Source organism: Macrotis lagotis, chromosome 8, assembly GCF_037893015.1.
Source record: "Macrotis lagotis isolate mMagLag1 chromosome 8, bilby.v1.9.chrom.fasta, whole genome shotgun sequence".
Lineage (NCBI taxonomy): Eukaryota > Metazoa > Chordata > Mammalia > Peramelemorphia > Peramelidae > Macrotis > Macrotis lagotis.
The window spans coordinates 8,357,959-8,430,047 of NC_133665.1; positions in this window are offsets into that span (position 1 = coordinate 8,357,959).

Below are 72,089 nucleotides of genomic sequence, written 5' to 3' on the forward strand. Positions count from 1 at the left end.
ATCTCATGTATATATTTTGATCCTAATTCCTCATACCAAAAATGAGTAATATGTAAACATGTCTATTACAACATAATCTGACTGTTTGCTGCTGAGGAGAGGGGCTGAGAAGGGAGGGTAGAAGGAAATTTTGCAACTTAAAAATATACATGGGACGTCCAGCCAAGATGGAGGAGAGAAGACAGGCACTGTGTCAAGTGCTCAGAAATAACATGAGAGAAACCTCTTAACAGAAGTTTAATCAACAAAACCCAGAAAGTGAAGCTAGGAGAACACCAAGAACACCACCAACAACAAGAAAGTGTGTCTCAAGTATCATGGTTGAACCAGGAGATGAGAGCAGAGAATCAGCTCAGGGACAGCAACTGGGGGAAGCCAGAGGGCCAGTCTCAGCCATAGAGACTTCGGGGAAAGGTAGGTGCAAGATGCAATTTTAGCTGTGGAGTTATTGGCTGGGGGGAGAGGAGCTACAGGAGGGTGAGTTCCAGCACAGAGTTTCAGAGCATGCCTGGAGAACAACCAGCTGGGCCAGGGACCTGAGCTCCATACTTTCAGCAGAACATACAATAAACAACCCCCTCCCCCCACTACCACCACCCCTCATGGCAACAGAATTCCTTCAACAGAAAAAGAAATTAATTCCCTCCCCCAGGACCCAACCCAGTGTTCAAGGTCAACTCAGACCCTGCTGCTGAGGACCTCAAACACTCCAGAGAAAGCAACCAGCACCCCCTACTGGCCAGCCCTTGGAATTACTAAGTGAACAAAGCCTCAAGTATCTTCAAAAGCAAACCTCTGAGAGCCAGCTCCCTCACCCCCCATAACAAGATGAAAAAAGGCCAGAGAAAAGGGGGATCCATGGAGAAATACTTAGAAGAAAGAGATTCTAACCCAGGGAGATCTAGCACTGCTAAAGATAATATGAATTGGTCTCCAGCTCAGAAAGACTTTCTTGAAGAAATCAGGAAGGGGTTTAAAAATCAATTGGAAAAATTTGGAAACAAAACTCAAAAGAAAATTAACATGTTGCAAGAGAAAATTAACATCATGGAACAAGAAAACAAATCTTTGGAAAATACAATTATACAAATACAAAATGAGAATAACTTCACAGAGCTTCAATTGGGCAAATGCAAAAAGAAAATGAATCTCTCAAATCCTCAATTGGGCAATGCAAAAAAAAGGAAATGATTCTCTCAAAACTACATTTGGGCAAATAGAAAAGTCCTTCAAAAATAAAACGGACCAACTGGAAAAGGAGTTGTAAAGATAAATGAAGAAAAATCTTCTCTAAAAAAAGAATGGATTTGGCAGAAACTAATGACTTCATGAGACAACTAGATTGTGTTGAACAAAGCCAAAAGATGGAAAAAAATAGAAAAAAATGTAAAATACCTCATCAGCAAAACCACTGACCTTGAGAACAGATCAAGATGGGAGAATCTGATAATTATTGGCCTTCCTGAAAACATTGAAGAGGAAAAGAAAAGCCTGGATTTAGGATTTAGTAAAGAAAATTGCCCTGATATCATGGAACCAGAGGGTAAAATAGTTATCAATCACCTCCAAAAAGAGATCCTAAAATGAAAATACCAAGTATGGTGTGGCCACATTCCAGGACTATCAGATAAAAGAAAAAATCCTACAAGCAGCCAGAAAGAAAAACTTTAAATATCAAGGAACCACAGTAAGGATTACACAGGATGAGGCCACAGCAACATTGAGGGATTGAAGGGTCTGGAATGAGATATTCCAAAGAGAAAGTGAGCTTGGAATGCAGCCAAGAATGCACTATGCAGTAAAGCAGAGCCTTCTCTTCCAGGGAAAAAGATGGGCATTTAATGAAATGGGAGACTTCCAAGATTTCCTGATGAAAATACCAGAGCTAAAAAAGAAAATTTGGACATTAAACAGGAGGCTCAAGAGATGCATGAAAAGGGTCAAAAAAAACTGCTATCCAATAAGATGAAACTGACTCTATACCCACTTGAGATAAAGGATCTCATAACTCTTGAGAATTGTAACTATTAGAGAGAAGATACATAGCCAGATGTGATAGGCACTCAACTTTTCTGTGACTCAGATAGAATGATTAAAAAACAATACCTCCTTAAAAAGGGAGGCATTAAGGGGAAGTGAAGTTGGAGGGAGACAGAATGGGGTAAGTCTCATTACATCAAGGGGTGCAAAAGACCTATTGCAATTGAGGGGAGGAAGGGAGGAGGGGAGAACCTCCTGAATCTTCATCTCATCAGATTTGACTTAAAGATAACTTAGACACACTTAATCAAGTAAAGAAATTTATCTTACCTTTCAGGCATTAAAAGGGGAAAAGGGGAGGAGGGGACAGGGAGGGGGAGAAAAAGAGGAACTAACAGAAGGACAGGAAGAAAGGGAAAAGGGAAAGGGGGAAAATGGGAAGGTGTTTATGTAAGAGAGCTAACACACTGAAGGTGGCAGGATTCAGAAACAAAACACTGGGGAATATAGATAAATAGGAAAAAAGAGCAAAAATACAAACAGAAGGAAGATAGCATGGAGGGCAATAAAGAGTTAATAATTATAACTTTTAATGTGAAAGGGATGAACTCTCCCTTAAAATGTAAGCAAAAAGCAGAGTGTATTAAAAACCAGAATCCTATAATTTGCTGCTTACAAGAAACTCATTTGAAGCAGAGAGTGTATATAGATTATCTAGAGTAAAGGTAAAAGGTTGGAGCAAAATATATTTTGCTTCAGCTGAAGTGAAAAAAACAGGGGTTGCAATCCTTATCTCAGACAAAGCAGCTGCAACAAATAGATAGCTTTAGGGGCAGCTAGGTGGTGTAGTGGGTAAAGCACAGGCCTTGGAGTCAGGAGTACCTAAGGTTCAAATCCGGTCTCAGACACTTAATAATTACCTAGCTGTGTGGCCTGGGGCAGGCCGCTTAACCCCATTTGCCTTGCAAAAACCTAAAAAAATAAATAGCTTTAAAAGAGAAAAGGAAGGAAACTATGTACTCCTAAAAGATACCTTAGACAATAAAGTAATTTCAAAACTAAATATGTATGCACCTGTGGGTACACAGACTATTCTAACAGCCATGACACAAATCATCTCCAAGTAAACCACCACCTGGACAGTCTCAGGAGCTGGCAAGTCACCCTGAGCGATAAGGTGAGCTGGAGTCCTTGGGAGCCATAGTCCTTGGGAGCTGGACATTCCGCCCCACTGACCAAGGGCACTAGACACAGCTGTGCCTTATCACCTCCTCCCTAATGCTTGCACCCCCATTCCCTCATTATTCTTTGTTCTACCCCAAAGACCTAACAGTATATATATATACATACATACATACATATATATATATATATATATATATATATATATATATATATATATATATATATAATAGCTTAGCAGTAATAAAATTGAGCTGGAGGCATAAAGCAGTAGTGGCTTGACTCCTTATTCTCAGCTCCCCTCCTGGAGGGGGATCGCTGCTGTAGGCACCAAGGAAGCAAGCCACAACATGTACCCAATTGGACAGCATCCAGATTCTTAGAGGAGAAGTTGAAAGAGCTACAGAAAGATATAACAGCAAAATTATACTAGTGGGAGCCCTCAACCTCCTGCTCTCAGATTTAGGCAAATAGAATTATAAGATAAAAAAAGAAACAAGAGGATGTTAAGGAGGTAAATAGATCGTTAGAAAACCTAGATAGGATAGACCTATGGAGGAAATTGAATGGGGATAGAAAGAAATAAACTGTTTTTTCTGCAGTATGTAGCACTGACCATATATACTAGAGCATAAAAACCTAATAATCAATTGCAGAAAGGCAGAAAGAGTGACTACATCTTTCTCAGATCATAATGCAATAAAAATCATATACAATACTGGGCCAGGGAGATATAGACCCAGAAATAATATGAAACAAAATAACCTCATTTTAAAGACTGAGTGGATCAAGCAACAAATTATACAAAGAATTTATTATTTCATCTTAGATAATGACAATAATGATACAACATATCAAAACCTATGGGATATACTCAAGAAGGCTATCAGGAGATATATCTTTAAATTCTTACATGAATAAATTAGAGAAAGAAGAAATCAATGAACTAAATATGAACAAAAAATTAGAGAAAGAACAAATTAAACATCCCCAATTAAGTACCAAATTACAGATTCTAAAAATTAAAGGAGAAATTAATAAAATTGAAAGCAAAGAAAACTACTGAACTAATAAATAGAACCAAGAGCTGGATTTATGAAAAAAAGAATAAAATTGATGAGCCTCTGGTCAATTTAATTAAAAAAAGAAATAAGAAAACCAAATTGCTAGTATCATAAATGAGAAAGGTGAACTCACCACCAATGAGGAGGAAATTAAAATAATAACTCTGAATTATTTTGTCCAACTCTGTGCCAATAAATTTGACAATCTAAGTGAAATGGATGAATATTTACAAAAATATAAGTTGCCCAGATTAAATAAAATGGAAATTAAAAACCTAAATAACCCTATCTCAGAAAAAAGAAATTGAACAAGCCATTATTGAACTCCCTAACAAAACATCTCCAGGGTCAGATGAATTAACAATTCTATCTTCTACATAAACTTCTAATAAAATATAAACATATATATATATTAAAATATTTATAAATTTAAAAATATATAAAAATATAAAATAAAATATTCTATATTCACAATTACAATTCTATATGAATTCTTTGGAAAAATAGGTGAAGACAGAATTCTGCCTAACTCTTTCTATGACACCAATATGGTACTGATACCTAAACCAGGAAGAGTTCAAAACAGAGAAATAATATTATAAACCTATCTCCTTGATGAAAATAGCTGTAAAAATCTTAAATAAAATCTTAGCAAAATGATTACAACAAGCTACCACTAGGATAATACATTATGATCAAGTAATATTTGTCACAGGAATGCAGGGTATGTCATAGAACACTATTGTTCTATTAGAAGCCAGGAGGGACAGGAATTCAAGGAAGCCTGGAGGGATTTGCATGAACTGATGCTGAGATGAGCAGAAGCAGAAAAACACTGTATACACTAACAGCAACATGGGGGTGATATTCAACCTTGAAGGACTCGCTCATTCCATCAGTGCAGCAATCGGGAACAATTTTGAGCTGTCTGCAAAGGAGAGTGCCATCTGTATCCGGATAAATAGCCATGGAGTTTGAACAAAGTTCAAGGACTATTCCCTTTAATTTAGAATAAAAAACATATCTTATTGTCTGATCTTATTATCTCTTAGACTTTTTGTCTCTTCCTTAAGGATATGATTTCTCTCTCATCACACTCAAAGTGGATCAATATACAACATGGAAACAAAGTAAAGACTGACAGATTGCTTTCTGTGGGGGGGTGGGGGGAGGAAGGGAAGTAAGATTGGGGGGAAATTGAAAAACTCAAATATTTTTAATCAAAAAAGTTTCCCCCCCCCAAAATTAGTACAATCCATTATATGAATATCAAACTGTTCATAAATCATATGATCATATCAATAGACGCTGAAAAACTTTTGACAAAATACAGCACCCATTCCTACTAAAAACACTAGAGAGTGTAGAATAAATGAACTGTTCCTTAGAAAAGTAAGTAGTATCTATCTGAAACCATCAATAAGCATTATATTCAATGGGAAGAGGCTAGAGACATTCCCAATAACATCAGGAGTGACACAAGGATGGCCAAAATCACCTCTCCTAATCAATATCATATGAGAAATGTTAGCTTCAGCGATTAGAGAAGAAAAAGAAATTTAAGGAATTAGAATTGGGAAGGAAGAGACAAAACTCTCACTCTGCAGATGACATAATGGTATACCTAGACAATCCCAAGAAATTATCCAAAAAAATACTGGAAACAATTAGCAATTTTACCAAAGTAGCAGGATATAAAACAAACCCTCATAAATCCTCAACTTTTCTATATATGACTAGCAAGGTACAGCAGGAAGAGCTAGAAAGAGAAATCCCATTCAAAGTAACCTCAGACAATACAAAATACCAGGGAATCCATTTGCCAAGGCAAACTCAGAATTTTTTTTAAAACAATTATTAAACACTTCTCAAAGAAATTAAATCAGATTTAAACAATTGGGCAAACATTAACTTCTCATGGATAAGCTGAGCTAATATAATAAAAATGACAATTCTACCAAAACTAAACTACCTGTTTAGTGCCCTACCAAACAAAATTCCAAAAAATTACTTTAATGATTTAGAAAAAGTTGTAAGTAAACTCATATGGAGAAATAAAAGGCAAGAATTTCCAGGGCTTCAGTGAAAAAAGTGCAAAAGAAAGTGGCTTAGCCCTACCTGATCTAAAATTATTTTATAAAGCATCAGTCATCAAAACTGTCTGGTATTGACTAAGAAATAGAGTGGTGGACCATTGGAATAGATTAGGTGCAATAGCAGGAAACAATGATAGTAATCTGCTGTTTGATAAACAGAAAGCATCCAGCTATTGGGATAAAAACTCTCTTCGATAAATACTGCTGGGAAAATTGGAAGATAGTATGGAAGAAACTTGGATTAGACCAACACCTCATACCCTATGCCAAGATTCAATCCAAATGGTTACAGGATTTTGGACATAAAAAACAATACTATAAGCAAACTAGAAGATCAAGGAGTAGTTTACCTGTCAGATCTATGGAAAGGGAAGCAGTTTATGACTAAAGAAGAGATGAAGAACCTCACTAAAAAAAACTAGATGGTTTTGATTACATTAAATTAAAAGCTTTTGCACAGACAAAACCACTGTAACCAATATAAAAAGAAATGTAGTAAGTTGGGAAACAATCTTTACAACTAATGTTTCTGACAAAGGACTCATTTTTAAAATATACAGAGAACTGAGTCAATTTTTTTTTTTTAAAAAGCCATTCCCCAATTGACAAATGGCCAAAGGATATACAAACGAAATTTACAGATGAGAAGATCAAAGCAATCCATAGACATATGAAAATATATTCTAAATCATTACTTATTAGAGAAATACAAATTAAAGCTTCTCTGAGATACCATCTCTTAGACTGGCCAATATGACCAGAAAGGATAATGATCAATATTGGAAGAGTTGTGGGAAATCTGGAACACTATTACATTGTTGGTGGAACTGTGAACTCATCCAACCTTTCTGGAGAGAAATTTGGAACTACACCCAAAAGGGCAACAAAAATGTGCATACCCTTTGACCCAGCAATACCACTACTGGGTCTAAACCCTGAAGAAATGATGAAAAAGGGTAATAACATCACTTTGCATATAAATATTCATTGCAGCCTTGTTTGTGGTGGCAAAAATTTTGGAAATTAAGTGAATGTCTTTCACAAATTGTGGTATATGTATGTCATAGAACATTATTGTTCTATTAGAAAACAGGAGGGATGGGATTTCAGGGAAGCCTAGAGGGATTTGCATGAACTGATTCTGAGTGAGATGAGCAGAACCAGAAAAACACTGTACACCCTAACAGCAACATGGTGATGATCAACCTTGATGGACTTGCTCATTCCATCAGTGCAGCAACCAGGGACACTTTGGGGCTATCTGCAATGGAGGATACCATTTGTATTCAGATAAAGAATTATGGACTTTGAACAAAGACCAAAGACTGTTACTGTCAAATTAGGAAAAAAAGTTAAATTCTTATATAATTTTTCTATCTCATACTTTATTTTTCTTCCCTTAGGATATGATTTCTCTGTCATCACATTCAACTGAGATCAATGTATAACATGGAACCAATATAAAGGCTATCAGAATGCCTTCTGTTGGGGGTGGGGAGAGGGAAGCAAAAATGGTGAGAAAATTGTGAAACTCAAAATAAATAAAATCTTTCTTAAAAAAATATACATGGGGGGAATGGCTAGATGGCGTAGTGGATAGAGCACTGGCCTTGGGTCAGGAGTAAGTACCTGGGTTCAAATCCAAACTCAGACACTTAATAATTACCTTGCCGTTTGGCCTTGGGCAAGCTACTTAACCACATTGCCTTGAAAAAAAATATATATATGTGTATATATATACATATATATATATATATATATATATATATATATATGTGTGTGTGTGTGTGTATGTGTATGTGTGTGTGTACATTTGGATGAAAATAAATAAATTTATAAAAAAATGCATTTGCCAATTTGCCAGTAGTAAATTTCTTTTACAATTACAGTTTTATGATTTTGGGTTATGTGTGTTCATCAAGTTCCTGGATAGATAATGTTTAATTTGCCAATCAGGTCACAGACATAAATTAATAGACATTTAAAATTGAATTGTTAAATGATTTGAGGGGAAAAAAACACAACTAACATTAAAAGGAAATTTTGAAATAAAATACCATTGACTCAGGCTAAATAGAATCCATTCTTGCAAATGACACTAAATCTACAGTCGAACCATTCTTCCCTGTGACTTGCTTTGAAGATGTGGATGCAAAACAGTCAGTAAATAGCAGTGGCAACCTTTCTTTTAATTTTTTTGATTCCAAAAGCAGTTTGACTTTGGTGTTGTAAGCATTGCTATAAATGGCAGTTATCTTTTAACCTAATTATGAGGCTGTTCTCTAGACTGTCAGGATGTGAACTCCCCCTTGCTACTCCCCTCAACCCGCCCCACTTCCCCAAGCTCAGAACCCTCTCGTTTATGTTACATGCTAACTTTCCTAATGAGTTGCTAATGAGCTTTTGTTAAATTGGAGGAGCAATTGACACAGGGACTAGTGTATCACGGGGTGGCCTAGTGAACTCTAATTGTGCATCTGTGAGCAGCAGCACTATTTCCCTGGATATTCTCAGTAAGGACGCTTTCCAGATTTGTCTCATAAATCCTAGAACATTAAAGTGTTTAGAATGGAGGTATGTGTAGTAAGTGTGCGTATATGTGACTATGGGTGGTAAGGGAGAGAAAAACAGGTGGTTGTTTCATTTAAAGGATCTTTGCTTAGATTCATCCTTTCCTCTTGGAAATTATGTGTATTGATGGTGAGTCCTAAAGGCAGCTTCCTTGCCCTCATCAGGATGAATTAAGAAATTAAGAAATTAAGAAAAAGAAAACAAAAAAGAAAAACTCCTTGATAATAGATGCCAAGAAATGAATTATCAAAATGTACTTCAGTCACAATACTAGAGAAAATCATGTTATGAATCACTAACAGATGGGAGATACTCTTCACTTTCAGTTTTACATAAATGTCTAAGATTTTCACTATATTTGTGAGTTTTTATTTCTTCCAAGGTTCTCCTTATGGTTCAGGCAAGATTCTCCATCAACAAAAGCAACCAGCTTGCATTTATTTGATCCAATTTCTTTCTCTCCTTCCTTCTCCACTTTTCTTCTCCATGTTGACTCAGTTAAAATTAAGTAAAAGTTAATTAAGGTGAAATTTTTTTTGCTTGCTTCTTAATCTTTTATTTTGAATAGTCAAATTACTGTATACTGCTCTCATCCACTTAGTTCAAAGTATTTTTTCAGAACAGCATCAATGATGATAATAAAGAAGGAAACAATTTATTTCTCTCTGCCCCCTCCCTGCTTCCTCCATTTCCCCTTATTGCTACCCCACTATTTTTAGGGGAAACTTTTACATCCATAGCAAATTGCTGAGTGTACAGGATTTTCAGTTTGATTTATGGGGCATCTATGGATAACTAAAAGGTAGTGTTGCATGTAAGAATTGAAATTAAGAATGTATGTCCCTAGATAAGCAATAAAAACACTGTGATCCTGGGAAAATCATTGACCGGTATCATTTTTTCTCCTCTCTAACATAGGAACCATAATAATAATGCCTACTTCACAAGGCTGGCACTTATGAGCATGAAATAGGCTAATGTGTGTGATGCAGCTTAGTGAACATGTACCAACAAACTTTATCTGAAGTCAGGTTGATCTCACCTAAGTTATTGCTGCCTATGTAGCCCTGGACAATTTACTGAAAATGCTCTCACTTTTAGTTGCCCCATTTGTAAAATGAGAATGATAATAATAGCATCTATTTCATATAATGCAATAATCTCTATAAATGTTTGCGCACGACTATGTGAAGCAGTGGATAAAAGTATTCAGTCTGGTATTAGGAAGACCTGAGTTCAAATATGACCTCATATACTATCTATGTAATCCTGGACTAATCCCTTACCCCTGTTTACCGTAGCTTCTCCATCTATAAAATGGGCTGGAGGGAAAGCTAGGTGATGCAGAGGACAGAGCACCAACCCTGGAGTCAGGAGGACCTGAGTTCAAATCCAACTTCAGACACTTAAATACCTAGCTGTGTGATTTTGGTCAAATCACTTAACCCCATTGCTTTTCAAAAAACTAAAATCAACAAATATACAAGCAAGCAAGAAAACAAGCAAAAAATAAATAAATAAAATGAGCTGGAGAAGGAAATGACAGACCATTCTCAAATCTTTGTCAAGAAAACCTGAAATGGGAGTCACAAAAAGTAAGACAGAACTGAAATAATTGAACAAAATGAATAACAATATATCAATGTTAGGTTTTATTTTTGAAGTATTTTTAAAGAATTTTGAAAATCCTAAAAATGTCAGCTCTTCCATTTGGGACAAATTATCAAAGGAAACACAAAACACATCAATATAACATCTAGTCAAATGCTTCTGTCTTGGGAATGATCCATAAAGTTATAGATTTGAAGTGTGAAAGCCAGATAGGCCTTACCCTATATCTTGCACGGTATTAAAATCATGATTTTTGAAAATGAATAGGGAGAATACAGTGCAGTGCAAAGTAGTGAAAAGCTATATCTATTACATAAGCCCTGGGTTAAAATTGCAATGGTTCTACTTACTCCCTATGTTATTCTTCACTGTAAAAAAGGGGAGGGTGGGATGGCAAGATGTATTTCTAAATTTGTGACCCCAATAAATAATTTATTTAAAAAAGACCAACAAAATTTTATTTCTAAAACCTCAATAAAATTGAGAATTACCACAAAATAGGGAAATAAAATAATATATCATAGAGAAAACAAATTAATTCTTTTATTACTATTGAGACAATTCAGTGAGTGGTTCAGTGGAGTCTTAGACTTAGAGTCTTGAAGATCTTAGTTCAAATGTTGTCTCAGAGACTTTCTATAAGTGTAACTTTGAGCAAATCATGTAACCCCTCTCAGTTTCAATTTTCTCATCTGTAAAACAGAGATAAAAATAGCACTTTCTTCACTTTGTTGCTATGAGGATTAAATAAAATAACATATTTGAAGTGTTTTGCCAACTCAAAAATATTTAAAAAATATTAACCAATATTATTCAAACTGCTTTGCAGACCTTAAAACACTATGTAATTGTATGGTAGTTGAATAGAAGTATGAGTAGTTTTATGTGTAGAAGAATGCAAATTTATTCTTCTCTTCAAGATGCATCTAGGTGGCACAATGGATAGAAGGCCTGGCCTGGAGTCAGAAAGACCTGAGTTTCAATCCAGCTTCAGTCACTTAATAGCTGTGAGAATCTGGGCAAGTCAGTTACCTCTGTTTGCTTCAGATTCCTCATTTGTAAAATGGAGATAATAATAGCAATAATGAAATCATCTACATAAACAATGTCAACACCAAAAGTAGTCACAGTAGGGGGCAGCTACATGATGCAGTGGATAGAGCACCAACCCTGGAATCAGGAGGACCTGAGTTCAAATCCTACCTCAGACATTTAATATTTAATTAACTGTGTGACCTTGGGCAAGTCACCATTGCCTTGCAATAATGCAAAAACAAAAAAAACAATAAAAAAATAAAGAATCAACAACACAGTAGATATAGTGTTAGGTCTGGAATTAGGAAGATCTGAGATCAAATGTGGCCTTGAATAGTACTAGCTTTATACATCTAGAAAAGTTTAGTTTGCTTCAGTTTATTCATCTGTAAAAATGATAATAGGTAATAAAAGCACCTACTTCCCAGGTAATGATAGCACTTGATTCCTAAGATCAAATGAGATAATAATTGTAAAATACATAGCATGATTCCTAGACTATAGTAAGTGCCATATAAATTAGTTCTATTACATTATTGTTTTCAATACAAATACTAAAATATTATAACATCAGAAATAAGTCCTAGACTTATATATTTGGAGTTAAAATGACAATGTGAAGCTAAAAAGTTCTTGGAGCTTTTTCCCAAAACAACTTTCAATGAAGTCTCTAAACAGACCCTAAAGCAATAGATCACACAAAAAAAAAAAAACAGTGGAAAAGTTCTCAACTCAAGATATAAGAGAAAATTCAGGAAAGATCTTTCCCTTATGGGTAAAAGGGGAATATAGTCTGGTATAGGCAGAAGATCTGAAAGGCCAGTGGAAGGTTCATAGTCACAATACAGATAAGGTCTAGGTTCAGCAGCCCCGAAGTAAGGGTTTCAACCCCAGCTCAGAAGATGCAGTTTGAATGCCAGGTACACCGGGACAACAGGCAATACTGGGTTGAGCTACTCAAATTCATCTACCATCTGAAACACAATTGCCAATGGTCTAGGCAAGTGGTAAGCCAGGAACCAGTCCCCTGGCCCCACTACCAAAAAACTTGGACTACGCCCCTTTTGCCCCGAGAGCAGAGCTCATCTATAAAAATGAGCAGAATGCCAAAAAGTACAAACCATATACAACTACTATTCTGAGGGGGGCTGATTAAAGTGCCATCACAGAAGAGGAAATTAGTGACAAAATGTCTCCATGGGAAGCCTCAAAGACTTTTTCTAATTGGCATCAAATCCAAAAAGACCTTTTGGAAGAGCTTAAAATGGATTTTAAAAACCAAAGGAGAGAGGAAGAAGAGAGGAACATAATTAGAATATTTCTATTAGGAAAATTGGAGGGAAAGTAATAAGAGGCTATGGTTATAAACTGATCCAAGTGTGATCATGTTTGTAGCTCTTGCAAATTGTACTTTTATCAGGACAGTTGAAAGGAGTATACTTTCACAGAGGCTTTGGTAAAAGACAGGTATAAAATAACCAAGACTTGCAAAAAAGGATTATACTGGGAGAAGGTGGAGGCATTAGAGGATAATTAGCACCACGTGAAGAGGCAGAAAGGACCTGTTATAGTAGAGGAAAATAAGAGAGAGTATAAACAGTGAATTTACAAATCTCAACAGATTTGACTCAAAGCAGGAATGATGTGCATTCCCAATTGAGTTTACAAATATAATCCTATTCTATAGGGATGTAGGAGGGAAAAGGGGAAAGGGCAGTGTTGAGACACACAGCAATAAAAAGCAAAATATAGGTGAGGAGAATTAAGGGGAAAAAAGAAAAATACAGGGGGAAGATAAGATGGAGGGAAAGAAAAAGTTTTTGCAGAAATAAAACCAATGCAATCAAAAAAGAATGCAGAAAGCTACAAAAAACATGGAAATATTTGCATGATCTTATACTGAGTGAAGTGAATAGAACCAGGAGAATATCATACACATAATTGTGAGATGATTAACTGTGATGGAAGCAGTTCCATGAAGGAGTTCAGTGATCAAGGATAAAACTGAGTGTCTTTTTCTAGAAAATACCATTCATATCCAATAGCAAAAAGCTACTGAGACTGAATGCAGAGGGAAGTATACTAAGTTCCCTTTTAAAAACTTATTTTATGTTATATCTTTCTCTCTTTTGATCCATTTTCCTCTTAGTTCTAATTCTTCTTTCACAACTTGTCTAATATGGAAATATGCCAAACACAATTGTACATGTATAATCTATAATTTTTCAAATTTATTTATTTGTCATTAAATATTTACAAGTAATGAAATTTCCCCCACCCACCCCCTCAGCAGGAAACAGTCAGATTAGCATTTTACATAGATATTTTGCTGAACATATTTGCTAATTAATAATTTTGGGGGGTGGCTAGGTGACGCAATGGATAAAGCACCAGCCCTGGAGTCAGAAGTACCTGGGTTCAAATCCGATCTCTAACACTTAATAATTACCTAGCTGTGTGGCCTTTGGCAAGCCACTTAACCCCATTTGCCTTGCAAAAACCTAAAAAAAAAATAAAAATTTTTGGCATGAGGAATTAGTATTGAGGGAAGGGAATACATACATAAGAGATAATTTTTATAAAGTGTTCATCAGATTCAGAAGGGTTGTTTTTTTCCTGTGTCTTTTGCTTTGCTTTTCTTCCTCTGGTTGGGGATAATATAGTCTATAACCAGTCAAATACAGTTCTCAATCTTTAGACTGTTGAGAGGAGCTGCTTCATCTTATAATGTTGTTGATGTGTATATTGTTCTCTTGGTTCTACTCCCTTCGTTCAGCATCAGATCCTGTAAGTCATTCCATGATTCTCCAGAGTCTGACCATTTATGGTTTATTATAAAAAAAGTAAAAATCTGTAGTATTCATGTACCATAACTTGTTTAGCCATTTCCCAATTGAGGGCCATCCCCTCAATTTCCAATTCTTTGCCTTTACAAAAAGAGCTGCAATTAATATTTTGGAACAAAGGACTTTTCTCATTTTTTTTACAATTTCTTCTGGATATAGATCTAGAATTGGAATTGCTGGATCAAAGGGTATAAACAGTTTTATTGCTCTTTGGGCATAGTTCCATATTGCTCTCCAGAAAGGTTGGATCCATTTAAAACTCCACCAGCAATGCATCAATGTCCCATTCCTCCCACAACCTCTCCAACATTGATCATCTTCCCTTTTTCTTATCTTGGTTAATCTAATAGGTGTGAGATGATACCTAATTATTGTTTTTATAACATATATTAGATTGTTCACTGCAATGAAGGGGTGGGGGGAACCAGAGAGGTTGGTAGAAAAATGTGGAACACAAAAGCTTGCCAAAGTTTGAATGTTGAAAATTATCTTTGCTTTCAAATGAAAAAAAAAAATAAAAGCCTTGTTGGAAAAAAACAGGATTTTACTGAAATCTTATCAAAATTATTCACACAAGCCAATCACATAATTTTGTGGAGATCTGCAGTATAGAGTAAGGGTCCAACCCCAAGTACCTTGGAGAAGGAAGGGACCTAATCAGTCACTTTATCTATCCCCATTGTTTCCTGAAGGAAAATAAAGGCCAGAGAAGGGAAATAATTTGTCCAATATCACACAACCATTTAAGAGGAGAGATGGATCTGGAATTCAAGGCTCCTCATTCACCTGTGGAAGTTTTTTCCCCATTAGACCACACTATGAAATGATATGGTCACAAGGAGCCATAACAAAGTCTCCTGGAAAATTGATTAGATCAACAGCATCTCAGAAATGTAACTTTTCTAGTTTTTAGCTGCAGAAGCAATTGAAGCAGAAGCACCATCCTCAGTCCTGCTCTTTTAATCTTTTTCAATTTCATTAAATTCAATAAATGTTATGAAGTACCTAATATGGATATTACACCACTGAAAATGAACATTGTTCTATTGGAAAGTTTTTTCCTTTATACAAATGCCCTCCATGGATATTCAATACATAATAGTGTGAATAGAATGAGAAGACTCTAATGATTTTGGAAGACATAAGAGTGGGGGGGGAGGGGTTGCCTTTAAGCAAGGCTTCATGAAAATTATAACACTAATGCTAAACTCTAAAGTCAAATTAAATTTGTGTGTGGTGGGACTGAAGAAGTGGGGATATTTCATGAACCTATAAACAAATGTAAAAAATTGCCTTTATGCCATCATTCATAAATTTTTTTGAAGGGAACATTTAAAGGTTCAGTTTGAGTAAAATATAAAGTATGCACAAGGGTATAGTATAAAGCTCAAAAGGGGGGCTGCTTAAGAACACATTTTGTGTGTTTGTATGTATGTGTACAATTCAGGCTGAGGAGTTTACTTTTTAATCTTGTAGCAATGGAAAGTCACTGACAGTTTTTTAATAGGAAAATAATATGGGCTTCCTAAGTCCTTGTCTCAGAAAGATTGTTTTGGTGGCTTGGTGGAAAATTGAATGGGTCAGAGGGATATTAACAAGAGAGAGACTAATGAAGAGTATATATAATAATCCAGATTAAGAAGTGATGAAAGTCTATTCTAAATTGGTAACTATGGGAAGAGAAAGGAAGATATGGAAGCTGGTGCAGCAATAAAATCAATAGGGTTTGGCAATTGATTAGTTAAGGAGGATCAAGGAAAAGGAAATATCAAGAATAACTCTGAAGTAAAAAACCTTGGCTATTGTAAATCAGAAGATATAGGAAGAGATTTTGAAAGATTGATAGAAGAGTTGGAGTTAGAGGGAGCAATTTCAATTTTAGGTTTTTTAATTTTTTTTTAAAATTTTGAACGATGAAATGGACTTGTTTTTGTTTCTTTTTAGGTTTTTCAAGGCAAATGGGGTTAAGTGGTTTGTCCAAGGCCACAGAGCTAGGTAATTATTAAATGCCTGAGACCAGATTTGAACTCAGGTACTACTGACTCCAGGGCCAGTGCTCTATCCACTGTGCCACCTAGTTGACCCATAAATGGACTTGTTTTTAACTTCTTTTCTTCTTTTTTTTGGCAGTATGAAAAAGGATGAATCAAAAGGGAGAAATTGAAGATGAGAGGAGGGAATGATTGCTGGAGCATGTTCTTAGAGGGAAAAAAATGATAAAATTAAGGGTCAAAGTAGAATTAATAGCCTTGTCCAAGAGCAGGACAATCTCTTCCTTAGAGGCTACAGCACAAGAAGAGAGGAAAGATGGAAAGATATGAAAGAAAGAAGTTGGACCTCTTGAAAGTTCCATTTTTTCCTACATAGGCATTATGGTCATTTGTCAAGAGGAATGAATTTGCAGGTAACATAGGGGAACTGAGAAAAAGAATAGAGAGTGAGGAGCCTAATATCAATCAGAGAAGATTCAAAGGATTGTTGTAATTAGGTGACTTGGGATTTGTTGGTGATGCTATTAGCATTGCTGCATGAGTCTCTTTAGTCTTCTACAGTTTGGGAGGACAGTAGAAAGGGTATTCTTGAGGTAATATGGGGTTGAAGTTAGGCAACGTATGACTGACAGAGGGACAGGGATCATAGAATCATAGATTTAGAGCCCGATGGTAACTTACATGTTATCTAGTTCAATCCCCTCATTTACAGATGAGTAAACTGAGTGGATAAAAGATGCAGTGGTGGAGAACAGAAAGTACTAATTGAATATTCATTAACTAAGGGGTCAAGACTGAAAGATGAAAAGTGAGGATAAATCATGTATGATGGATGGGAGACTAAAGTGCAATGGAGTCAGTTGAGATCATGGTAAGAAAAATAAGTATAGGGAGAGAGAAAGATAGATAGATAGACACAGAAAGAATCACAGAAAGCCAGAGACAGACAGATTACACTTATGAAGAATATTTAAAACTAAAAAGGTGAATTTATATTTTGTCCTAGAGACAACAGGGTATCATTTGAATTTAGAGGACAAATGAGTGAGAAACAAATTTCTTCCTCTTTCTTTTTCTTTCTTTTGCCTCCTCTGCCTTCTGGTATTTCTATATTTCTTTGAGATTTACAAGCTATTTCCCTCTCAAAAACTGTGTAAGGTAAATAGTGCGAATATATATGTTAGACCAATTTCTGTTAATTCTCTTTTGGGAAAATTTATATACATTATATTATATTCATTATGTTATTATATACATTATATTATATTCATATTTATATTCATTATAGTTGGACATCTATCCTGTTTCTCTTCATGCCTATGAACATTCTTATGGCTACTTCCTTCTAATATTTGATCAACTCTATAACCACATTTCTCTGTGATCCTCAAAGAATAGCTTCCTGGGGGATAATGAAAAATCAGTGATAACCTCCTCTGCAAGATACATTCATATTCTTGAAGACCATTGGGATATCTTTTCACTTTGTCTGAGGAAACCTGATTCAAATTTATTTCAATTCAATTCAACAAACATATATTCAATCCCTATTACCCTCAGGGAGCTTACATTCTACTAAGGAGATATATCATGTACACAGATCAGCATGCAAGAGGATCTGGGGAGTGCAGGAATATTAACATCAATCTACAAATATTTATTTGGTGCTGATTATGCTCAGTATTGGAGATAGCTGAAAGAAAAGAAAAATTAAGGACATAGCCTCTGAGTTGAGACTTGAAGTAAGTGAAGGAAATTCCAAGTAGTGAAGTTCTTTCCAGGTAATGGGGCAAAGCATGAAAAAAGTATGAGATAGAAGATAGAATGCTAATTTCAAGAAATTCTCCACAATAAATCATATTTATTATCTGTGGAATAGTTTTATTTCTCTTTAGTCTTAAATTAAGCTGAAAAAAAATTCTTTCTATAAGACTATACTAGTATCAGGGCAGTTAAGTGATACAATGGATAGAACATGAACCCTTGAGTCAAGAGGACCTGAGTTCAAATCTACCCTTAGACATTTGAAACTACTAATTATGTGGCTTTGAGCAAGTCACTTAACCCCATTGCCTCACAAAAACAAGATGAACAAAGAAGACTATACCAGTTTCCCTATGCAAGAAGGTTGCTCCTGACTCACAGTCTGAAAAACCAAGTATTCCCAGAGAACATTGCAACAAAGGACACTAACTAATGCTCCTGTTGATCATAGAAACTTACATTGGGAACTTTGGATATTATTGGCTATAATTCCATCAGCTTAGCCATACTTCCATGACTGGTTAGTAGCTTTAAGTCAAATGCTCTTTCTACTGTAACACATTGTCTATGAAAAAGGTTTATGTGCTGGTCTATATACAGTGAAAATTAGAAGTTGAGGTATGTTTTTGAAATGATTGCATCAGTTTCTCTAATAAAGGCCTCATGTTTCTATATAAACTATTTAGTTTATTTATCAAAAATAAAGAGAATTGAGTCAAATGGGTAAAAATAAGAGTCATTCTCCAATTTTTAAATGATCAAAAGATGAAGTGTTCATACAAAATAATCAAAACTATCCATAGCCATATGAAAAGTTGCTCTCACTATTGATTGGAGAAATGCAAGTTAAAACAATTCTGAGATACTATCTCATACCTATTAGAGTAGACCAGAAAAGGAAAGTGACAAATGTTGGAGGGAATGTAGGAAAAATGAGACATTAATGCACTGTTAGTGGAGTTTTGAACTGATTCAAATATTCTGCAGAGCAAATTGAAGCAGTGGCCATAGACCTATTAAACCATGCATTGCCTTTGATTTAGCAATACTACTACCAGTCTGGTGTCCCAAAAGAGATTTTTTTAAAAACTCAGAAAAGTAAAAGGAGCTGTGTGTGTGTGTGTGTGTGTGTGTGTGTGTGTGTGTGTGTATACAAAAGTAACTATTTTCTGGTGTCAAAAATTGGAAATAGGGATACCTATTGGTTGGGGCATAGCTGAACAAATTGGGGCATAGCTGAACAAATTGTAATTATGGTGGAATGTGATTCTGCTCTAAGAAATTGAAACAGAAAGAGTTACAGACTGCAATTTTTAATTTGGTCGACTCAAATCTGTCCCAGAGTGACACACTCACTCAGCCTTAAGTCTTTAAATGAAAATTTAATGATTAATAGAATTATAACCCAATATTATACACATTTGTTAAACATCAGCATAGATAAAGGAGAAAGACGAGATAAGAGATTAAAAAGAAGGAATAGTTACCAACCTAAGAGGCTACAACAAGCCTGAAAATCTGGCTAGAGAAGTTCCTAGATGTCACACTCGGCCTTCAGGGTCTGGATTAGGAAAGTCCCTTCAGTAGAACGTCCTCTCCGAAGGGATGAACTTCCAAGGTGCACTTTCCCAAGTAAGATCTTTATAGTGCTCACACAAAAATGGGTTTAAAAGACTGAACTCAGTGATCAGTGGGCGCACTTTCCCAAGTAAGATCTTCATAGTGTTCACATGAAAATGGGTTTAAAAGACTGAACTCAGTGATCAGTGAGATTTCTCAAACAAACACAATGATCTGCAAGTTTTGACCAAACACCCTTAGATCCTGAAGACAATCAGTTTCTCCAGGTGGCTTGTGGTAAACACACAGGGATGAGCCAAGTCCCCAGGTGAGAACCCCAAAACATGTTTACTAGGAATGTTCCCCAGCATCCCTGCCTCCAAATACACTTTGGTTCAGTGTGCTCAGGGAGTTCCTTCTCCTTGGACCATGAAAGCTGATAGGGAAGATCTCATTTTCACCCTTTGCCTTTCAGAAATGATGAGCAGTATACTATTAGAAAAGCCTAGAAAAACTTAAATGAACTGATGCAAGTGAAATGTGTACAAAATAACAATGTTGTAAGTTGTGAATGACAATTATTCTCAGCAAAAAAATGTTCTAAGACAATTCTGAAGGACTTATGATAAAAATGCTATCAATCCCCAGAGAAAGAACTGATGTTTTTTGAATACAAATTAAAATATACTTTTTAACTTTATTTTTATTAATGCTTCTTGTCTATATTTTCTTTCATCATATGACTATTTTGGAAATATTTTGCATGTCTCTATATAGATATATACATATATAGATAGATAGATAGATAGATAGATAGATATAGATATAGATAGCTTATTTCAATGATGGTTGGAAGGGAAGAGAGAGAAAAAAGAATTTGGAACTCAACTTTTAAAAATGAAAGTTAAAATTGTTTTTACATATAACTGGGGGGGATAAAACTCTAGAAAACAAAAAAATGAATAAATAATTGCATCTGAAATAGTTTAGATAAAATGTTTTGGTGTTGAAACCATCTTCTGGTGACTACATTTTATCATAAGTTTAAAGGAACCAGTTAATACATTCAAAGTACCTTTTATTCTCATGGGAAGGAAGTTATTTGAAAAATTCTGTTAGTTACAACACTGCATTCCAAATGATTGCTGATAAAGAGGTCATACTCTCTGTGCCAATGTGGTATGTGAGTATGTGTGAGTATGGAGTTTATATTTCTCTGTATATATGTAATAGTAATAATAGATCCTATTTTCAGTGATTCTTAGAACAGAGTTTAGGACTACAAATCAATTCTGCAAGTTCAGAAATTTAGTTTATCTTATATTCCCTTGCTTTTACCTAAGCTGCTTACTTAACACAGACCAATGTTCCTTTTTAAAGGCAACATTTTATTTGTGCAGGTACTTAAAAAAAGGAATATTGGCATTATTTTATAGTGACATTCTAAAGAACCATAACAAGTCTATTTGAATCTTTTATTTGGTGTTAACTAGATATTTTATCATAAGTGAGCAGGGGTTTTCTGGTTCACTAGACTTTATTGCTTTCTTAAATGCATTTCAACCTTTTCCATAGTTTAAGTCTATATAATCCAAATTCCTTTTTTCTCTTTTTAGTTTAACTCCCTTACAATGCTGCTTATATCTCACTCTGCTAATGTCCCTCAGAATTCATTGGTGAGGAATTGTCTTGAATTGTGATACATTTTGAACCTCTAGTGAAATTTGCTTTTTAAATTTTAGACTCTAAGGGTTTAAATATTTCATTTGGTTTTATGTTAAACCAAAGAGATTTGTATTAGTCAATCTTGTTTCTGGATGTTTCTTTTTCCTCTTTTGACTAGAAAAATATTTTGCTTCCTGAAACTTGGAGGTAAGGAAGGTTAATGGAAAAGAGCATTGACCAGGAAATTAGAGCAAATTAGCAATAAGAGGGGATCTGTGACTAATTCATAATGTAACCATGGGTAAAAGTAGTTATTGTAGTCATAGTTGTTGTCATCACCATTGTCATAGTAACAACAATAATAATGATAATGATAATAATAGTAATAATAATAATTATAATAGTGATAATCATAATAATAATTATTACCTGAGAGTCTAATCCATTGTCTATTTCATGGTGAGAAGTCAGCAAAGTAGGACAATCTAAGATAGAAGGATGTATAGTAAGTACTTTGTATGCCTAGAGATTATTAAAAAGTAGTTGCAATGATACAATTTTAGTTATGTACTTTTCTGCTCCTTTTAGAATATAGACTCTATGCAAGTAGGGATTGTTTCATTCATTCTATTTGTATCTCTAACACATGGCTCAGTACCTAAGGACTGACAGGAAAATTGAAACCCTAGTGGGACTCTACCAATACCACTGACTGGGATAGCCAATATGTTGCCATTGCTCCCAAATACCAAAGAAATAGATGGCAGGGGGTTGTAGACTGGCTCTCCTCAAATCTAACATGATGGATCAACTTGATACAGAAAAATAGATGACCAAGTGGCTCACCTTCATGTTCTAGGAATATAAGAAGGCCTTCAGAGTCCACCACAACATATCAGAAAAAACAACCTGTACCTTAACCATATGTGCATATGAAATTGAACTGAATATGTATATATTTTCATTCTGTATCAGTACTATATCATAGCAATATTAGAAACTAATTTGATAAAAACTTTATATACTTTTTTTTAACAATGTCACCATTGACTGCAAGTTGCACAGCAACATAAAGCAGAGTGAGGCAGTATAAACGTAAGGAATAACTTGATCACTAAGCCCAGATTATGAAATAAGTGGTGAAATTAGAAGCTACTAAAATCTGAAGAGAGAAAATTAGAAGAGAATGAAATGTCTGAAAGCCAGAAATTTTAGAAATTCTATCTTAAAATTGCCCATAAGTACAGGACAGTAATAATACCCAAATTAATTGGAGAGACAAAGGACATACTTAAACTGGAATTTTCAAAAGTATTTTTTGACTATGATGGCAAAGATCCAATTAGAAAACTGAGTATACCAAAACAACATAATTTTAAGAACTTGAAATTTACTCTATCCATCATAAGTTAATGAATTCTTCCCTAATTTTGAAAGAAATTATAAATATATTTCAGGACTACATTTAACTTTACATAATATAAATATAAATATATATATATATATATATATATATATATATATCTGTATATCACCGAATACCTTGTTAAAAAAGATAAGAGGAAAGGTATAGCTACCAACTGAAACTAACTATTTAATGAATTTTCATTATTGCTCATCCTGAACACAACACAAGCAAAGTCTCTGGAACCGTATTTTCACATATGGATTCTGATAATATCATCAACACTTGATTCTAGCAACTTCCCTTAGAATAGCTAACTATTGAAAACTTTAGGGGGCAGCTAGCTGGTGTAGTGGATAGAGCACTGGCCCTGGAGTCAGGAGTACCTGAGTTCAAATCCAGCCTCAGACACTTAATAATTACTTAGTTGTGTGGCCTTGGGCAAACCAGTTAATCCCATTGCCTTGTAAAAAAATTAAAAAAAAAGAAAACAAAAAAACCCCAAACACTTAGAGATTAGCTCCAGAAGTAAGTATTGCATGAAGTAGAAAAAATGACACAAGTCAACAAGAAAAACTAGCATTTAGAATGGCAATTTGAGGGCAGCTAGGTGTTGCAGTGAATAGAGCACTGATCCTGGAGTTAGGAGTACCTGAGTTCAAAGCCAAACTTAGACAATAATTACCTAGCTGTAAGACCTTGGACAAGTCATTTAACCCCATTGCCTTGCAAAAACAAAAATAACCCCCCCCCCCCCCGCCCCCAAAACAGAATGGAACTTGGAAAACAAAAGTATATTTGAAATTCTAGATTCCCTTAATGAGCATTAAAAAGCAAAAGTCAAAGAGTTAAGATAATGCAAGAAATCAAATAAGCAATTTACTGCAAATCATAAAAAATCTTATTACAAAAGCTTGGGAAACAGAAAAATCAGAGGAGGTAGGGAATTACTGAAGAATGGAGATGGAAATAAAAATCCTAATTGTTTATATTGTTGTGAGAAATACAACAAAATGTAAAGGCAATTTGGATTAAATACAATATAAAAGTTTGCATATTTTTAATGAATGATAGAATAATTACATCAGAGAAGGCAATGGTGATGTTCACATTACTTCAAGACTGGAATTCCATGGGTCCAGAAAAGAATCTTAATTTGTTCTTAAAATACTTTACATTAATTTACAAACAAGGCTCTTTACCAGCTTCCTCTTATATATAAGACTGATCATTTTTTTCGTAGAAGCTATCTCAATTTATCAACAAAAGAACAATAATCCTCTACATAGATGCAAATTATATGTTTACATACATTTGCTATGTATATCTTACTACCCAAACTATAAATGCTTTAAAAAAAAACATAAGACTATAATAATAGGATAGCAATTTATCTTAGGAACGTTCACATTAGAACTTCATCAAACAAGATAAGAAGACAAAGATACTAAAATTATAATATAATTATGAGAAGAATGAGAAAATAAGTATAAAAGCTTTCATCTGAATTTTGTGTTCAGTTCTGTCCCTAATGCTACACATTAAGCAATAGCATGTTTTGACTGAAAAATTAAAGGCAAAATCAAGGAGCCATAGTAGCTCTTTTCAAGGATCTGAAGGATTGTCACTTGAATGGGAGATTAGTTTTGTTCAGCTTGACTTCCAAGGATAGAATAGCACAAATGAGTTGTTTTAGCTTCTGAGATTTAAATCTGATATTGTGTAATTCTCAGAGCTTTAGTATATTCTAGAGGATAGAATATTGGGCAAGAAGAAAATAAGACTTGGATCTCTATTTTGATCCTATGTATACACATACATGGATATATATATATATATATATATATATATATATATATATATTATGTATATATATATATACATATATATAGCATTTTAAGATTTCTGAAATGTTTTCCTTAATGCTTAATAGATAATACATACATTGTAACTTCCCCTTTGTGAACATCAGTGTCCTCATTTTAAAATGCAATCTATGAAGTCTTTTTCAGGTTAAAAATCATACAAAATTTTCTGAGTCTAAGTGCATGAGAGAATAGAAAATTAAGGTTTCTGTCAGAGTTGAGGGACAGATGATTAAGTTCAATATTTATGAGTTTTATATTATATAAAAATAATGGAGTTTGGAATAAATACTTTAATGATTCTTCTGACATCTGTATGACTTGGCACATGCCATAAATTGGAATGGATGGTTCTATCAGGGAAAATGAGGTATTCTAAAGGAAGTTGTTAGAATCAAGTGTTGATGATATTATCAGAATCCATGTGTGAAAATACAGTTCCAAAAACTTTGCTTGTGCTATATTCAGGATGAGAAATAATGAAAATTCATTAAAATGTTCTTCCTATCTAATTGTATCTGAATGTTTTTTGCCCAGAACTAGCTATTCCTCAACATTTATTTTTTATGCTATCATTGTCAATCCTTTTTCTCTTAGGCAGGAAAGGAATGGTAAGTAAATGCCTCTCTACATTTTAGATAATCTCTCCATGAACCCATCTCTCCCTGAACCCATCTCTACTCTTGGTTTATTTGCTTGACTGCTATGATCATTAATGATAGTGAATTTTTGCAGGTGAAGATTTTTTCTCCATCAGGATCTTTTCTATGTATTGTCTGCTTACATTTATGTTGATATTTATTGAAAAAGGAGCATATATTTTGAAAACAGTAAAAGATAACAGAGGTAGCATGGCATAGTGGATTGAGGGTCAAACTCAATCAGAAGGAGCAGAGTTTATGTCTTACACATACTGGCTGAATGTCTCCCTGTGAGTTACTTAAACATCTCAGTTTCCCAAGCATCTCTTAAGATTTTAAGATGCTGAACAATTGCAAATTTTCATTGATAGAGGAAATTTGATCACTGAGAATTTCTTTATAACAATGAAAACACAAATCTGGGTAAAAATAATAAAACAATATTACAGTTATATATTTTGATAAAAGATTTATCTTAGAAAAAAGCATTTAGAAATAATAATAACTGAGACTCTGTATATTATAGTGTTAGATAATAAAGGTTGGCATCTAGAATATCTGAATTTTTGTTCCTGGACTAACTCAGTATAATGTGATGAGTAAGTCTCTTAATCTCTTAGTACCATGAAAATCTCTGAAACATGAATCACATTATTATAGATTTAGGTGTGGACAGAACCTGAGAAGATATTATGTCCAATCCTCTCATTTTACACAGGAAGAAACTGAGAGTGAGATAAGTTATACAATCTGTATAAAGTCATACTCATGATAAGTATCTGAGGTTGGATTCAATGTCCTTGGTAACAGTTCCAGAAATCTTGAACCAATCAACAAAATTTATTTGGTCTTTTTTATTTGCCCAATACTTTGTTTAACATTGGGAATGCAAACTTAGAAGCCAACTAGTCCATACCCTCAAAGAGTTTCCATTTCTTAAGGAAGCTTACCATTTCTTAGGGGAAACTGTAAAAGTATAAATGTAGTACCATTTCAATAGCCCTCCTTCAGAGACTATAGACTACTATGACTATGTCCTTAATTGAGAATAGCATCTGGGAGAGAATGACAGTTAACTGTCACTTGAAGAGAATTGACTGTCAGGACTGAGAATGTGAGAAACAGAGAGAAAAGACTAAGAGAATTCTCTTGAGAGATTGAATAAGTTTTCTGTCATGAACAAAGAAAAAAAGTTATGAAGAGATATTTTGGGAGAACAGAGTTTAATTCTTGTTCTGGAGAAAACATTATTGAAGCTGATATCATATAACTAGATGGAGAATATATTCTAAATAAATAGGAAATTTTGGACTGATGGGAGCTAGCAGCTAGTTGTGCACATGTGGTGGAAAAGTCTTCCTGAACAAGGTAAAATCGGAGCTGAAAAGAAACCAGAGATTCCAAGATTTAGAAGCAAGGTGGGAGTTCTTTCTCATCATGGATAACAGCCAGGGCATATGAATAGAAATAAAAGATGGAGCTTTGCTTAGGAGTGATCAGTGTGGTTACCCTGATCTTAATGTTTGTGATAAATATGCGTATTATACTCATATAAATGTATACATGTGAATATAAGGATTTAAAGGGAAAGGGTGAGCTTGTGACTATAAGTACTAGGCAGATGAGTCATGATTTAATCCAAGCCATAATATAAAATTACTGGAGAATTACTGGAATTTATTTTTCAGCGACTGATACGGTCAGACGTGTGCATTAGGAAAAATAACTTTGACAAAAACGCAAAGAATGAATTTGAGTGAGAATTGGATTTAGTTAAAGATCAACTGGAGAACTGTCTCAGTACTTTTGTAAAAGATGATAAGGGTCTGAATTAAAGTGATGTTTTATGTGAACAAAGGAAAGGGTGTGAATGTGATATTATGGAGAAGAAAACAAGATTTGCAAATCAACTGGATATCTCAAATAAGTGAAGTCAAAGGTGCAATAGCAGTAAATGATTATAGTAATCTGCTGTTTCAAAAACCCAAAGAGTCCAGCTATTGAGATAACAAATCTCTCTTTGATAAAAACTGCTGGGATAATTGGAAGTTAGTATGGAAAAAGCTTAGATTAGACCAACACCTCACACCCATTACCAAGATAAGATCCAAATGGTTACAGGATTTAGACATCAAAAAACCACACTATAAGCAAATTAGAAGATCAAGGACTAGTCTACCTGTCAGATCTATGGAAAGGGAAGCAGTTTACAACTAAGGAAGAGATGGAGAACATCACCAAAAACAAACTAGATGATTTTGATTACATTAAACTAAAACGCTTTTGCACAGAAAAAAACACTGTAACCAAGGTCAAAAGAAATGTAGTAAATTGGCAAACAATTTTTACAACTATTATTTCTGACAAAGGACTCATTTCTAAAATAAACAGAGAACTGTCATATCTTTTTTTAAAAAAAGCCATTCCCCAATTGACAAATAGTCAAAGGATATGCAAAGACAATTTACAGATGAGATAAAAGCAATCCATAGCTATGCGAAAAATTGCTCTAAATCATTAATTATTAGAGAAATGCAAATTTAAGCTTTTTTGAGGTACCACCTCACACCTCTCAGACAGGTCAATACGATCAGAAAGGAGAATGATCATTGTTGGAAGGGTTGTGGGAAATCTGGCACACTATTACACTGTTGGTGGAGCTGTGAACTCATCCAACCTTTCTGGAGAGAAATTTTGATCTATGCCCAAAGGGCAACAAAAATATGTGTACCCTTTGGTCCAGCAATACCACTACTGGGTATATATCCTGAAGAGATGAAGAAAAAGGGTAAAAACATCACTTGTACAAAAATATTCATGGCAGTCCTGTTTGTGGTGGCAAAGAATTGGAAATCAAGTAAATGTCCTTCAACTGGGGAATGGCTTAGCAAGCTGTGGTATATGTATGTCATGGAACACTATTGCTCTATTAGAAACCAGAGGGACAGGAATTCAGGGATGCCTGGATGGATTTGAATGAACTGATGCTGAGTGAGATGGACAGAACCAGAAAAACACTGTACACCCTAACAGCAACATGGGGGTGATGTTCAACCTTGATAGACTTGCTCCTTCCATCAGTGCAACAATCAGGGACAATTTTGGGTTGTCTGCAAAGGAGAGTGCCATCTGTATCCAGATAAATAGCTGTGGAGTTTGAACAAAGTTCGACTATTACCTTTAACTTACCAAAAAAAGCAGATATCTCACTGTTTAATCTTGTTACCTCATATACTTTTTGTTTCTTCCTTAAGGATATGATTTCTCTCTCATCAGACACAATTTGGATCAATGTACAATATGAAAACAAAGTAAAGACTGACCAATTGCTTTCCATGGGGGTGTGGAGGGGAAGGACGTAAGATTGGGGAAAAATTCTAAAACTCAAATAAAATCTTTAATAAAAAATGAAAAAAAAGTGAAGTCAAAAATGATACCCAGTCTGTGAAACTTATAGACTAGAAGGATGCTGATAAACTCTAAAATAAAAGTATAATTCAAAAATGTTGGTTGAGGGGAGAGGAGAAAATGAATTCTGCTTTGGACATGTCAAATTTGGTAGACCTATGGAACATTCAATTCAAAATGTTCAATAGATAATTGATATAAATGCAAAATAAAAGAGTGCTAGACTTGGATTGATACTAGATATCATTTGCAAAGAGATGATAATTTAATCTATGGAAGCAAATATACTAAGTGAGACAGTATGCAGAGAAGAAAAGAGACCTCAGGACAGTTCTAGGGTACTTTCACATTTGGTAAATATGATGAAAATGCAGTAGAAGAATTAGGAAATATAAGATCATGATATCCCAGAGAGAGAATAAATAATTTATTAGCAAATACTGCTGGGGCAACTAGGTGGTGTAGTGAATAGAGCATTGGCCCTGGAGTCAGGAGGACCTGAGTTCAAATTCTGCCTCAGAGACTTAATAATTGTCTAGCTGTGTGACCTTGGACAAGCCACTTAACCCCCCATTGCTTTGCAAAAACATTCAAAAAACAAATACTGCTGAGAAGTTAATGATATCAAAGATAGAAGAGAGGACAGTAGACTAGTTTCAGTAGAGTTTTGAGGGCAGAGGCCATATTGCAGAGGGTTTGTGGAAAAGTTAGAAGAAAGTGGGGGAACTAAATGTAGACTGCTTTGTGACCAAGTTTGACTGAGTAAAGAAGAGACGAAGAATGATAGCTGGTGGAGATGGAAGGATCTAGTTTGTTTTTGTTTTGTTTTGTTTTGTTTTTTAGCCAGAGAGAGTCAGTAGGGAACGAATTACAGAAAAATGAAAAACTGAAGATTAGAGATTGGTGGTGGTGTTGGTCAGGGAATGACAGTAGATTTGTTGGAGGAACCCTTGGAAATCCAACTAATAGCACTATAGTAATTGAATTAAAATTTTGGTAGGTGTGATTGAGATGACAAAATTTTCTTGAATTGATTCTGGAACCTACATTTTTTTGTATAACATGCTATTCATTTTATTTTTTAAAATTATGAATTAATTTATTTTTGAATTTAAAAATTTTAAAAAATTTTTCCCTTAATCTCAATTCCATTCCCCCACCCCCACAGAAGCAAGTGTGTTAGTTTTTACATTTTTTCCATGCTATACATTGATCTAAGTTGAATGTGATGAGAGAGATATCATATCCTTATGGAAAAAAATAAAATATAAGAGATAGCAAAATTACATGATAAAATAATTTTTTTTAATTAAAGGTAATATTCTGTGGTTTTTGTTCAAACTCCACAATTCTTTCTCTGGATACAGATGGTATTCTCCATCACAGATATGCCAAATTGTCCCTGATTGTTGCACTAATGGAATGAGAAAGTCCATTAAGATTGATCATCAACCCCATGTTGCTGTTATGGTGGACAATGTTCTTCTAATTCTGTTCATCTTGCTCAGTTATCAGATCATGCAAATCCTTCCAGGCTTTTCTGAATTCCCATCCCTCCTGGTTTCTAATAGAACAGTAGTGTGGAACCTACATTCTACCTGGCGCTATAAGGCAGAGTGGAGAAGCCTTCCATTATTGCCAAAGATACCTTATTATTAGAATGAATGTAGATTCAGATTAAAAAAAAAACTTGCTTTTGTTTTGGATCCACACACCCTCAGTAGTAATTGTATTGTGTTCAGTCATTTTAGGGGACAGGGAATCTCTTACAGTATTTTTCCCATGAGTTGTTTAGCCATTTTATTTTTCTTTTGCTAATTTTCTGCACCAAAGAATTGGAAATGGGCTGCTTTGCTGAGCCTACATATCTTTTGGAATATCTCAATTCTATACACTTCAACTAAAGGAAACACAATATCTTGGCTGATTATATTTTCTTCTTTTTTATTCCTTATCCATTGTCCATTGGTTAATAACTTTTTCTCCAGCACCCAAAGAAAGTTATCAATTTCAAATACCCTAGCTGATGAATATTATGCTTTTGTTTGCATCTTCCTACATTCTGCTGCCTATTCTTAGTTTAGTTATTATCCATCTTTATCACAAATATCAAACTGAATAACCATTTTTTTTAATTAGTAGAGTTTTGATTATATTTATACGCCATTGGGTGTTCCTTGAGAACTAATGTCTATCTAGTCTCTCTGCTTATATATCAATCTTGGGGTGTTCTTCAAAAAGCAGCTCAAGTTTTTCAACTTCTCTAACATTCCCTGAACATTCTACAAAGCATTCTCAAAAAACTGTTGAGGGGTGGCTAGGTGGCTCAGTGGATAAAGCACTGGCCCTGGAGTCAGGAGTACCTGGGTTCAAATCCAGTCTCAGACACTTAATAATTACCTAGCTGTGTGGCCTTGGGCAAGCCACTTAACCCTGTTTGCCTTGCAAAAAACAGAAACAAACAAACAAACAAAACTGTTGAAATTCAGTATTTATATCTTGAATGATTTTTTTATATTTCCATGGTCCTTTTTATTTTCAGAGTAATTTCACATCCATTATCTTATTTGAGAATTTTGTGAAATGAGTATGAAGTTGTGTCTCACATTATAGTTCAGCAAAATTTAGACTTAGATAAATTAAGACTTACACAAATCACAAAATAAGCTAGAACCCAAGATATCACAATTTGAGATCACTCAGCGACAGATTGGATTAGACTAATAGTGGCAAGAATCCAAGTGTTCATATAAATAGGTGGATGCAGAAAGGAAAGTATTGAGTGAAAAGGGACCTCAAACAGAGTTATGTCCTAGTTTTCCCATTTCTGACTTTTCATTTCTGTACATAAATTCCATCTGCATTTATTAAGTACTTAGTAAGTGCTTAATAACTAAGTACATACAAACTCTGTACAAATTTTATATCATTTAATCTTTATAACCCTGAAAAGTAGGAAGAATTTTATTTCCATTTCACATTTGAAGAAAGTAAGGCAATCAGAGGTGAATTGACCTGCACAGAGTAACACAGTTAGTAAAGTTAAGACTGGCATTGAATTTTATTTTCCCCTGACTCCAGACTCATCAACTCCTTTCACAGCATTAGCCTTAATAGAGAAACCCCAGAAAAGAAGCTTCATAGGAGCATAAGCTGAGATTTTTAACATCATATGAAGTAATTCCTTTTTAGATATGAGGAAACTAGGGACTAGAAATGTAAAATGGCTTGCTCTAAGATCATAGAACTTTTCTGATTTTGCCTGATTTTGCCAATAGCAGGGTGACAGATTCTCTAAGAACATAATTAGAGAACAATGAACAATAGGTTAGAAGAAAAGGAAAGGGAAAAAAAGAAGCATGTGGTAGCTAAGTGGTGCAATGGCACTGACCCGGGAGTCAGGAGGATCTGAGTTCAAATCCAGCCTCAGATACTTAATAATTGCCTAGCTGTCTGATCCTGAGCAAGTCACTTAATTCCATTGCCTTAAATAAATAAAAAAAATTGAAAAATCATACAATTCAATAGATTTGTTTTAGAAAGTGTTTACTCATGAAGCCATTCATGGGAGTTGGTAGAACCACATGATCAGTCTCTGTATCACTCTTACATCAGGCCAGCTATTATATGGAAACAGAATAAAGAAGGTACAGTATCAGGGATGGCCCATGATCACATTCAAGCTTTCTCATGAGAAAGAGGATGTTTTGTGGTTTACATTTAAGATAGCTTACATTAACATGGAGTTACATTCTAATCTCCTCGCTCCCATCCTACATTCCATCCTCATGACCTGTTCATATATTGGTTCTGATAAACTCTTCCACAAAGTTCCCTGAGCAGTGTAGATTTCATTAACATAGGGAAAGTAGAGGGGTTTACTAATGAACTATTTTGGAGCCACAGTACATAATAGAAATACAGGTACAAATAGGGAAATAATATAAGCAACAAGAGAATTACTACAATTGTTACAATTTTCTTCTCCCCAATACCGAGAGACAGAGTCAATCACATTTAGTGATTAGTGGGAGAATTGGATTTCTGAACTTATCTTATTATAGGCTAGCTGAATTTTATTAACTATGTTTAAAGGTGAAGAAATGTTTAATTTTACAGGATTAATTTTACAGGTTTAATTTTAAGGATTGATTCATTAATTGATTAATTAATTCCTTAATTAATCAATTCCAGATTAGAAGGAAAATTGTTATATTTTCTCAATTTCCCCCCGGATGTCAGGAGATCTGTTACAATTTTCCCTGACTGGTATAAACAAAAAGATTGATCAATAACAACAAAAGTTACGTAAGAATATTTAAAAATATAGACTAATTTAAGAAAGGAAATTCACATGCTACCAAGATAACTTAGAAAAATTAATAAACATAGATACTATGAAACAAAAAGCCAAATTAATGTAATAATGATCATCAACAAATTCTCAATGTCCTCATAATCAGAGCATTTCATCGTGGATCACAGATATTCCATGTAGTTGTCTGGTGTCTGGAAATGTACTCTCATAGACATTGGTGATGCAGTGGATAGAGCCTTGGAGTCAGGAGGGTGGGTGTTCAAATCCGGCCACAGACACTTGACTCCTACCAGCTGTGTGACCTTAGACAAGTCACTTAACCCTTGTTACCTTGCATCTAGGGCCATTTCCAGTTGTCCTGATTCAAATCTGGCCACTGGATCCAAATGGCTCTATTGGAGAAAGTGAAGCTGGTGACTTAGCATAGCACCCCTCACTCAAATCCAATTCATATGCTTGTCATGGCATCACACCTTCCTGATGTTGTGGTGTTCTTAAAAAATGAAGGACAAAGATAATAGGTATCATTTTAAGGCAGCTGTACAGGGGACTCCTCTTCAATAAATCTGCTTCTCTGATTCCAAGTAATTTGAAGAGATTTTCAGATGTTCTGCTAAAAATCTTTTATACACTAAATCTCAATATTAGTTAGTACAGCCTCTCACTTTTTACTTCTCCAAGGACTAGTTCATGTAAGTTAAAATCAGTTCAAAAACTGTTATTCTGATTGTATTAACAATAGAGTTATAAAAAGAACATCAAATTAGGAATTCATAATTCACTTGAAAATTCAGTGGTTTTTTTATGAACATTAATTAAAATAATTTACATTTAACATATATGATTTCTAATCTTGTTGCTTTCTCAAAAAATTCAATTTCAGTTACTTTCAATTCCTTTTGGGGAATCAGATGCTATTAAAATCCAAATATTAAAATATAGTTAAAAATGCTCTTGTAAACAGAGGTTTTCCACCTCTAGATTCAAAGGTTAAAAAAATGGTTCACTAATATTAACCTTAGTCAAATGGAATAAATGTTACACAATAATTACTAAGATGAATGATTGCAACAGAATTCTATTTTTTCAACAAAATAGAAGAGGCTTATGACTGTCACCTAAAAAATAGATTCATATATTTTGTGGGGAAATATTTTTAATCTTTGTCCAATCCTAACCATAGTATTCTGAAAAATGAGCTACATCAGGGACATTATCTTATACATCACTGTATAAATATTAGGAACCAGATGAGAAGGTCAAAAACTACATATTCAAATTAGAAATAGTAAGATTTTACATATTGCATTGTGCAATAATATTTTCCATTAACTACTGTCCTGATTATAGAATTTACCATAAAAGAAAAGATCAGAGATATGAATATGAAAGTTTCAAAACTGTTCCTCCTGGTCTAATACAATCATAAGATATCCTTACCTCTGTCTGATTTCGGGTAATAGTTATAGCTGGTAAACAATGATGGAGTATCAGTTCTATCTCACACACAATCTCAGGGTTAACCAGGTGGGAAATATTCTTGTTCAACAGGAAGTAATAAAATATGAAAACTGAATCAAGAGAAACTTACCTTCAGCCATGGAAGGTTACCCCCTCACTTTTTCCCCCAGATACAGATCTCCACATCTGTACTTGGGGATCATATTCCATCTAAATGGCTTCCTAAGCATTTCTCTCAAATGATGAATTACTGACTTAAGAATCCATCAGACAACTATCCTTAAATTCAAAACTCATAATAATATCAATTGCAGTCCCCAGAAATTTTGCCTGAAACTACAAGTTTCACTAATCACTAATCTAGTTTAGAGCTGAATAAAATTATCATCACTCCTTTAGTGTGGCAATAAGCAATAAAAAATTGCTAAGAGTCACACAAAAGATTTAATTTCTTCCCTTTGATTTTAAAATGATCCTGGTGTAAAGATCATTAGAAATCATTTCTATATTATAAACAGATGTGTAAATTTAGCAATTTCTCGGGGGAGATAAGATGTATGACCTAAAAGGATGGTTTCAAGAAACCTAGTAAGTTTATAAATAAGGTGATTCTACCTTTTCTTTGTGCTTTTTTCCACACAGTATTTATTAAATTTCCCAATTTTATACAATTTTTCCAATCTCTTCTCCACTCAGTCATGAGCCTAACTGCCAGGATTCTCCCCAAATTATTGAAACTTGTCTATATGGGAATTCTTTAAAACAGGCTCAGGTTTGCTTTTCCTGCTCCCTTAAATAGTATCTTTTTGAACAGAAGAAGTGATACAGTTCTTAAAATTCAAATTAAATATACTCTGTTAGAAAAAATAGTAGGAGTCTCATATAATTTACAGGAAATTTTCCCATTTCAAGACACACCAATTTAAAGTTGTTATTTTTTTTAAATTTTGATCAGCTCCTAACTTTAGTTTGTAAGACTCCATAAGTCTAAGTAAATTTTCTAATAAAACTCAATTTCTTTGTGTTGTTTCCTGATGCACACAAACCTGTTCTCTTTTTGTAAATCGGGGAAATAATAGGCAGGCAGTTTCTAAATTTCAGTTCTATTTTTTTCTTTTAAACTGCACTGATGTGGCCACTACTACCCCACTTTATAATAAGTAAGATGACTTTCTTCTTTACCTTTAAAACAAATCTACCATTAAGGGGGTAAAGGGCTTTTAATTCTCTTAAAACTAATTCTAAAGAATACTAACCCCAAAACTTGCTGGAATATTTAAGCATTTATAAAAACATTCAAACCACAATTTAGGGATTCAAAGTAGACAATTTATATTTTAGTCTCAAACTCTGTTTCTAATTAGTTTGTGATGTAAAAACGTCATGTCTGAGGATAAAGATTAATTTATTCTTTCACTTTCCTTGCCCCTACATTCCCCTAATCTAGACTTAATTCAGGAATATAGAAGGAAAGGAAAAATCTTTCTGAAAAATTAGGGAGCTTCCTAGAATGGTTCACAGTCTTTTCCCCAGGAAAAGGTTAATTAATAAACCACAGATTTGTTGGCCTTCTAAATGTTGGCCTTTTAAATTTTACCAACATAAAAACCTTGCGAGAGAAAAAAAAAACGGCCACTGAAAAGTAAACAGCTCTTAGAGAGTGGTTCCAATATCTTCCTACTAGTGAAGCATTTAGTTACCAGACTTTTGAGGGTGATAACATCTGGTAAAGGGCAGGGAAGATCCAGTTATGAGGTATTAAGGAGCGGAATTCTAGTCTCTGGGATGATCTAAGCTGATGGTAAGGTAGGACATCATGCCTGAGTTATCTTACAAATTGAACATGGGCTCAGACTTGAGCAATCAATAAAAGGTTCCAATTATTTTTTATTTTAGATTAACCCTTTTGCAAGGCAATAGGGTTAAGTGGCTTGCCCAAGACCACACAGCTAGGTAATTATCAATTGTCTGAAGTCGGATTTGAACTCAGGTACTCCTAACTCCAGGGCCAGTTCTCTATCCACTATGCCACCTAACCGCCCCAAAGGTTCCAATTATTAGGAACTAATATTCTAAGTAGACTTTAGTTACAATGAATGCAAGGAAAAAAATTAGACTAATTTTGTTTGACACCAGTGAGCACACCTGAAAGCAGTTCAGAGTTAATTTTAGGATTAATGTATGAAAAAACTCCATAACAATCGAAGCTTTTCAGAAGTAGAACAATCTGCCTTTGAAGGTAATGGGTTCTCCCAACTTTTGTGGTCTTGAGGATGATTTAGAAGGGACTTTTGTTCAGACATGGTTAGATGACTTCCAAAAGTTCTTCCAGTTCCTAGCCCTTGTAATAATTGGATTCTGAAAGCTTTTATACTAAAATTGAAGGCTGAAACTATGAGACAATTCAGTACCCCCTATATTATGGAACTGTGTTTTCTAAGATTTCTCCTGTTAATGGACTAAATTGGTTCCAGAGGCCAGGGATATAGGTGGAAATTTAAATAGTTCCTTTGACTCCCACACCAGAAGTCTCCTATCATACATTATTTCATGTTGTTATTGAATCCTTTTATTATATTTTAACTTTCAATGATTATTTTTTAGTTAGCATTTAAGTTCCTTTAAAAGAGAGATTATACCATATTTTTATTCCCTGAGATGACTTACTGGAGATTCTTTACACTCCTGGTATTATTAATAATACTATGATCATAGTAGGAAATATAAGAAACATTTGTTGCATGAATGAATAATGTATCCCATGGTGAATACTTCAGAAAGTTAACTATCTGAATGATCATATAAGAAGTTCCTATCTGCTCCCTTTGTTAATGTAGGAAGTTCTGCCACGAAATTGAAGAGACAGCTATTCAGCCACATCTTTTTTAAAAAATTCTTATCTGCAGCAATAGAAACTATTCATGGAATTTTCTTTAGCCACATATATATTACCATGTAGGTTAGATTTATATACACATAGGTTGTTAGTATGTAATTCAGGGAAAAATGAATAGATATCTTTGGAATCTTAACCCCCCTTTCATCCTTCCTCCTCCACCCCAATCTCCTTTGATGCATATCTCAAAGAGGGACTTTGATTCCTGCCAGTAGAGAAACAGGGATTGAAACCATGAATCTTGCTGCTCTGTTTTTCTTAGAATGGAGATACTTAACCAGAATTATATCTATTTGCCTCCCTAAATATTTAAGTTGATATAATTATGATATAAATATGATTATTCTCTTCCTAGTTTCTATCCTTTATGAGTGAATGAATACCTCAAGCTTTATCTGACTTTACTTGACTCTCTTCCCCTTGAAGACTAGTTTCATAAAAAAAATCACAAACATAAAATAACAAATCCATTTACTCAACCCAGTAGCAAAAAAAATTACAAAGAAGTAATATAGATTAGAATACATAAAAGACAATACACAGAGTGAATAAGCACTACTGCTTGGGAGAGGAGGGGTAGAAGAGAAAAAATACAAAAGATTAAAATAAGGAGAAAGTAAGAGACATGCAGGAAGATAGAGAAGGGAAAGTTAGAGAGAAAGAAGAAAAGAGAGTGAAAGGGGTAGGAGGCCTCCCTGATCTATTGCCAGATCCACCCATAAGTCCCAAGGCATATTTTCCAGGAGGAAATATAAAATTTTTAAATATTTTATTTTTCCAATTATATACAAACATGGTTTTCAACATTCATTTTTGTGAGATTTTAAGTTCCAAAATTTCCTTCCCTCCCATCCCCCAAACAGCAAATAATCTGATATAGGTAATACATATATAGTCCTGTTAAACAGATTTCAACATTAGTCATGTTGTAAAAGAAGAATAAGAACAACAGGGGAAAATGAGAAAGCAAAAAGAATTTTAAAGTGAAAATATTATGCTTTAATCTGAATTCGGTCTCCACAGCCCTTTGTTGGAATGTGGATGGCATTTTCCATCTCAAGGCTTTTGAAACTATCTTTGATTACTGTGTTGCTGAGAAGAGCTTAGTCAATTATAGCTGATCATCACACAATGTTGCTGTTACTGTGTACAATATTCTCCAAGTTCTGCTTACTTTATTCAGCATCAGTTCATGTATGTTTTTCCAGGTTTTTCTGATATCTACCTACTCATGATTTCTTACGGAACAATTGTATTCCATCACATTGATATTCCACAATTTGTTCATGTTTGTCAAATGATGAGCTTCCCCTCAATTTCCAATTCTTTGCCACCACAAAAAAAGTTGTTATATCTTTGTATATGTGGGTCCTTTTTGCTTTATTGTGTTCTCTTTGGAATACAAACCTAGTAGTGGTATTGCTGGATCAAAAAGTACACAGTTATGGGGCTGCTAGGTGGTACAGTGGATAGAGCACCTGCCCTGGAGTCAGGAGTTACCTGAGTTCAAATCTAGCCTGAGACACTTAATAATTACCTAGCTGTGTGGCCTTGGGCAAGTAATTTAACCCTATTTGCCTTGCAAAATCCTAAAAAAAAAAAAAAGACGCAGTTTCATAACCCTTTGAGAATAATTTCTGATTACTCTAAAATTCACAACTCTATGAATAGTACATTAGTGCCTCAGTTTTCCCACATCCTCTCCAACATTTATCATTTCCTTTTTCTGTAATATTATGACTATGCATGTTGTTACAAAGTACAATCATGAAGATTCTTTCAAATGTCAGGGGACACCACCTTGCTGAAGGGCTCACCTATACAATATCCCTTTCTTCAAAAATAGAGTGACTATTTCTTTGAACACTGATTAAACAAGAAATAAATTTTGTTAAATGTTGACTCACCCTGGGGCAGTTAGGTGAAGCAGTGGATAGAGCACTGGCTCTGGAGTCAAGACAATATGAGTTCAAATCTGGTCTCAGACACACAATAATTGCCTAGCTGTGTGACTTTAGCCCCACTGCCTTGTAAAAACTAAAAAAAAAAATGTTGACTCATCCTAAGAAATATATAGGGAGTCTCAGTTCCCAACAGTAGAATTTAGTCTGAAATGGCCTTTACACATATTGGGTTCATTCATAAACTTCCTTAGACTCAGAACAAATTTTGAAGGCATTACTCTTCACAGTGTCCCTTGCATCTAGCTTCTTCTCTCCACTCACACATTCATCATATGGGTACTCTTTCCTGAAATTATCTTCAATTTAGCCTTCCTACTGATATTTCTTTTTGTTCCAAAATTAATTTTTTATAACCAAATGTTATTTAATATCTTAAATCCAAATTTAATTTAATTTAATTTTTAATTGATATTTTATGTATATGTTAGGTTACATAATTCCCCTTGACCCTCCCTTCCCACACCCCCCTCCCCTCAGCAGCAAAAAGTAAGGTGAATATTATACATATTCATTTGTTTCAAACATGTTTACAGATTAGTCATTTTTGATATGAGGAATTAGGATTAAGGGAAAGAAATACATAAGAGAAATGTTTTAAAAGTGAATTATAGCATTCATCAAATTTTGAAGGTTTTTTTTGTTTGTTTTTTCTTTTTCTTCCTCTGGATAGGGACAGCATTGCCCTAGTCCTAGCTCTCTGAACTGCTGAGAGGAGCTCATCCATCAAGGTTGATCAACTCACAAAGTTGTTGTCAATTTGTAGAATGTTCTCTTTGTTCTACTCTCTTCGTTCAACATCTTCCTGTAATCCATTCCATGCTTCTCCAGAGTACTGACCATTTAAAATTTTTTATTGAACAATAGTATTCCATATACCATAATTTGTTCAACCATTCCCCACTTGCTAGGCATCCCCTCAATTTCCAATTCTTTGCCACTACAAACAAAAAGAGCTACTATGAATATTTTGGAACATATGGGACTTTTCCCATTTTTTATCATTTCTTCTGGCCTAGTATTGGAACAGTTGGGTGAAAGGGAATGATCACTTTTATTGCAATTTGGGCATAGTTCCATATTGCTCTCAGAAAGGTTAGATCAGTCCACAACGTGACCAGCAATGCATTAAATTCTCAATCCTCCCACAACCTCTCCAACATCAATCATTTTCCTTTTATATCATTTTAGCCAATCTGGTAGGTGTGAGGTGATACCTCAGAGTTGTTTTAATTTGTATTTCTCTAATCAATAAGGATTTGGAGAATTTTTTCTTAATGATTATAATTGCTTTAATTTCTATATTTGGAAACTGTCTTTTCATATCCTTTGATCATTTACCATTTGGTGAATGGCTTGTAACCTAATGAATTTGATGCAATTCTCTATATATTTTAGAAGTGAAACCTTTATCAGAACCCCTGTCAAGATTGTTTCCCAACTTTCTATTTTCCTTCCAATTTTGGCAGCATTAATTTTATTAGTGCAAAACCTTTTTTAATTTAATATAGTCAAAACCATTCATTTTGTATTCAATGTATTCTATTTCTTGTTTGGCCATAATTTCTCCCCCTTTCATAGATCTGATAGAGTCTATTGGTCTATTAATTTATCTTTGGTGTTGCCCTTTATGTCTAAATCAAGTACCTATTTTGAACTTATTTTGGTATCAGGTGTGAGATATGGATCTATGCCTTGCTTTTGCCATTATTTTCAAGTTTTCTCAAAAATTTTTGTCAAATAGTACATTCTTATCTGAGAAGCTGATGTCTTTGGGTTTGTCAAACAATAGATTACAGCAGGAATTTACTACTGTTTCTTTTAAAACTTTCCTAATCCACTGATCCAAGTACCAGGCAGTTCTCATCATTGCAGCTTTATAGTATTGATTTAGCTCTGGTAGATGTAGATCACCTCTCTTTACATTTGTTTTCTTCTGTTCACTTGCTATTCTTGACGTTTTGTTGTTCCAGATGAGCTCTGAAAAAATAATTTTATTTTTTCTAGTTCAATAAATTAATTATTTGGTAGTTGGTTATGGCACAGAATAAGTAATTTGATTTGGGTATAATTGTCATTTTTTAAAAAATATATGAAGTCAGGAGTACCTGAGTTCAAATCTGGCCTCAGACACTTAATAATTACCTAGCTGTGTAGCCTTGGGCAAGCCATTTAACCCCATTGCCTTGAAATAACATATGTGTGTGTGCTCACTCTAACTATGAGCAATTGACATTTTAACAATTATTTATATCTAACTTTGGATAAGAAGTGCTTTGTAATTATGTAATTATGGTCATACAATTTTGGGGTTTGCCATGGGAGGTAGATTCCCAAGTATTTAATGTCATCTACAGTTACTTTATTTTTTTTAGGTTTTTGCAAGGCAAACGGGGTTAAGTGGCTTGCCCAAGGCCACACAGCTTGGTAATTATTAAATGTCTGAGACTGGATTTGAACCCAGGTACTCCTGACTCCAAGGCCAGTGCTTTATCCACTACGCCACCTATGCACCCCTTACAGTTACTTTAAATAGAAATTTTCTTTCTATCTCTTGCTCTTGGGCTTTGTTTTTCATATATGGTTATGCTGATTATTTATGTGGGTTTATTATTTTATATCAGGCTACTTTGTAGAATTTAATTTTTTCAAAGAGTTTTTTAGATGATTTTCTTGGGTCCTATAATCTTCTTGGGAATGTTCCTAGTTTAATCCCCTTACATAACATATTTGTTGATGTTTTAGATAGATACTACTTATTATTTTAAATAAAACTCAATTTATACCTATATTTTATAGGTTTTTTTAATAGAACTGTATATTGTATTTTATCAAAGGCCTTTTTTGCATCTATTGGGATAATAATATGTTTTCTGTTGGTTTTATTGTGTTCAATTTTGATATGTTCAATTAAGTTGAGTGTTTCCCTAATATTGAACCATTCCTGGCTAACTAATAAAATGGTATATTTTCCTAGGAAGAACTTGATGTAATCTCTTTGCTAAAATTTTATTTAAGATTTTTCCATCAATTAAACCATCTCTGAGGTACCACCTCATACCTCTCAGACTGGCCAATAAGAATAGAAAAGACAATGATCACTGTTGGAAGGGATGTAGGAAATCTGGGACATTGTTGGTGGAGCTGTGAACTCATCCAACCATTCTGGAGAGCAATTTGGAATTACACTCCAAGGGCAATAAAAATGTGCATACCATTTGATTCAGCAATACCACTACTTGATCTGTACCCTGAAGAGATGATGAAAAAGGGTAAAAGCATCACTTGTGCAAAAATGTTCATGGCAGCTCTATTTGTGATAGCAAAGAATTGGAAATTGAGTGAATGTCCATAAACTGGGGAAGGCTGAACAAATTGCGCATTGCGGAATGCTATTCTATTAGAAACCAGGAGGAATGGGAATTCAGAGAAGCCTGGAAAGATTTGCATGAATTGATGCTGAGCAAGAACACTGTACACTGTAACAGCAACATGGGATTGATGATCAACCTTAATGGACTTGCTCATTTCATAAGTACAACATTTAGGCATAATTTTGGGGTATCTGCTATGGAGAATACCATCTGTATCCAGAGAAAGAATCATGGAGTTTGAACAAAGACCAAACATTATTACCTTTAATTAAAAAAAAATATCTTATTATGTAATCTTGCTATCTCTTGTACTTTATATTTTTTTAAAGATATGATTTCTCTCTCAACACAATCAATTTAGATCAATGTATAGCATGGAAACAATTAAAGACTAACAGACTGCCTTCTGTGGGGGTTGGGGGAGAGAAGCTAGATCTGGGGAAAAATTGTAAAATTCAAAAATAAATAATTTTTGAAACATTAAAAAAGATTTTGGCATCAATGTTCATTAGGGAGATTAGTCTATAAATTTATTGGCTATTTGGGGTTTTTGTGTGTTTAGCTGTCCACACCATATTGGTGTCATAGAATGAATTGTGCAGAAATCTTTGTTCTCCTATTTTTTAATAGTTTATGTAGAATAAGAATTATTAACTCCTTAAAGATTTGATAGAATTCACATGTAAATCCATCTGGACATGGATAATTTTTCTTAGGCAGTTTATTGATAATTTCTTCAATTTCTTTTTCTGAAATGGGCTTATTTAAGTATTTGATTTTTCTCTTCCATTAATCCAGGCAGTTGGCATTTTTATAAATATTCAACCATTTCACTCAGCTTATTCAATTTGGCATACAGTTTGGTAAAAGTAGTTCCAAATTATCTCTTTAATTTCCTCCTCATTGGTGGTTAGTTCACCCTTTTCAGTTTTGTCTTTTTTTAATCAGATTAACAAAATTTTATATTTTATTGGTGTTCCTTTTACCTTTACCCTATGTCCTGGTTCAAATGTCTTTCTTATAAACAACATATTGTAGAATTCTGATTTTTAATTCATTCTGCTGTGTCTGAGGCCAGATTTGAACTCAGGTACTCCTTACTCCAGGGCCAGCGCTCTACCCACTGTGCCACCTAACTGCCACAGTTTTCACTTATAGCTTTGCGTTTCCTTTTATCAGTCCCTTCTTTCCCTTTCCCCCATTCCCTGTGGGGTAGGAATTTTAAACACAAGTTGGAATGTATCTTATTCCTTCTCTGGGTCAAATCTTTTGAATAGAATTTACTCAGTGTTCAAATCCTCCCTTCTTTCCCAATAAAATTATAGATCTTTGTGCCTCCTCACCTGCTGTTATTTATCATTCAAATGATATTAATTGGGTAGCCTCAATCAAAGCTTGGTTAATTGATTGCTTGATAAGCTCAAAATGCTATCAAAGTATAATCACAGATTGATTTGATAAGCAGCATTACCTCAAACTCACTAAGTACCCTCTGCCGGGTTTTTATTTACAACGCCGGCTTCTTAATGCTAGTCCGTCCTCTTACTCACCAGTCCAACGCGTGGTGAGTCTTCGGGGTACCTCCGGCCCCCACTCTTTGATGGGGGAAGAACCAGACAGAGCGCCTGAGGTGGGTCATGAGTCTTTATTCTTCTGTGATCACATTCCCGCTCCCCCAACCTCTCAGCAGACACTTTTATCCCCTCTGTCCTCCCTCCCATGAACTCTTACTCAATGAGGGGCCGAGTTCTGTAACATTCCCTTATAAGGTGATTATGTTTCCCCCTCTAAGCGACCGCCAAGCCTCTTCCCCCCCGCCCCCAACATCTCCCCCTTTCTGTTTTACAAGGTTATCACTTGGTGTGACCTTAAGCGGTGCTGAGGTTAGCCTTAAGCGGTGTCATTTCTACTGGCCTCTGATAGCCGGGGGCGAGGAACCCTGTCTTAGGTCATCTCCTTCAACCCAGGACCTTGCCCGTCCTAGGCGCCCGACACCCTCAGGGCCTGTCTTAGGTGGCTGGGTGAGGAGAAGTTGCCCGTCTTGGGGTTTACCTCGTCTTACCCCTAGGTGTCACATGTCATGCATGGCGGCTAGCCAGACTTGGGGATCCGCCCCCGTCTCCATGGCCATGAAGGCTTTCTGAGTAAGAAGCATATAGCCCCTCTGTCGCCTAGCTAGGCGGCAGAAACAGACAACAAGTAGGGTGATTCCCAGAATCAGCGTCCTTGTTCACCCTCAAGGGGGTATCCTCCCGCCATCTGGCAATCCCTCCATGGTATGGGATCCTCGATGTCTTCCCCTGTGGCCACACATGAGGGGCCCCACCGAGGCAGAAGGGAGCCCCATCGATGTATTGGTCACTAGCAGGCGAGGGTAGATCGGGGAGTTCCGTGCTACCGGAAGGGGAGAGGGAATAACTCGGAGTATTCCCCATGTCGGATTTCCTTCAGATGGAGCACCTCCAAGGATCCCTACGATGATCAGAAGGCCTGAAAAAGAAAGAAATTCCTCTCACCCCGTAGGGTTGGGCATTAATCAAGGTCTCTTATCTTGTAAACAGGGAGCCATCTTTCTGGCTCTTCTATCTTATCCTCGGGATGAAATGACAGGTGGCCCTGTCTTCTGTTCTTTACCGTTACAGGGCCATGCCAACCTCCCTCTTCATCTCTCCACATGACTTTAGAGCCTGGTAGGGCCTTGGTGGGAGAGGGCAGGAGCGTTGGTTCTTTCTTAGCATGTCCTTTTGGGGAGAAAAATCTCTGGGCGGCTGTAGTGCCGTCATCCCTGACTTGTAGGAAATTCATGGTAAATAGTACCTGAGACAGGTCTGAATGGGTCAGTGACCTGCCAACTCCCCCTTTCTGTTTAAAAAGATAGGATGTAGCAGAGTATCCATGTAGGATGGTGAACTGATAACGTTTACTGGGGGCTTGGAAATTGATCGCGGGGAGGGAAAAGGCAAATTTTTCTTTGTCCTCCGGGTGGAGGGGAATGCTATAGAAGCAGTCTTTAACATCAATCACTATAATAGTCCACCCTTGCGGGACTGCAGTGGGCATAGGGAGACCAGGTTGGAGGGTCCCCATGGGTACCATGTTGGCATTTACTGCCCGAAGATCAATCAACATTCTCCAACTCCCCCCTTTCTTTTTTATGACAAAGACGGGGGAGTTATACGGGCTAAGGGACGGTTCCACTTTGTTCTCGTGCAGGAGGGTCATTACTATGTCTGTGAGGGCGATGAGCTTTTCTTTTGTCAGGGGCCACTGCTCAACCCAAATAGGTTTCTTATTAATCCATGTTATTCTGGGGGAAAAGCTCATCTCTAGAGTGGCCCCAATTAATTTCCCCGCAGGCTATCAGGGGTGGCAAGTGTCAGGTTAAGCTGGCTCAAGATATCTCTACCCCATAATGCATAAGGGAGGTCGGGTAGGCACAGTGGGGGTGAAGAGTCCAGATTCTTCCAAAGCTGACCACCGTAGGGCGTGTGCTGCTTTCATGGCAGATCTATTGCCCCCCACCCCCGTCACTGCTTGAGGGCTCTGTAGGAGTGGCCACTCGCGCCTCCACTGTCCCCTATTTATGACAGAGCAATCGGCTCCAGTGTCAATTATCCCTTCGAGCTTCTGATTTTCCACCGTGACGGTTAACAGTGGTCGCCCAGAGCTGACCGGGTGGACCCAGTTCACATGAGCGGGAGGGGTCCGCAAGGGCAGCGCCTTTCCTACCTCTTGGCCCTGTTTTACCAAGGTGGGAAAGGGGTGGGGGTTTGTGACCCTTACGGATGTGGGACTTCCGGGGACCAAAAATGACCTGGGTATGGGTGACTAAGTCCACACATCTCTCAGCCCCTGTGATGAGCGCTGGGAAAATATTTAGCTCAATGGGAATCATCGAGGTTTCCCAAGGCCCGATCTCTCTCTGCTGTGTCCCTTCTCTATAGTCAACCCTCACGGGGATAGTCACAGTAATGGGGCCGCTGTCTTCGAGCACGGGGGGGGGGGCCCCGCGGCCGGGCCCCTCCCTTTCCCTTTTCCCGACTTCCCTTTGGATCGGCAGAACCTGGCTATGTGACCTGGCTTTCCACAGGAATAACAGGTCGGAACTGAAGTGGAGGGGGGCCGCTGCCTGCACTGTGCTTTGAGGTGCCCTGGCTTTCCGCATCCAAAACAGGTGGGTCTCACCTGCATACCATGAAGGGCGGTCAGGAGGCTATCCTCCCGGTTCTCCATGGCAGTCACTAAGGCTTGAATTGAATCCTCGCTGGGCATGTCCAGCAATTTGTCAACAATTCCTTCTAATGAAGCGTCGGGGGGAAGGCTGCTAATGGCTGCGATCCCTTTGGGGCGAAGACCCTCTTTAATCAATTGTCTCATAAGTAGATCAGATCCCGGGGTGTCTCCCATTATACGAGTCACTGTCTCTTTAACCTCGTTCACAAATGAGAGGGGTGTCTGATCTGCTCTCTGCTTCAGCCCAACCAACTTCTGTGTGGCTCTCCCCCCTTTCATGGCTCCAATCTTATCCCAAGCTGCAACATGTGTTCCTTTAACAGTCTCTAGATCAAACTGGCCATACTGGGCCTGAACAGCAGGGTCAGTATAGGCTCCAGTTCCACACAGGAGGTCAATGGCTAAATCCAGGGGAGTATAACCCCGGGATTTTGCCAGCTTAGAGGGCCTCTCTGCGGGCCTGAGCCTTAAAAGCTAAATATAAGGAGGCATCTAGGCATGCGGCTGCAATTTCGTCAAAGTCAGCAGGGGTCCAAGGGTGCGTAGCGAAGAGGTTTTGCATCAGTCTTTTTACATAAGGGGAGTTTGGGCCGTATTTAGTCACGGCCTCCTTAAGTTCCTTAAGCATCTTAAAAGGGACAGGGCGGTAGTCTCGGGCTCCGGTAAGGGGGGTCCGTAAATACCGGGGTAGAGGCCCCAGTCATCCCAGTCCACCTCCTCCCCTTTCTCTATTGCTATGGAGGCACTGGTGGCAAGTAGGCCGGATGGGCGGAGCCCTTGAGGGGATCTCTGAAGGGCGGACAAGGAACACGGGGGATTTTTTGCCTCTGTTTCCTGGCTGGGCCGCCAAGCCTGGGGCGCGGCAGCTGTCCAATCAGCGCGGACTTCTCCCTCCTCGTCAGCAGCCTCCCGGTCCCACCTACTCACGCTCCTCTTCCTGCCACCCCTGAGGGCTGTTTGCACCCCTCCCTTCCCACGCTCGGAAACTTCCGGCCCTGAATCTTCTCCCTGGGGGCCCCTTGTTCCCCCATTGTTTCTTCTAAGTTCCTCCCACGGATACAGGGGAGGGAGTGGCCTTCCCTCTTCCTCTGAGCCCTCTGAATCCGATCCCGCCAACGAGCTACCCACCTGAGTGCTGATTGTTCGTGCCAAAGTCACCTTCTGGGGATGCAGGGCTGCATCCACTATCTTATACACTGTAAAATCCTTGGGGGTCAGTTTTCCCGGGCAGGTGTCATTATAGGAGGCCATCTGCTGCCCTACCACCTTCCATTTATCTGGTTGGATCCCACTATGTTGCACCCAAGGGCAGATGTTCCAGATATTCTCAACAAAAGCACGGCACGTCTTGATAGGTAATTTACGGCCATGCTTAGCGCAGAGTTTATAAAGCTGCACTGCAACGGCCTCTTTTTCCTCCGGCTCAAAGGCGGGAATACTATTCCGGCCCCCCATGCTGTCTACTAGCCGAGGCTGCAATCCTAACAGGTGGCAGAACTGGAAAGTTCCCGTTCGGCAAAAGAGAAGGAGGAAGCAGGGCACAATCAGACAGGCCAGCACGGCAAGGAGCGTGATTAGAGCGGAAGGAGAAAGGGGAGAGAAAGAAAGCATAGTCAACACAATAGGGGTATGTCCTTCAGGCAATATCTGAGAGTAAACGCCCTCTCCTTCCTCCCGGTCGGAAACGACCGAGGCTGTCTGGAGAATCCGACCAGCGGATTCAGACGTTCCCTAGCAAAATCAGGTCCCGGGTTTCGGCACCACTTGCCGGGTTTTTATTTACAACGCCGGCTTCTTAATGCTAGTCCGTCCTCTTACTCACCAGTCCAACGCGTGGTGAGTCTTCGGGGTACCTCCGGCCCCCACTCTTTGATGGGGGAAGAACCAGACAGAGCGCCTGAGGTGGGTCATGAGTCTTTATTCTTCTGTGATCACATTCCCGCTCCCCCAACCTCTCAGCAGACACTTTTATCCCCTCTGTCCTCCCTCCCATGAACTCTTACTCAATGAGGGGCCGAGTTCTGTAACATTCCCTTATAAGGTGATTATGTTTCCCCCTCTAAGCGACCGCCAAGCCTCTTCCCCCCGCCCCCAACAACCCTCTTTTCTGTTTCACTAGAAATACACTCCTCAAGAATCTAGAATTACATCAAATTATAATCATTTTTACCTTACCTCTTTTTCAAGTACCTTTCAAGAACTCACAATCCTAGGCCAAATCATTTCATGAACCATTTGTACCATACTTTCTCCCACACATAACCCTTTAGCTCCTCATCCAGGGTATTTAAACCCTTGTTAACTAAATTATGGATTAAGTCCAACCCTTCTAGGTAGGTTCTCATCCTCTACTCATTAAAGTCTCTCTGAAGGTCTCTCTTAAGAACTTTTATAATGCATTGTAAGGTATGGGAATCACATGGAGACTCGGGACGTCCCTGTATATGATGCTCACATCAAAGAAAGGGCTAAGTTTTGTGAGTAAAGCAGAAGTAAAGTAGATCAAAGGAAACTGAGATACAAGCTTAGAGCAAACACCCCTCCTTTTCATCAGGCTTTTGGTCTCAAACATTGTAATGTTATCTTGGCCCTCTTCAATGGACAGACAAGAATCAATTGATACTCATATGCTTTGAGTTTAATCTCTTTAAGAATAAATACTCTACCCTTTAACTATTCCAAAAGAAATATAATTCTCAATAATTACAAATGTTATATCTCCCCTCTTAGGGTTGTATACAACTTGATGGTCTTGATGAACATTCGTTTTGATTTGTTATCTCCTGCTTTTCATTTACCTTTTTATGCATCTTTTGAGTGATGTGTTTGGTCATTTTATTCTCTGTTCAGTTCTGTTCTTTTTTTATCAGGAAATTTTGGAAGTCCTCTGTTTCATTGATCATTCATCTTTTCCCCTGACAATATATGCTGACTTTTGCAGAGTAGTAAATTCTTGGTTATAATCACAGGTCCTTTGCCCTCTGACATATGGTATTCCAGGTTCATTTAGGGAATTTAGGTAGGGAAAAGCTCCAGGAATATATTAGTTTCACACTGTCATTTTGACTCCTCCCTGGAAGTCTCCCTATTGATTTTCATGAATACAGACTTTAACCTCTCCAAAATATCCTTCACAGAGGTTCCAAATGGCTCTTATTAAAACCTCATTGTGATCATGTAAAGTAAAATTCTTGCTCAAGAAGTTTGCATAGTTTCTGATTGATGGCATTTAAAGTAAATATATGTAAATATTCAGATTTATTTCACATTATTCTACCTTCTCCCATCATTCCAATTATAATATATTCAATATGTACAACTTGATGTATGCTTTATTTAACATTACACTATCTCTTTAACTGGACTGTCTTCTGTGTTGCTAAGTGGTGTGGTGGATAATCCTGGGTCTAGAGAAATGAAGATCTGAGAATTTTTTTTAAATCTGAACTCAAACAGTAGCTGTATGATCATGGTCAAGTAAATTAATTTCTTTATTCCCCTCTTCAACTATAAAATTAGATTAATAAAGTACTTCTCTTAGGGAAGTTGTGAGGATCAATGGGATAGTATCTGCATTTCTGTAGCACAGGGGTCAGTCATATAATTGGTTCTAATACAGACCTGTTTTCTTTTTTCCTTCCTCCCAACCCCTGCCAAAGTTTTACATTGTATGTATTTTTAACCTGTGTACATGTTGTTTGCTCCCCCTGCTTCTCATTGATGTAACTTCCTGGACTGGGGCAAAGGTTGTTTTCACTTTTATCTGTGCTAACATCTAGCTATGTATTCAAAGATTGCTTGTTGTACTGAAATATATTCTCTAATCCAATAAAGTGTGTTCTTTTCAAGTTTGAAGTAAAACTTCTAGTGAAACAACTTAGCAAATACCTCTTGAACCTATGAGATGTACTCCTGCTCACCTTAGGAATGTTATAATGTCACCTAAATAAGACATGACATATTGGTCAATACAACCTGCCAACTCTTAATTAATCATGACATGTATAGTCAAGTATTAATGTCTCAATAATATTTCCTGAAAAAAAAATCTCCTACTAAGCTACAGCATTACTTATAAAGAGATTTTACAGTCACTATAAGGTCAAGATGACGTGGATCCATGCTTCCTAAACTCAAGCTGAAATGATTGTGATGAGTAGAAGTGTGTCTCAAAGGTGATGATTTCCACTCTTCACTAATACACTGAGAATGCTTATTTGCCTACCATATTGGGAACAACAGCAAAGAGATGATTTTGGCACTGTCTAGGAAGTTTGAATGAGCCCCTTATTAACATTTCATTGGATGTATTTTCTTACGTCCTATGTGTTTTCCTCAATGAAAATGTGAATTCATCCTTCAAATAGAAAGAGAATATTATAGTGCCACCTCCTCTATGCCAAAGTTTTTAGTATACAAAGGCATTCTATTTGAATAACAGATGAGTATAAATATGATAACAACAAAGAAAGAGCATTCACAAGTATGGTGATTTGAAAATTGTCTCATAGGAAATATCAAATGAACAGAGTCTGAAAAGAACTGAAGATACTTTTTTTAGGTTGTTCAATAATAATTACAATTGTTTAACATATTTCCAGATTAGGCATATTGTGAAAGAGAAATTCAGGGACAGATCAAAGATGGTAGAGGAAAGGCAGGAATTACCAAAATATTTCCCCCAGACCATTCCAAATACCTTTAAATAATTACTATAACCAAATTCTAGAGTGGCAGAAGTTACAAAAAGACTGAGTGAAACAATTTTTCATCTCAAGACATCTTGGAAGATCTACAGGAAAGGTTTGTTCCATGGGATTAGAAAGAGTCTGCAGGGGTGGCTAGGTGGCATAGTGGATAAAGCACTGGCCTTGGAGTCAGGAGTACCTGGGTTCAAATTCAGTCTCAGACACTTAATAATTATCTAGCTGTGTGGCCTTGGGCAAGCCACTTAACCCCATTTGCCTTGCAAAAACCTTAAAAAAAGAGTCTGCAGCACAGACCTACAGTGCTGGAACAAACCAGCTCCAATCATGTGGGAATAGTGTGGAAGCACCTGGGTACATGGCAGTGGTGGTGGATTTCTCACCAAAAACAAATGGGAAGAGCAGCAGGAAAACACTGCTATACTAGACTGAATGCAGAACCCAGTCCATTTGAGGCCTCAGCACAACCCTGGCCCCTGGAACCAGGAGCAGGGTGCCAACCAGCAGCTGCATTCAGAACACTGTCCATGGATGGCAACGGGGTCAGGGGAGGTAGCAGAGGTCTCTCTGCTATTCCTGGAACAGGTTTCTGTGGTTTTTCCCATACTCAGATCCAAGTTGCAGTCTGGGGCCCCATACTGTTATAGTGGAACAGGTACTCTCCTCACAATTCTAGGGGAGTACTTATGGCCATACACAGACCAGAGCACAGGGCCAGAGTGCAGTCAGAGCCTCTAATAAGTTCATGATGGAATTGAGGTCCCTGGGATTTTCCTGGAAAATAACTGCAAAACTCCTCAGAAGATTGTGACTGTGCATCCTCTATCCTGGAAACAGAGCCCCACCTTAACAAAGAGTTTAAATCAAATCACAGGCTGGGGAAATGAGCAAACAACAAAGGGAAAAAAAATCAGACCATAGAAAAATAGTTTGGTCTTGTGGAGGTTCAAAATATGCACTCAGATTATAACAAAGTCAAAACTCTTTGTGTCCAAAGCCTCCAAGAGAAATATGAATTGGTCTCAGGATATAGAAGAGCTAAAAAATGATTTAGAAAATCAAATAAGGGAAATACAGGAAAAATCTATAGACTATTGTAGTAATGTCCTTCATGGCTGCAGCTTTTTAACCTACAGGGAGTAACTTACTTTCTCAATAGAGCAAGGGGGTGGGAGGAAGGTAGAGAATTTGTAACAAAGGTTTTGTAAGTAAATGTTAAAACTTACTTTTGCATGTAGCTGGGGTGAAAATTTTAAATAAAATATAAAAAATATTGAAAAAAGAATTAGAACTGAGGGTGGGATGATGATAATGACAGAGAAAGAAACAATATAACAGAAGTTATAAAAAGTGAACAAAATATGCTTTTTCTGTACTCAGATTCTTTATTTTTTCCTCTGGCTTTGAATGACATTTTCCCTCGTAAATGTCTCAGAATTGTCCTTGATCACTGAATTCCATAGAGGAGCTGTGTTCACTATAGTTGATCATCTGTCAATAAGGCTATTAATGTGTACAATCAGTTCACAGATATCTTTCCAGATTATTCCATAGTCATTATTTCTTATAGAAAAACAAGCTGTGAAAATTGTTTCTTTATTTTTTATATCTTTCTATCATAGTTGTATTGATTTCTTTGTCCAAAAGCTTTTTCTTTCCCTCTAGCCTATTTTCCCCCATTTGTATTTTTCTTTCTTTTCTGCCATTAATTCTCCTCAAAAAATTTCTTCTTTTGACTTCTCTATACCTTACATTGCTCATTTCTCTGTTCACTTCTACTTCCCTATATGGTAAGATAATTTCTAAATTTAGACTGTACATCATTCCATCCTTGAGCAAAATCTGTTGAGAGTTAGATTTACACAGTGTTAACACTCTTCCTTATTTTCCTCAATTTTAATAGGTCCTTTTTGCCTCTTCATGTGGAGCTAATTATCCACTAATGCCTCTACCTTCTTCTCCCAGTATAATCAATTTTTCAAGTCTTAAATTTTTTCCTTTCTGTCTTATACCAGTACCCTCTATCAAAGTATACTCTGTTCAGCTGTTATGATAGATATATAATTTTCAAGAGCAGTAAACATCATCACATCATAATCAATTTAGACCTCGATCCTCTGTCTAAGATTATCCCTTTAATAACCCCAATAGAAATACCCACACCCTTTATCTAATTATGTTCTTTTCAACTATCCTAAGAGAAATAAAATTGCAAGAGTTACTGGAATTGTTTTTCCATTTAGTCTTACTAACATTTTTTCTTAGTCTTATTAACATTTTTCTTTCTATTTATATTTTTAAATATCTCTTGAATATTGTATTTGAAGATTTTCTATTCAATTCTTGTCTTTTTATCAGTTAAGTTTGAAAATTCTTAATTTCATTGAAAGACCATCTTTTCCCCTGGAAAAATATGCTGAATTTGGCAGGGTGATTGATTCTTGGTTGAAACTCCTTTGTCCTCTAGACTAACATTCTGTGCCCTCTGATTCTTTTATGTTGAAGCTATGCAATCCTGACTGTGGTTCCCTGGTATTTAAATTTCTCTGTATTTTCTCCTTTAGCCAAGAATTCTCAAATTTGACTACAGTATTCCTTGTAGTTTTTGTTTTGAAATGTCTTTCTGGGTGAGAGAAATGGACTGCTTCAAGGACTATTTTATTTATTCATTTATTTGTTCTAGGATATTAAGCAAGTTTTCATAATTATTTTGTCCAAGATATTGTAGAGGTTCTTCTTTTGATCATTGTTTCTTTCAGGTATATTAATAATTCATTAATTATTTCTCCTGGATCTATTTTCTAGGTTAGTTGTTTTTTTTCTAAGAGGTATTTTACATTTTCTTCTGTTTTTTCAACTTCATGGTTGTGTTGATGAAATTATGGTGTCTTAAAGTTATGTTGCATTTTTCCCATTCTGATTTTTAGAATTTCATTTTCTTCATCTAGTTTTTGTATTTCCTTTTAAAGCTTATAAATTTTACTTTTAGATAAATAATTTTCTTTTTTGTAATTGGTCAATATTATTTTTGATTAGTATTATTTCTTTTCCAGTTAGCCATTTTTACTTTAAAAATATTGTTTTATTCAGTCATTATTTCAAAATTCCCCTGCATGACTCTCATTTCTTTTCTCCATTTTTCTTCTTCCTCTCTTCTTTGTTTTTTTTTAAATGCTCTTTGAATTCTTCCAAGAGGTCTTTCTAGAATTCAGACTAATCTGAAAACCACTTTGAGGCTTCACATGTAAGCATTTTGTCATTGGTTTCTTTTTTCGGAGAAGGAGTTCTTATCAACCTCTCAGAATACTAGCTGTTCATTGTTATCTTTCTTTTTAGTTTTGTTCTTTGAGAGTTGAGCTCTGCCCCTGGGGCACAGCATATAGTCCCAAGCTTTTTTTGCTGGGGATGAGGTATGGCTCCTTGCTTACTACTTGCCTGGGACATTGCCTGTTCTTCATTTGCTAGTTATTTGTTCCCTGTTTTTAAGTAGTTCAACTCAGTTCCACCTATTACTTAGAGGTCCTGAGGCTCAGACGTTTTCTTCAGAGCTGAGATTGGGACCTCACTGCACTGTGTGAAAAGAGTTTTAAAGTTGATTTCATAAAGTTTCTTCAGCTGCCTTGACATGTAGACTCTCAAGTATTTTATAATTTCTGAAGTTACTTTAAATGGAATTTCTCTTTTTAGCTCTTGCTACTGTATCTTGCTAGTAATATATAGAAATGCTGAGGATTTATGTGGACTTATTTTATATTCTGTGTCTTTGCTAATTGTTTCTAGCAGTTTTTTAGATAATTTTTTAGGATTTTCTAGATATACCCTTATGTCATCTGCAAAAAGTGAGAGTTTTGTTTCTTCCTTCCTACTTCTAATTCCTTCAATTTCTTTTTCTTCTCTTATTGCTGAAACTAGCATGTCTAATACAATATTGAATAGTAATGGTGATAATGGGCATCCTTATTTCACCCCTGATCTTTTTTGGGAATTCCTCCAGCTTATCCCCATTGCATATAATGCTTCTTCAAGGTTTCAGATAGATACTGCTTGTCATTCTAAGAAACAATCCATTTATTCCTATTCTGTCTAGTGTTTTTAATAGGGATGGGTACTGTATTTTTGTCAAAGATTTTTTCAGCATCTGTTGAGAAAATCACATGATTTCTGTTAGGTTTATTATAGATATAGTCAATTATACTAACAGTTTTCCTATGATTGAACCAATCCTATATTCCTGGGATAAATCCTGCTTGGTCAAAGTATATTATCCTGGTGATAACTTCTTGTAATCCTTTTGCTAAGATTTTATCAAAGACTTTTGCATCTATATTCATTATGGAAATTGGGCAATGATTTTCTTTTGTTGTTTTGTTTCTTCCTGGTTTAGGTATCAGCACCATAATGGTGTCATAGAAGGACTTAGGCAGAGTTCCATCATCACCTGTTTTTCCAAAGAGTTTATATAAACATGGAACCAATTGTGCTCTAAATGCTTGCTAGAACTCACTTGTGAATACATCTGGTCTTGGAGATTTATTTTTAGGACATTCAATGATAGTTGTTGAATTACTTTTTATGAGATCGGGTTTTTAGGTATTTAATTTCCTCTTCATTTAACCTGGGCAGCTTATATTTTCATAAATATTTGTCCATTGCACTTAGATTATCAAATTTAGTGGCATACAGTTGGGTTAAATATTAGTAAAATATTAGCAAAATATTACTAAAACTCATTAGTAATGAGTTCACCTTTTCCATTTATAATACTATTAATTTGGTTTTCTTCTTTATTTTTTAAATCAAATTAAATAAAGGTTTATCAATTTTATTGGTTTTTTTCATAAAACAAACTCTTGGTTTATTAATTGTTTCAATTGTTTTTGGGCTTTCAAATGTATTAATTTCTATTTTCATTTGTAGAATTTCTATTTTGGTCTTTAATTGGGAGGGTGATTTGGTCTTTCTCTATCTTTTTAGTTGCATGCTTAGTTCATTGATTTCTTCTTTCTCTTTTTATTCATGTAACTGCCTTGGCTGTAGTCCATAAGTTTTGTCATGTTGTCTCATTATTGTCATTATCCAAGATGAAACTATTAATTCTCTCTATAATTTCCAATTAGTTTTAGGTCTTTATCTCCATGACCCATTATTGCATTATGATCTCAGAAGGAGGTATTCATAATTTTTGCTTTTCTGCATTTGATTATAAGACTTTTGTGCCCTACTGCATGGCCAATTTTTATGTGAGTGCCATGTACTGCAGAAAAAAAGTATATTCCCTTCTACCCCCCATTCAGTTTTCTCCAAAGGTTTATCATATCTAGGTTTTCCATTATTCTATTTACCTCCTTATCTTCCATTTTGTTTATTTTAATGGTTAGATTTATCAAAATCTGAGAGTGGAAGGTTGAGATCTCCCACCACTAGAGATTTGCTGTTTATGTTTTCCTGTAACTCATTCAGCTTCTCCTCTAAGAATTTGGAAGCTATAACACTTGGTGCATACATATTTAGGATTGAAATTGCTTCATTGTCTGTGGTACCTTTTAAGAGAGTATTGTTTCCTTCTTTATCTCTTTTCATGAGATCTATTTTAGCTGCTGCTTTTTCTGAGATAAGGCTTGATACCCCTAGCTTTTCCACTTTAGCTGAAGCAAAATATATTCTGCTGAATCTTTTACCTTTACTCTATATGTATCTCTCTGCTTCAAATCAGTTTCTTCTAAGCAACATATTGTAGAATTTTGTGCTATTTGCTTACGTTTTATGGGAGAGTTCATTCCATTCACATTTAAAGTTATAATTAATAACTCTTTATTGCCCCCCATGCTATCTTCCCTCTGTATTTTTTGCCTTTTTTTTTCAATTTATCCATATTCCCAGTATTTTACTTCTGAATATCACCTCCTTCAGTGTACTTGTCCTTTTATATCAAATCCCCTCCTCTATCTTTCCCCTTTCCCTTTGCCCCTTCTTTCTTCCCTTCCTTCTATTACTTCCCTGTTTCCTCCACTCTCCCCCTTTCCTCTTAATATTTGAAAAGTACGATAAGTTTCTTAACTTAACTGAGTGTGTGCATGTGTATATTAATTCTTCTTTGAGCCAAATCTGATGAGAGTAAGAGTCAGGCAGTTTGCACTTCCTCCCTTCTTCCCCTCTATTGCAATAGGTCCTTTGTACCACGTCATGTAATGTCATTTTCCCCATTTAATCTCTTCCATCCTCCCGTTCCTTTTACTGCCCCCTATTTTTAAGGAGATACTATTTTTAAATCATTCTATCTGAGTCACAGAGAAGTCATGTGTGTCCATTACTTCTGGTTAAGTATATTCTCTCTAATAGTGTTACAATTCTCAAGAGTTATGAGAATCTTTCTCCCAGGTGGGTATATACCCAGTTTCATCTTATTGGGTAGCAAGTTTTTTCTTTTCCCTCTTTTTATCTTTTCATGTGTCTCTTCATTCTCCTGTTTGAAGTTCAAATTTTCTTTAGCTCTGGTCTTTTCATCAGGAAAAGTTGGAAGTCTCCTATTTCATCAATTATCTATTTTTCCCCAGGAAGAGAAGGCTCAAAAAATTGCTCTATGTCATTACTTATTAGAGAAATACAAATTAAAGCTTCTCTGAGCTACCACCTCATACCTCTAGCCAATATGACCAGAAAAGATAATGATCATTATTGAAAGGGTTGTGGGAAATCTGGGACACTATTACATTTTTGGTGGAGCTGTGAACACATCCAACCTTTCTGGAGAACTATTTGGAACTAAGCCCAAACTGCAACAAAAATGTGCATACCCTTTGATCCAGCAATACCACTACTGGGTCTATATAGCTAGAAGAGATGATGAAAATGGGTAAAAACATCACTTGTACAAAAATATTCATAGCAGCCCTATTTGTGGTGGCAAAGAATTGGAAATCAAGTAAATGCCCTTCAATTGGGGAAGGGCCTAGCAAACTGTGGTTTATGTATATCATGGAACACTATTGCTCTATTAGAAAACAGGAGGGATAGGAATTCAGGAAATTCTGAAGAGATTTGCATGAACTGATGCTGAGTGAGATGAGCAGAACCAGAAAAACACTGTACACCCTAACAGCAAAATGGGGGTGATGATTAACCTTGATGGACACACTTTTTTCATCAGTGCAACAATCAGGGGAAATTTTGGGCTGTCTGCAATGGAGAATACCATCTGTACCCAGATAAATAACTGTGGAATTTGAAAAAAGTTCAAGGACTATTCCCTTTAATTTAGGAAAAACTACTATCTTATTGTCTGATCTTGTTATCTCTTATACTTTATGTTTCCTCTTTAAGGATATGATTTCTCTCTCATCACACTCAATTTGGATTAATGTACAACATGGAAACAATGTAAAGACTGAGCAATTGTTTTCTGTGGTGGGGGGAAGTAAGATTAGGTGGAAAATTGTAAAATTCAAAATAAATAAAACCTTTGAATGAAAAATAGAATGCTCAGTTCTGCAAGATAGTGAATTCTTGGCTATATTCCAAGCTCTCTTACTCTTTGGAATATCCTATTGCAGTAGGCCCTTTGATCCCTTAATGTTGATACAGCCAGGTCCTGGGTAATCCTTATTGTGGCTTCTTGATATCTAAATTGTTTCTTTCAGGCTGCTTGCAAGATTATCTCTTTAATCTGATGGCTCTAGAATTTGGCTACAATATTTCTTGGTGTTTTTATTTTTGGATCCCTTTCAGGAGGGGATTGATGTATTCTTTCAATAACTACTTTGCCTTCTGTTTCCATGATATTGGGTCAATTTTCCTTCAAAACATCTTGAAATATTGATTCAGGCCTGTCTTTGTAATCCTCAATGTATTCAGGAAACCCAATAATTCTTAAGTAGTCTCTTTTAGATCTATTCTCTAGGTCAGTAGATTTGCTGGTGAGGTATTGTACATTTTCTTCTATTTGTTTTAATTTTTTTGTTTTTTTAACAGACGTTTTTTCTCATGAAGTCATTTGTTCCCACAGATTCCATTCATTTTTTAGAGAAGAATATTGTTCATTTACCTTTTGCAAATCCTTTTCCATTGGTCTTTTCTATTTTTGAAGGTGTTCTCCATTTGTCCAATTGTGGTTTTGAGAGAATTATTTCCTTTTTGCACTTGTCCAAATGTATTTTCCAAGGATTTTTTTCCTCTTGCAAAATGTTAATTTTTTCTGGGGTTTCTTTTGCCAGTTTTTCCAATTAATTTTTAAACTCCTTCCTGATCTCTTCTAAGAAGTCTTTCTGGGCTGGAGATAAATTCATATTCTCCTCAGAATTTCTAGCTCTTTCTGACTTAGGGTCTTTGGCTTCAATGTAGCTTTCAATGAACCCCCCCCTTTACTGACCTTTCTTCATTTTCCTAGGATCTTGTGTTGAAGTAGGGGGTTGTTCACGGACCGTTGGTTCTGAAAACCCTATAGCCTTTGCTCGCTGAGCTTAGTAACTCCAAGTGAGCTGGCCAGTACAGAGTGCTAAAGACTTTCTCTGGAGTGTCTGTGACCTTTATTTGTAGCCCACTTCTTAGGTGGTGGTGGTGGGGAACAGCAATGTCTGGATTATCCTTAAACAATGTGTACTGAGTCCTCAGGCTATACAGTTAATCTTGTTATTCACTCAGTACTGAGAGAGATCAGTTGCCCACATCTCAACCTGGGGTGGAGGGGGGGGAAGGGGGAAGGCTGTTACTGTATTTGCTCTGGGAAGAGTCCCTTTCTCTCACAGGGATGTGGTGGACTCAACTGGAAACATGTAAACTGCTGAAAATATGTAAACTCTGCTGAAAATATGGCACATGTGACCCTGTTTCTTCTAGAACAGCAGAGCTGACTAGATTAGTGTCTAGCCACAGCACTGGAACTTTCCCTCCAACCGCACTGGAGCTTTCCTACCCACTTATAAAGCCAAAAGCTTCCATGGCTGTTCTGAGTTTAGTCCTGGATTTTTCCCCATCACCCCTGTGCAGGATCTCTGCTCTCAACCCCTGGCTCACCCACATTACCCTGAGACAGACTTTATTGGTAGATGTTCTTCTCGCTCTTTCTGGATTTTGTGTATTTGAATTCTATTAAGAGGTTTGATTCATGATAGTTGTGAGGGAAAGCCAAGAGACCTTATGGTAGTGCCTTGCTTTTCTCTGCCATCTTGTGTGCAGAGGATACTAAGTGATAGAGGGAGAAGGGAGTTTATTCCAGAAGTCTTCTTCAGGGAAGCAGTGCAGTTCTTAGATTTAGAATTAGAGTTTACAAATCTGGGAGACTAAGAAAAAGGTAGTGCTACCAAAAGAAACTGAGAAGTTTGGTATAAGAAAGACTTTATATTGGGTGGGGAGGGAAAGCATAATGAATTCTTATTTGGAAATATTGCATTTGGATGTTTATGGATCATATAGTTTGAAATGTTTAAGACATTATTATATTTGGCTGAAGTTAAGAAAAGTCTAGTGTTAAATATGTCTCTAACTACACAAATGTGCGTATGTATATATGTGCAAAATTTTCTCATATATGTGTGTGTATCTAACAATATATGTATATACATATATAATACAAAAAAACCCCATAATGAGTCATGAAGAATCAGACACAATTGAAATAATGCAGCAGCAACACACACTTTCTTTTCCTTTTTCTCCATACACATACACAGCTATATATATATATATATATATATATGTATATATATATATATATATATATATATTATATTTATACATACATTTATAGAGTAATTGATATAGATAGATAATATGTCTCTATACCATTTTCTGTTGATATGTAAATCACAGGGATAAATGTGATAATGTCCAAAAAGAGTGTAAAGAGAAGAAAGAATTCTAAAAACAGGACTATGGGTCTAGGACATATTGTTGTGGATTATAAACAAGTAAAGGAAACTGATAGGGAACTAGGAAAGAGTTGTATCAAAAGAGAATACCTATTTATATCTATAGACTTATATATATATATATATATATATATATATATATATGTATATATATATATATTTATTTACATTATGAGGGTTTTTCACTTCAGAGATAAGATCAAAAGACAAACCTTTCAGAGCTGAAGAGTGTGTGAAGGGAGAAGAAATGGAAGCAGTGAATGAAGAAAATTTTTCCTCTAGGAGTTTGCATGTGGAAAAGAAGGAAGAAAATAGAAGAATGATTTGAGGGAATGGGAGACTCTATTATATTATAATATATTATAGTTTGGGTTTTTTTTTGTTGTTAGAATAAAGGAAAAACAAATGTGTTTAAAAGAAGTAATGGAAAGATGAGTAGTTTAGAAAAATATTGAGGATTACAGAAGGAGGAGACTTGATTACTGTAACAATTTGCTGAAAGGAATAGTATCAAAGGGAGGAATTGGTCTTGCTAAAAAGAACATCCACTTTATTATTAGAGACTAGTGAAAGAAAGGAGAAGATAGGGGAATGACGTCAAGAAGATTTAAGATGAAGAAGAGAGAAAAAGGGATTTCAAAATTAACCTCAATTTCTTCAGTAAAGGAAGAATTAAAATCCTTATCTGAGAGTGTAAGGAGGGAAGTGGTGTGTAGGACTTGAGTATAAAAGAGAAGATTTAGGGGCAGCTAGATGGCACAGTGGATAGAGCACAGGCCCAGGAGTCAGGAGGACCTGAGTTCAAATGTGGCCTCAGACACTTAATAATTGCCTAGCTATTTGACCTTGGGCAAGTCACTTAACCCAATTGCCTTAAACAAATAAATAAGTAAATTTTTAAAAAGAGAAGATTTGGAATAAAACCTGTAAGCCTAAAATGAATAATAAATTAGGGATGAATAAAATAATTTCTTTGCTGCAATTAGGCCTCAATTGGGTTGACAGCAAAATTTTACTATATCTAGTCAACATGATTGTAAGACTTCTTCCAGCTCTTTTCAGTAATATAGGAAAAGAAATGGTGAATTTCAAAGGAGAAACTCCTGAACAATGTGAGTAATGAAAGCAAAGGTATAGTTCTGAAGTGAGAGTTTCTATAGAGAAAAATCATGACTTTCCCTTTAGGACCAGTGCATTTTGGGGGTTCAGGGAGAAGATAAGGTAAAATGTATATTTTATATACACAGTGTTGGAGAGTATAGCCAAAAATACAATATCTGGGAGAATCTGAGTCTCAGTGAACATTACAGATGGATAGAATATAAGAAGAAAAGGTACAAAATAAAGCTATTCATTATGGAATAAAAATTTCAGAAAGCTCAGTGGCAAATATAGAATGAAGTGAGTTTGGTGGCAGATACAGTGATGCAGGAACTAGAGGAGCTGGCATATCTTTCCTCTTAGGTAAATAATTGACAGAAGTTTGCTACACTAAGAAGTGAGTAGCAGATATATTTTAATACTCACAAGATCTTATTATTGACTCTCAGGTGAGGGCAGGAGTTAGTTGTAGCCAACTATTCTGACCTGTGGAGGTAGCATGGAAGATCTAGTGGCTTGTACTTGAGAAGGCCTACTGCACATTGCTTCATAGAGTACACTCTTAATACATTTATTAATTGACAGCTCAGTCCATGTTTCTTTGCTCCCTGATTCTCTTGGCTGGGACTGGGTTGGGGAAGAGTGGATGATATTATGGTGAATAGAAAATATCAGATATGGTGGATCTGAAGTAACTGTGTAGTCATAGTAAGCATGTTAAACACAAGGGAATTTGCTTTTATTATTTGATAATTACTAACTTAAGAGACAGGCTTCCTTCCTGAATGAATTGATTTCATTAAGAACTTCCAAGAAAATTATATGATTGCAGAGGGCAAAATTAAAGCAACAGTTTCTGGAGAGGAAATGAACATTTAAATTGGAAAACTACATTGCTAAACTACAAATGTGAATCTTGTCATGGGGGATAGAGTACAAATTAACAAGCTCAGTGCTCTCTTCTTTATGTTAATGAAGTTATGACAAGAGGAGCAATCATAGGAAGAAATATGAGGTTCTACATGACTCTTATACCAACATTCGCATCCTGAGTCTTCTACCTGAGTCAAATAAATAGGTGAGTCGTGTAATATAATGGTTCTGGAGTTAGAGGATATGAATTCAAATTTTGCCTCTAACATTGGCTGCATGTGTTCCCTGGATTTGTATTTTTTGTATGTTTTTTTTTGTATGTTCCATGTTTCTGTATTTGTAAAATAAAGGAATTGGACCAGATGACTTCTGAGGTTTTATAGTTGTAAAACCATAAGTTCTTGTTCAGATTTCTTCTCTTCAAAGGAATAAATATAGGCATACCCCATTGGCATTTCCATTTAGTACAAGGGAATGAATCGAGAATTGAATTTGAAGTAAATATATAGGTTCAAATTGTGCCTCTTCTATTTACTACCTGTGTATCTTTGGGACACTTAGCATTCTTGGACATCATTATCATCGTGTGTAATCTGAAAGACAAACTACATGATAGTTTAGGATGGTCCCCTCTAATTCTATGAATCTTTGACTCCCTTAGAGTCCTCAGCTGAAAATGAGACTGGATGAAATTGCCAGATCAAATTTCATGATCTTTTGGTCATATAAATACAAGGGCCTGGTGTAATCACCTAGTTTCCCTTTCATGCTTGACCCCCAGTTCTAATTTATAACCTACCTATAGTCACACAAATCTCAGTTTAAACTCTTTGGCTTTATCTGAGGAATTTTAGCCATAGAAGATAATATTGAGTATTTAATTTTAATTTCAACTTAAATTTTCTACCACAAAAAATGCCATCAATCATTACTAGAGCTCACAAAATTAATTTATAATTATAATACTTAAAAATACACAATAATAATGGCAATGTAACACATTTCTCATAATTTTCAAGCTATAAAGGTGGAAAATCTTTCAAAATACTGAATTTTAGGAGAAATAAGTGTCACATTGGGAGGGAATATATATACATATATATATGTATATATATATATATATATATATATATATATATATATATTATATGCCTCTGAATTTCTGTGAAGCTACTTTTGCTAAACTTTTGGATGAGGAGCATATATCTTAATATTATAGAATCTGAATGGAGATCAAAGCATACTATTTTGATTATTTTTCTTTCTTGGGGTTTGCCCCTTTTGTTCTGATTCTTGTTTCACAGCGTGACTAATATGGCAATATCTTTAACATAATTGTGCATGTATAAATTGCTTTCAGTGAAAGGGAGAAAATTTCACAAAAATCAATGCTGAGAAACTATTTCTCTATGTAAATTATAGATTGGGAAAAAAACTAAAAATTCAAGAAGAAATCAAAATTATTTGGGAGCAGGATGAGGTACACAACATTTCTTCCATTCATTTTCCTACCAGAATTACACTAAGATGTTTTTGGTAAATCTATATGAGATAAGTTTTAATTTTGTAAAAGTTCTCGGTAATTTTATTTTTAATTTATGTGATAAAAAAGCATTTCCCTTACAGTATTAAAAAAAGATGATCACAATATAACTATGAGTCTATTGTGTAAAATTTTCTATTCCTTTTAAATGTATAATAGTTATGTAAATTAATTTTTTGTTTCCTTCCCAAACTGACCACCATTAGAGACTAATATACATATATATATATATGAATGTTTTATACATGCATGCATGTATGCATGTATGTATGGTATCTGTATTTATAAAGTCATTCTATACATCCACTTACCAGTTCTTTCTCTGAATACTGATGATGATATCTTTTTTCCTACATCCTATGGACTTCATTTGAGTATTTTAATCACCAAAATGACCTATTAGCTCAAAATTATTCTTAAAACAATATTGTCTTTACTGTACATAAAGTTATCTTGATTTTGCTCATTTCACACTTTGTTGCTTCATGCAAATCTATCCAAAGTTTTCTAACACCATTGAGTTCATCATTTATTATATTTTTATAAAATTTTCTCCCTCTCTCTCACTGACAGCAAGCAATATAATAATATTAATTGTTCACGTGCAGCCATGTTGAAGATATTTCCATTGCAATTTTATGCCATACTTTGCTCAGCCATTCTGCAATTGATGAGAATTCCTGCAATTTCCATTTATTTGGCTCCACAAAGAGAGCTGCTATAAATATTTTAGAACACTGGGTTCTTTTTCTTTTTTGGAAACAATCCTAATAATGGTATTTATGGTTCAAATTGTTTAAACAGTTTAATAATTCTTTGGGGAAAATTTCAGAATTCTTCACAAAATATTTTAATCAGTTCATATTTCTACCAACTAATTTATCCACATCCCCTCCAACATTTATCACTTTCCCATTCAATCATTTTGGTCAATTGGATAAGTATAAAATTATATCTCAAGATTGTTTTAATTTTCATTTTTCTAATCAATAATGATTTAGAGCAATTTTTTCATATGATTATAATTTGTTTTGATTTCCTCATTGTAAAACTGACTGTTTTTATCCTTTGACCATAACTGATTTTCTTAAACATTTTACAAAACTTTGTATTTATTTGAGATGATACCTTTATTTAAGAAAGTATCTATGACTTTTTTCAAAATTTATCTTCATTTCTTCTGATGTAGAATACATTTTTATTTGCAAGACAGCAACCAAAAAATTTCCTTAAATTAATCTAATCAAAATTATGTATTTTATACCACAATCTACTATATATCTCTTATTTATTCAAAAATTGTCTATACATACATACATACATACATAAATGTGATAAGTAATGTGTTCCATGTTTTCAAATTTTCTTTTAATATCTCTCTTTAAATTTAGGTCATGAATCAATTTTGCCCTTATATTGGAAATATTTTAAGATATGGACATATGACCAATTTCTGTCATACTGCTTTCCAGTTTTCCCAATAATTTTACTACAAATTATGAATTCTTATCCCAAAAAATTATGTTTTTACTTTTGTCACTACAAGGTTATTATGTTTTATTTGCTCTTGTCAATTGTATATCTACTCTGTTTCATTGATCTACCTTTCTATTTTTTAATCAGTACCAGAAAATTTTGATAATTACTGCCTTATAATATAGTTTAAAATCTGGCTATGTTAAACCTCCTTACTTTATTTTTGATTATATCCTTAGGTATTCTTGACTTTTGCTCATCCAAATTAATTTTGCTATACTTTTTTCTTATTCAGGAAAAATCAATTTTTGATCATTTAATTAGGATGACCTGAATATATAAATTGGTTTAGGCAAAATAATTTTATTATATTTGCCTCCTTCTTCATCAAAGATTAATATCTCTGCAATTATTTCAATCTGATCTTATTTGTATAAAACATATATATATATATACATACATACATACATACATACACACTTATATGCATGTGTGTGTGTGTGTGTGTGAGATTTCATGGGTGTACTCCCAGGTCTTTTATATTCAGTAGTCTTTAAATAAGATATTTCTTTTTATTTCTTCTTGAAGAGTTTTGTTTTTGATATAGAGGAATGTTGATGAATTATATAGATTTACTTTATATCCTGCTACTTTGCTAAAATTCTTAATTGTTTCAATTAACTTTTTAATTGAGTCTGTGATTTTCCAAATATGTTATCTTATTATCTTCAAACAGAAATAGTTCTATTACCTCATTCCCTATTCTTATTTAATGTATTACATTTTTCTTCTCTTATTTCTATTGCTAGGATTTCTAATATAATATTGAAAGCTATCACGGACAGGTTTCCCACCTGATATTACTGGGAAGACTTATAATTTATCCCATAACAAAAAATGCTTACTGATAGTGTCTGGATGAATTCTTTTAATCAATTTGGGGGAAAATCCTATACTTCCACTGTTTTTAAGAAACAAATATTGTATTTTATCAAAACTTTGTCTGCATCTGTTTTAATCATACTTTTTACTCTTATTGGTATATTCATTTTTTACTCTTCCTAGTTTAGTTATCAGTATTATATTTGTTTCACAAGAGTTTGGTAGGATCCCTTTTCTATTTATTATTCCAAATAATAATTAATATAATTTTATAAATAGTTGATCTTTAAATGTTTGATAAAATTTACTTACAAATTCTTCTGGTCTTCCTGCTTTTTTTCTTAGAATGTTCTTTTATGACATTCAATTTCTCTTGCTAAAATAGGTATATTTATATGTTCTATTTCTTTTTTCTGGCAATCTAGGCAATTTATAGTTTTTTCAATGGTCTTCCATTTCATGTAAATTGTCAAATTTATTGATATTTAATTGGGGAAAATAACTCCTTATAATTGCTTAAATTTTGTCTTCATTAGTGTTTTTTATTTAATCTATTTTAATGCTAGTGATTTGATTTTCTTCTCTTTTTAAAAATCAAATTAACCAATGAGTTACCTATTTTATTTTTTATAAAGCCAATATTTTTTTATTTGTTTATTCAATGAATACTTATATTCAATTTTATTAATCCCACTTTTACTTTTTAGGATGTCCACCTAGTGTTTCTTTGGGGATTTCTAGTTTGGTCTTCTTCTAGGTTTTTTGATGAAATTTATTCCTGATATTTTTATTCAACAATTAAAAGAATTTATTATGTATATCTGTGCAATAGTCTGATGTTCATTAAATATTTAAGAAAATAGCTTGTATTTTTCCATCTGAATTTCATTTTTGTAAAAATGAGCAAATAATAGAATAAAGATAAGACCTGGGCCTGTGATTACATTGGTCTAGGCAACTCCCAGATGACTACTAATGTAGTTTGGCCCTTTTACAGACCTTTAACTCCTTCCTCCTGGTAACTTGGGTTTATCCTTAAGTGCCTCAATTATGATAGGTAAACATTTGCTTTTTGGGCTCCCAAGTCTCTTCCCAGTTAATTCCATGCCATGTGACCATATTGTGTACTTGCCCTTAAACTTCTCCTTTATACATTTTCTTCTTCCATTAAAATACTAGTTTCTTGAAGGTAAGTTCTGTCTTTCTTTATTGTATTTGTGTCCCTAGTCTGGCATCTAATAAAAAGATTTTGTACAACTCTGTCTCACTTTAGGTCAATTCACATACAAGTCAGGATATCACCAAACATCTCTCTTGTGATGCCATTGATTCTCTTTGTGAATGAAGGATGAACAGTGATCTGAGCATTCATGTAATAATATTAGAAAGTTTCCTATAGTCCTGAGAATTTCAGAATCACATAACCTACATGTGATAAAAGTATGACCTCAACCTAATTATTATTTACTCTGAGTCTGGCTGTTTTTCTATTATAATCATAGTATATCTTATTTTTTTGTTACATAGATCTTACCTTATATACTATTCTTGCATCTTATGGCTTCTGTACTGTATAGACATCCTGCAGAACTTTAAATAATAACACTAGGATAACTTCTTATTTTAAGACCACTTCTATCTGAAGATGAAAAGAATGAACTAATGAGCTATTAATGATTTTTAAAAGATGCCAATGAGATAATAACACACATGAAAATAATATTTTAAGGTTTGCAAAGTTTTCTGAACCCAGTTCTTTATTTTAATTTTAATTTCAAAAAAGTCTCTTTAAAGGCACAAAAATCTCATTCAGTTTTGAATACTGCTTTTGCTTTAGTAAATATTATTCAAGTGGTACCACTATATTCTATTAGTGATAATTTATCCTCATATAGCAGTTCATCAGTAATAGCCTCTTCAAAAGCTGTAGTCCCTGTAAGTGAACACATAAAATCCAATTAAAACAATAGCAATCATCAGGAGATCGATGGCATTTCTCATCATATGTACTTTGGGGTTAAGGTGGATCATTGTTTTGATCAATTTCTAATATTGCTGTTACTGTATACAATGTTTTCTTTATTCTGTTCACTTTACCTAGCATCAAATAATATTTCTTCCCAGGTTTTTCTAAAATCATCTCTTTGTCTCTTATGTCAAAATAGGGTTCCATCCCATTTATAAATACTATAATTTGTTTAGCCAATCATCAATTCATGGGCATCCTCACTGTTTCCAATTTTTTGCCACCACTAAAGGAACTACTATAAATATTTTTGTATAAATGGGTCCAGTTCCCTTTACCTTGTTTGTAGATTATTTTCAAAAGATAAAGACTGTGGAATGGGAGAGGACTCTATAACCAAAGCCTAAAAATTAGTGGTGAGTATGGATGCTTTGACAAATATATTTTCTTCTTTCTTCGGGTAAGTGGTACTGAAATTCAATTAAGCAATACAAAATATTACATTTATGGTCCACCTTTAGAACTTCCCCTTTGGGTTGACCATGACCCATTAATCCCTGCTCTTGGAAATTTTTTTAAATTTTGAATTCAGTTTTATAAAACAATTGTATTACTATTAAGCCCATATCTCTCCAATATGTACAATGAATGAGATTATCAGATGTTTACTCCATGGTATGTCTCTGATTTATTAATCTAGTAAATACAAACACAAGCATCTAAAAAAACCTGTGATTATCTGGGTATCAGAATTTCTGCCACCAAGGTAAGCCTTGCAACATCATGGATTTCAATGAGAAATTCTTGGAATATGCTTGGTACACATAGATTGAATTTTCTAGAGTTATATAGCTAACAACTTTGTCCAATAAGACAATGAGATTTTTCTAGCATGAGTTGTACTTCATTCAATCTCTAATAAGTATCTAGCACTACACAAAAACATGGAACAATGCCTACTTTCAAGGAGCTTACTTCTATGAAACTGTGTGTACATAAATATATATATAAATACAAAATAATATAATTCATTATTATAATAATTGTTGTTACATTTTATAATATTATTTACAAAGTATTTAATGCATATTATTTGATCAGGAATATATATTTATATGTATATATATATACATATATATATATACAAAGAAAAAAATGCAAAATACAAAGTTGATAAGAAGAGAGAACATAGCAGCTGGAAGGATTAAAAAAGGCTTCAAGGTAGTAGATATATTGCTTCTTGAAGGAATCATGAAGTTCCCTAAGCTGGAATGGAGAAGGAAATATATTGAAGACACAGAGTATGATCAGAGTAGGAGCATGATTGTAGAGTTCATGTTGGTTTACAGTACACTGCATTCTTTTTCTAAATACTCAGACTATTTCATAACTCATGCTAGTATTTTTCTAGGAATCAAAGACAAATTCAGTAGCCTTTACATTGAAGAATATAAATATAAAAATGAGGACATTTGTCCATCTCCAGTTCTATAGCTTCTTATTCTACACTATTTTTTTTTCTATTGGAAATCAAACTGGAAAACTTTTTCAATGTCTTTCATTTATATTTTGGCTGGGTCAAGTGATATAAATTTCTTGAGGTCAGTTAGGTGGTCTCTAGCTCCTCTTTTACCTTCATTTATTTCTCTTATCAATTTTTGTGTTATGCTTCAAGGAATGAGGGTTGTATATTTTGCCACTGTTATGTTCTTATTCCTACTGACAATATGCATCATTCATACTCCTTCTATGATCATCCTTTGTTTTTAAGATAGCTTTAAAACAAAACAAAATGTTCTCTGGTATCCTAGAGTTAGAAGGAGCTTTAGATGTTATCTGGTACAATCCTTTTTTTTATAATTGAAGAAACAGAGTCCCAGAGAGGTTGTCACTTGCTCATAGTTACACAAGTAATTAGTTAGAGAAGCAAGATATGAATTCAAAATCACTTTGTCCAAATTCTATCTGTATTGTATCATATTGCCTCTTTTTCCTTATACTACTCCCCATATCAGGCTAAATTGCATACTTAATTAGAAGTCATTCAGCCACAGCATTGAAGACTTCCAATGAAGGCCAATCTCTCTCCTTCCAAGTAAGTAACCCTTTCTATTCATATACAACATTACTTGTTACAAATGTTTTCCTTAAATCAACTCTAAATTTGTTATAGCCTTTGAATAAGATGAATTACTGTTTTGACAATTACTCAGACATCTTCTTTCTGAGACAAATATCCTTAGTTCCTTCTATTAATCCTCCCAGACAATAGACCCATTTTACATTCTGGTTGCTCTCCTCTAGTCATTCTCCAGATTATAAATATCTTTAAAATTTGTCTCTCACCACTGAACACAATTCAAACTTTAACAGGAAAGTTGTTTTACATCATATGTGCCTATTCATGCATATACCAATTTGGGGTGCTATCAGACAGCCATCCTATTTCACAGAATAAAGCAAACATTGAAACCAATCATGGACCAGATCAAGCCAAGCAAATAAGATAGAGAGACATAAAACAGATATGTTTACCTTTTCTAACAACAATTTTTGCATACATTTGCTACTTACCTCTAGGGAAATAATTTTGTCATTCACCAGGAACTGGGTCACTCTTAATACCAGGCATAAGCTAATATTTGATATTTTGCGGTTTAATTCCAAAAATACTGATTTCATCAGTCTCCAGTTTGATGTTAATATGCTTTAGTCTAATACAAACACTGATTATTTTAAGTTATTCAGTGTT